Raw genomic sequence first — 72,089 nt, 5'->3', positions numbered from 1 at the left:
ACTAACTAGGTATCAGCTGGATTTTTTCTATCTCCTTTTAGCTTATCCTCTAGGATTAAACAAGGATAATACTCTCTTACACTGTGGCTGCGACGGAAAGTCTCCACAGGACATGCTCCACTTTTTAATGTTCTGTAGTTTCTATGAGGTGCCCAGGAAGTCATATATTATTCCCATTTAAAAAAGGGGAAATTTTAGCTAAGACCGACCTGATTTTATCTTTTTACAACTGCTTTCGGGTAATACTGTACTTCGTGTTCTTAGCTTTTTAAAATCAGCTGTCAAGCTTAGATCCAGTTGTGACTGAATACTCAAGGTATCCCGGTTGACTGCTGTTTCTGTAAGATCCCTCTTTTATTTCTTAACTGTAATTGTGGATTTTTTAACTAGTTTTTCACCATTTCAGTTAATTAATTAAAAACGTCACTGTACTTATCCTGAGGATAGCTTTTGTTGAACATGTATCGATTTGGTACTTACTTTTATGGTTTTCATTTTAAAAGCCGACTAAAGTTGTTTGATTGATTGAATCGTCCCTTCTAACCTAATGACATCAGAGGTAAATGGATAAAAATGTTACAATAAACAACGGAAGATCTCATAGATGTTCTGGCTGCATCATGCACATAGAAAGAGATGTGCATTTTGCAAAGGCTTTGCTTGAGTTCTCCGAGAACAGCATTTCATTACAAAATAAACAGTCCACACTGTATTGCAAACAGTGTCAAATTGAGAGAAATGCACACACAATGATTATTATGAGATAGCAGCAGCCTCCTTTTTAAACATGGAGTTGAGGCCTATTCGAGGCCTTGTCAAGCATAGGCCAGAAAAATATACTTCTAAACACCTCGGTGTCTTTGTTTCAATTGCAATTGATTTATGTTCATATGTACTTGTGAATATAGTCTTGAGATAGCTCCAAAACAACATGTGTTTCTATAAGTCAGATCACAAAATGTCATGGAGCGGGGGTCATAAAATGACCTCTCTAATCAACATTAATTAGGTAAGTCACTCTTTGCACCTGCTTGAAATGCAGGGATGGTGCCCTGCAAGGAACAGATGACCACATGCCTGTTTGCATTTAAAAATAATGAGATTATTTTAAGCAGCTTGTGCTCCTAAAAGCTGCCTTTTTAAATTTCCTCTCTGGGGAAATTTGTAGGGGGAGAGTGGCAGGCAGGACTACTGCCTATACCCCATGGTCACCGACACTATTCACAAAGGGAAAGGTGTCCCAAGACCCTGTGAGATGTCAGAAACTGATAAATGGTTTGCAGTTGCAAGCCATTCAAACATGCCATATCAAGTCTCAATTAGGAGAACACCACTAGAGGATCTAATGAAATATAAGGAAATAAATGACTTAAAACATTGGGTAACAATTTTATGTATGAATTCCTGGATGGCTATACGGGGAAACAACCCTTTACCGAAAAATGGCTACATGTCCCAGAATGTCCCACAAGCCACCCATGCTGAGCCTAATGAAAATGGATTCAATGCAAAAAAATATTTGTATAAAGTAGAAACTAAGAAAAGACGTGTACCTTCCATGTTTAAGTCCTAGTGATGAAATGCAAAGGAAGGAAGGGGCTGCAATGGTCCAGTACTTATTTTGTAATATTTTTGGTACTTGTGAGGGAAATAATTAGAATGATGCTTTTGAACTAATATAAGGTGCTTGAGTGCTGATCATATTTTGTATCACGAAAACGGGTAACCATGATGGAGGATGTAAGCGGGATCTCTGGCTTACCTGGGACAAGCAAAAGACACACAATTGATGGACGGAATGCAGAACAAATCAAAACATTCACCCCCAGTCAAGAGATCTGGGTTAAATCCATCATTCTTTTGCTCACCATGCCACCCCAGTGTAGACCTGGCCATATGCAAATCAGTCTTGACCCTGTGCCTCATGGGAACAGTCCAGCCCGAACTGCCAAGTCAGGTCCTCCCTGGACCGGAAACAAGCATCCTAGGACCGGTTTTGGGGTTTCACCCCTCTTCAGCAAGGATAGCTTTATTCCAGTGGCACAGTGAGACGAGGACCCACGTCTGGGCATACCTGGTGCACTTAGGGCGAGAAAGCAAAAGACACACAATTGATGGATGGAATGCAGAACAAATCAAAACATTCATCCCAGTCAAGAGATCTGGATTAAATCCATCATTCTTTTGCTCGCCCTGCCACCCCAGCTTAGACCTGGCCATATGCAAATCAGTCTTGACCCTGTGCCTCATGGGAGCAGTCCAGCCGGAACTGCCAAGCCAGGTCCTCTCTGGACCGGAAACAAGCATCCTAGGACCTGTTTCGGGGTTTCACCCCTCTTCAGCCAGGATAGCTTGATTCCAGTGGCACAGTGAGCCCAGGACCCACGTCTGGGCATACCTGGCGCACTTAGGGCGACAAAGCAAAAGACACACAATTGATGGACGGAATGCAGAACAAATCAAAACATTCAGCCCACTCAAGAGATCTGGGTTAAATCCATCATTCTTTTGCTCACCATGCCACCCCAATGTAGACCTTTCCATATGCAAATCAGTCTTGACCCTGTGCCTCATGGGAACAGTCCAGCCCGAACTGCCAAGCCAGGTCCTCCCTGGACCGGAAACAAGCATCCTAGGACCGGTTTCGGGGTTTCACCCCTCTTCAGCCAGGATAGCTTTATTCCAGTGGCACAGTGAGACCAGGACCCACGTCTGGGCATACCTGGCGCACTTAGGGCGAGTAAGTAAAAGACATACAATTGATGGACGGAATGCAGAACAAATCAAAACATTCACCCCCACTCAGGAGATCTGGGTTAAATCCATCATTCTTTTGCTCACCATGCCACCCCAGTTTAGACCTGGCGATATGCAAATCAGTATTGACTCTGTGCCTCATATGAACAGCCCAGCTGGAACTGCCAAGCCAGGTCCTCTCTGGACCGGAAACAAGCATCCTAGGACCGGTTTCAGGGTTTCACCCCTCTTCAGCCAGGATAGCTTAATTCCAGTGGGACAGTGAGCCCAGGACCACGGAATGCAGAACAAATCAAAATATTCAGCCCACTCAAGAGATCTGGGTTAAATCCATCATTCTTTTGCTCACCATGCCACCCCAATTTAGACCTTTCCATATGCAAATCAGTCTTGACCCTGTGCCTCATGGGAACAGTCCAGCCCGAACAACCAAGCCAGGTCCTCCCTGGACCGGAAACAAGCATCCTAGGACCGCTGTTGGGGTTTCACCCCTCTTCAGCCAAGATAGCTTGATTCCAGTGGCACAGTGAGCCCAGGACCCAGGTCTGGGCATACCTGGCACACTTAGGGCGAGAAAGCAAAAGACACACAATTGATGGACGGAATGCAGAACAAATCAAAACATTCACCCCCAGTCAGGAGATCTGTGTTAAATCCATCATTCTTTTGCTCACCATGCCACCCCAGTTTAGACCTGGCCATAGGCAAATCAGTCTTGACCCTGTGCCTCATGGGAACAGTCCAACCCGAACCGCCAAGCCAGTTCCTCCCTAGGACCGATTTCGGGGTTTCACTCCTCTTCAGCCAGGATAGCTTGATTCCAGTGGCACAGTGAGCTCAGGACCCACGTCTGGGGATACCTGGGACAAGAACAGAGAGAAGTAATGGGGCAGAACACTGGGCTGAAAACCCGATGGAAAGAGAAGTACAATTACAAGTTTGTGGGTATTCACTAACAATTTTTTAATCCTTTTCCACATATGAAAATAAAAACAGTACTGTTGTCGGGCAGGATTAATTCTATTTACAGGATGGTAAGGGCAAAGGAACACCCCACCCAAAACTGGTGGGGGTACAGGGCAAGGGTTTGTGTGTTGGGGTGGAGAAAAAAAATGTTACCAAGTGCTTTTTGACTTCCTCTGTTTTGTCGCATATGAAAAAATACAGGTGTATTTTTGTGTGCGATAAAAGAACACAAAAAAGTATTCCATGATTTAGTTTTGAATGCTGCAACTGGGGCAGGTTTGTAACTCTAATCCGGAAAGGCTCAGTGAATTCCAAACAATCTGAAACCTGTACCCAATGGATAGCTGACGATTCCTTACTGCTTTTAAGAATTAGTGACCAGCAGCCAGATGCATCAAGCATCCATTTTGCGATTCCTTATTAGCGAATAATAAGGATTCGCTAATAAGGAATAGCAAAATGCTATGCATGAAGAAATCACTTAAAAAATAGCGATTTCTTAAAATTCCTTAATTGCGACTCGCAAATTGCGAATCGCAAATAAAGAATAACTCCCCATTCATTCCTATGGGCCTAGAGGCCCATAGGAGTGAATGGGAAGACATTCTCAATTTGCGATTAGCAATTAGCGAATCGCAAATTGAGAATGCAATTTCAAGGGTGCAGGGGTGTCCAAAGGACACCCTGTTGCACCCCTGAAATTAATCTGTGCACACACATGGGGCATGTGTGTGCGCAACATGAAACTTTGAAAAATGCACAAAAGTGCATTTTTCAAAGTTTTTGCAAATTACCATGAAGTTCAACTTCATAGGAATTTGCTCCCCCTATTAGTGAAATCGCTAATTTTTTTACTTTGTTGCATTGCATTTAAGGAATCTCAATTTGGGATTCCTTAAATGCAATCGCAATTTAAGGAATCTCAATTTAGAGATTCCTTAAATTGCAATTTTTGCATTTGGGATGATGCATCCCAAATGCAAAAATACCAGTCGCAAAGGGGCAGATTCTGAGAATCTGCCCCTTTGCGACCGGTTTTTAGCTTGATGCATCTGGCTGCAGATGTACAAAGCATTTTTGCTGTCGCAAACAACCCTATTCAAAGTATTCGGCTGCTTGCGACTACAAAATGCTTTTAAAATGTAAAGCACCAAACTGCGATTCTGGCGATTCGTAGTTTGGGTTTATGAAAAAACAGAAGCGCTATTTAGAAGAAGAGTATTCAGGGCCTCCCTTCCAATTAGGGAATCTGAATCATATGTTTTGCGATCGAAATGTGGTTATAAAACATTCAAACTTTACCACCGGCTCAAAGTTGGTAGCGAAACATTCACAAATGGCAAGGGGTCCGCTTGGGATGCCTTCCCCTTTGAGAATGTTTAAAAATATATATTTTTAAGAGCAGGCAGTAGTCGCACAGACCACTGCCTACTCTTAAAAAGAAAAAAAATGAACGTTTCATTTTTTTTAACGCATCCTTAGTTCCCTAAACGAAATTGGGCCGCATTTAGAAAACAAATGCTTTATTTTAAAGTAAAAGCAATTACCAAATAGGGTGTCACAAAAAAATCGCTATTAGGAAAATGCTATTGCTACTGTCAGTACATATTGCTCTAGGTTTTTAGTAGTTACGGATTGCAATGCAGTCTGGACATGCACTGTGGGGCTTTAAGAGGCCTAACCTGGAAGGGGCACCAAGTGACTGGTTCACTGACTGCATAACCGACAGAGTAAAACAAAATAAGGATGAAAAAGAAGTGAGCAAGCCATAGACTCTATATGCAAGGCATTGATGCAAGGAAAGACAAGTTTTAATTTAAATCAAATTACAAGAATGAATCAATTAACTAATACAATATGCAAACCATGGCTAATATACGTAGGCATTGGTACTTTTAAAGATCGACCTAGATTGAAAGCAATAGAGTGATGCACTTTAGAGGGAGAGAGGTTGGGAGTTGATACAGAAGCATGTAAATCAAGAGGGATCATTCAATTATATTCCACAAGAGCTGTTCACATAGTTTCAATTCTAGGCACAGGGAGATTAAGTAATTTGACTATAATCACATGATTATCGCTCCAGGTCCAACGCTTGAATCAAGATCCACATTCTCCAGTTCAAGAGGAAGCAGCTTAGTCACCAGATCACATCTTAATGAACTAATAATACTTTTTTTTTAAACTTAAATGGGAGTGAGGCCAAAACATCTAACATCTAAAAAATTTAACTGTGGCCACATTAAATTTGAATCTGCATGAAGTGTGGCAAGATTTGAAGGAGTTACATTGTAAGTTCTTAATTTTAATATACTTCCCTGCGGGAGTATGTATGTGTTATTTGTATAGCACAAATGTAGCAAAAGTTATAAGGTACACAATTAAGGCATGTCTCTATTAACACCAGATTCCTAGAAAATCCAACATTTTTGCTCTTTCTCCCTGCACAAATATAGCTTCAAGTTCCGATCTGCAGAGTGTGAGAAGTTGGCTTGGCATATGCTGTCCACTATTCTAGTGGGCACCTTGCACAAGCCCAAACAACCCCTTATTGATGGTAGGTTAAAGACAACCTTATAGAAAGCTATCCTAGTGTTAGCTGTGGAGAGCAGCCTTCAGGCTAAGTCTTGAAGCAGCTTGTTTTACCAGTCTATAATCTTGTGAATGACCAAATGAAAAGAGTACAAAGAGAGCGAGCAACCCAATATACCCTTGAGGGTTTGGGCAAAAGGTATGGAAGGGTAAAGGTACCTTCAAGGGGTTTTGTTGATATATTTTATACCATGAATGTTAATGTAGGACCCAAATGAATGTTGGTCTACTGTGCAACTAAGCAACAATGATTCTCAATTAAATTTACAGTGGTCGCACAGTGATCACAGTGTGAGAACGTGGGAAGAAGTGAGAGACTTGTAAAATGAAGCAGAACCAAAAGAAAAAGAAGAATGGAGAAAGATAGGTTATCAGAGAAGGGTTGAAGATGGTGTTATTGTTTTCCTTGATGGTAGGCCTGTGTTACCTGACTGTATGCTTGCTCTTATGGCTAGGATGTTCCACGGAGACTCCCACTTGGGAAGAGATGCTATGATTAGGTTGTTCAGACAGAGTTGGTTCAATGCGAGATTCAGGAACATAGCAGCAGAACTTTGCCAAAGATGTTTAATTTGCCAACAGATGAATCCTGGAAAGAAAACTGTAGTGCTATCAGGAAAAATTGGAAAGGCAGAGGGTCCCTTCATACGATTACAGATTGATTTCATTCAGTTACCCCCTTGTCGAGGACTAAAATACATTCTTGTCATTGTCTGCCTGTTTTCAAAATGGGTAGAAGCTTACCCTACACGTGGAAATGATAGCATCACTGTAGCCAAACTCTTACTCAGAAAACTGATACCACTTTTCAGTTTTCTAGTAACAATTGAATCAGACCGAGGCTGCCATTTTAATAATGAAATAATTGGTCTTATCTGTGAAGCATTTAATGTCAAACAAAAACTGCACTGTGCATATCGCCCAGAGGCTTCTGGAGTGGTAGAACAACTGAATGGCACAATCAAGTCAAGATTGGGAAAGATGTATGAGTCTACCTGATTAGAGTGGCCAGATGCTTTGCCTCTTGTGCTGATGGGACTCAGAAGTATTCCAGATCGGAACACAGGCTTGAGTCCTCATGAAATACTAATGGGAAGAGCAATGAGGCAAGCATGGGTGCCAGGACACAAGCTGATAAATATATCTGATGATTTGGTACTGGAGTACTGCAAAGAACTGGCTGACCAAGTGCGTTCTATCTCTCACCAGGTTGGGGAAGACGCTGTCGCCAGACAAGCCACTCCAGCACATGACCTGAACCCAGGTGATTGGGTAGTGCTAAAGAAACACACTCGGAAATCTTGCCTTGCACCGAGGTGAGGAAAACCACATCAAGTGATTTTGGTTACCACCACAGCTGTAAAGTGTGAAGGAGCCATGCCAGTCACACAAAAAGAGTGACTGAACCTGAAGAAACTGAAGCTGAAGGTTGTACAGCTGAGGGGTCTCGAGATGTCGATCCTGAAGTAGCTGAAGAACAACCAAGCACCAGCCAAGATGATTGGATTCCAGTAGTTGAGAAACCTGCAGAATATGTGAGAACCAGAAGTCAAACTTATTTAGACAGTCAGAGTGATAGTGAGGACGAGAGAGAAATAGAAGAAGGTACTCAGATCATAGAAATACAAGTCAAAAGTGATTCTGAGGAGGATCAGATAGGGATAGATCAAAATACTCAGATAATCGACACCCCACCAAGAACTCCAGAGTCTGAGGAGGGACAAACAGGTATTAGGGCGAAAGGTCAGACGGAAGAAAATCAAGAGTTCGAAGAGCCCGAGCAGGACCAGACAGGTGTAGAAATAGGTGTTCAGGGAGAAGAAGGTGAATCAAAACTAAGTCAAAGTCAAATTCAGCCAATACCTGAACAAGGCCAGATTAGTAACCAGAAAGAAGAAACTGTAATAAGACCTGGACCTAGTCAGATAGAAAGGGACACAGAAGACAGCATTGAAATAGATGTGCCACAACTGAATGAAAATAAAAGAGCATTGGAAGAAGGACAAAGCACAGTGCCAGCTAAAATACTCAGAAAAGGAGACAAATGGCCTAGTTTTGTCAAAAGACTGAAATTTCGTTTAAAGACCATAAATGAAGAACCTGAGCAAGTAAATGAGATAACAAGTCAAACTGAACAGCCTGTAATACAACCACGAAGGAGAAGTCCACAACTGAAAAGACTAAATAATAAATTCAGAGACCCTGAATGGCCCTATATTGTCTTTGAAGATTTTGAAAACTTAGAAATAAGTGATGAAAGTGATGACAAATTGATTGCTGATCAGACTGGCGGAGAAGTGAGACCCACTTGAAAATTCACAGAGTAAATGACTGTGTAAAAGCTACAAAGAGGGGGTAAATCTCCTTCGTCAGAAATGGCTGATCGTAATGTTAATGGAAGACCAAAAAGAAGCTGCTTAAAAACATGCTGTAGAATATGCAAATGTAGTATAGCAATAGTACTCATAATATGGTTAGGATTGACAATAGCTATTCCTTACATAATGAGTAGAGACATGAAGAATGATACTAATGAACTACAAACGACAAATACACCTAGAAGAATAGATACACAAGAAAAGGCACTTAGATTAAACAACAGAGGTTAGATTTAGAAGCATCAGATGAGGACGGACTACATTATACTGGGATTAAAAACAGAACTCACCTAAATGTATTTGCAAACCTATTAGTACACTATGTAGAAGCTATGGAAATATAATATTGTTATGTTTGTATGAAGTTACCTTTTTTTTTTTTTTTCAATTCAAAAACTTTATTCGATCATTGATTAATGATCATAAAAGTACATACATACATAAGTGATAAAACATGAGGATATAGCAAATTTTAAGTTAATCACATATCAAAAAGGGTGCTTTTCCTCAAACAAATCGATTTTAAAATAAATACAGCAGTAAAAAAAACAGATGTCCTGTGAATCAAGTCCAAATAAAAGCCCCATGGCCGATACAATAGTGGATACATTATATTTTTTGAAAAGCGGTTTCAGATATATTTTTCGGAGGTGAAGATAGAGAGGGCATAACAATAAAAAGTGCTCCGTACTTTGTTTTGTGGTCCCATCACACGGACAGGGGGCAGTAGTATAGGTCTTCATTACAGGATAAGCGACAAGCAAATGAACAATCCCCATCCGTAATCTTGTCAATACATATTGGTGGGATCGGATAGTGACCAATTTAAAATATCCTGAAAGCCCCATTTCTTCCTTAGTGTATCTGTCGTAAAAAACATGTGTAGAGAACTGGGCAATAGCTGCGTTACGCTTCCCCATGCTAACTCTCAAAAATTCATGTTTAAGCTCACTCTTCGGTATATCTAAAACACAAAAAGGGTTATCACGCACAGTAAGATTAAAAACATCACTAAATGTTCGAATAATATAGTTAAGCCAAGGGATGCGGGAACATTTGTCCATATGAAGACAGTCTAAAATAATTTTTCTTGTGAAACCAGTCTGTTCCTTAATCCATATAGATCTCCATACTAACAGGGGTCTTAATCTGATCAAGTCAGATAGATGTTCTAGACCAACCTCCTGATGGATCAGCTTTGTTGAGGCAGAAGATGGTAGACACAGGAGTTTTTTTACAAATTTGTTTTCCTCAACCTGGAGCATGTTGTTATTACAATGGCCCCACACTCCTGAGCCATATAGGGCCAGAGCAACACATTTATGGCGGTATAAGTACAACATGTCTGGTATCCGTCTTGAGCCTAACTTGGATGCGAACTTAAATATGCCAAAAGAACACTTGGCCATTTTGGCTCTTACATTAATCATTTCAGGTGTCCACATCCCCCTTCTGTTAAAGGTGATACCTAAATAACAAAATTTGTCCACCACTTTTATAGTTTGGTCCATAACTGTAAAGGGCCTTAAGTTTTTAATTTTCTTCCCACAGGGCATTATAAAAGTTTTTGAATTATTAATTTTTAATTTTCTCCCATTAATAAAATCTGCAAATTTATTCATAAGTTTTTGCAACCCAAGAGGTGTTTGTGAGAGCAGAACCGCGTCATCCGCGTAAAGCAATATTGGGATGGAAAGGCCATCAGCAGTCGGTGCATCTGCACTGATGGTCCGTAGTTCCGACTCAATTGCGTTTATAAAAAGGGAGAAAAGAAGAGGTGCAAGGACACATCCCTGCCTAATTCCAGAACCTACTTTGATACTGGGTGTACACTCCCCCGATTGCCCGTAGCGTATCTTAGCCGTCAAATTCCTATAAAGTTGGGCCAAAAAATAGATAATATCCTTTGGAGCACCCATGTCCAACAAGGTTGACCACAGAAGACCATGATCAACCAGGTCGAAGGCACTGGTCAGGTCGGCAAAACAAAGAAACAACGAGCCTTGTTTAGCCCTTGTATATTTGCATATAATAAGATCTAAATTAATGCATTGTTCTATGGTGCCTAACCCCTTGCGGAATCCATACTGAGAATCCGCAAGGATCCCTTTATCTTCTACCCATTCCTCCAGACGACTCAGTAATACCCTACTCATAATTTTTAGGGAAGCAGTGAGGAGAGAAATCGGGCGGTAGTTTTTTGCCTCACCCCTCTCCCCTTTTTTATACACCGGGATAATGATTGATTCCCCCCAGATCTGTGGGGCTGCAATCGTTGCAGCTGCATTAAAAACCTTTGTTAACAATGGACTCCAGATAGAAACCTCGGCTTTATAAAGGTCAACGGGTACCCCATCAGGGCCCGGCGCCTTTCCCCCCTTACTGGCCCGGATGGCGGCATCCACCTCAGAGACTGTGATATTAAGAGGTAGGGGGATAAAGCCACGGTCTCCCTATCACCCTCTACAACTAGTCCTTCAGGGTTAAAAATGCTAGTAAAATGAGCCACCCATTGTTCCTCAGACACCTGAGCAGACATTACCGGGGCTTCTTCATTCTGGAGGAAGGGACTATTGACAGTGGACCAGAAAAGCTTTGCATCCTTAAGATCCACTGCCTTAGTCAAGTTGTTCCAGGCCTCTTCCCTTAGTTCCTGTTTTCTATCCCTCAGATGAATAGAGTATTCCCTTCTAAGGGTTTTAACTGCTTCCTTATCCCTGGGTTTACCCTTAAGAGCAGCTTTGAGTTTTTGTAAGGAGTTAGTACATTCCCTGTTAAACCATCCCCCGTTAATCCTAGGGCCCTTTGGTTTTCTTCCAGTTAAAATTCGTGCAATGTTTTTATTAATGATATCGAAGCTAGCTAGAATATCAGCATTATCCCTTTCGGGTTCAAGGCAGCATTCCACCTCGTCTATACAGGCAGACACAATGGTACATAGTAAACGTTCCTCATTTTGCCTACCCCATTTAATTCTAGGGCCATTAGGTCTATGTGGAACTACATCTGTCACTGCACCATGTGACGCCTTTACTTTATCCCCCCATAAGGAGAGATACATAGTTAGACAGTTATGATCGCTTAAGGCTGGGTCTACTATTACGGGTAAGGAACACAAAGCTGTAATACTGGAGGAGGCAATGAGGTAGTCGATAACCGTGGCACAATTCCTACCAATAAAGGTCGGTACCGAGTTACCCTCACTGTCTACGCCAGGTAACATAATGCATAGATCCATTTTAAGCATAAGAGTGTTTAGAGATTCCCCATAAACAGAATGTAGAAAATGGGTCTGATCTTCCCCCACCTCTCCCCCATACCCACACACCCCTTTGCCAGCAAATGGGCACATGTGAATGTTGAAATCTCCGCCCCACAGAATATCAAAAGACACATCACTGCGCCCATGTAGCCTTTCCACCTCCGCTTCTAGTTCATCAACCATATATGTTTTTGAATGGTTAAAGACATTATTATAATGGTTTATTACTAAAACATTTCGCCCATTCCTGTGTTGTAACCACAACAGCTGGGAGTGCAGACCAACAATCCGGTGGGTTTTCACTCGAACCGGTAACCTCACAGAGAGCAATATCACCATCCCACCACTGGCTCTCCCCATGTTGGATGGCTGAGCATGGCAATTATAGGCAACATACCCATCAAGATAGACATCTACGGCCGCCCAAGTCTCCTGGAGACACAAGATGTCAAATTGGGTTATAAATTCTAACCATCCTAGACAATCTATCTTATTATTCCACCCAGCAATATTCCAACTCGCCATCTTATATCCCCGTTCTGTTAAACTAACAGCCTCCCTAGATGGTGGGGGTAGGGTATGGATGTGAATTACTTCCCCTGGCACGGGGTCTTCAGACAGTCGGGTCGGAGTTGTACTTCCATTAGCCGGGGTAGGAATATCTAAGTTACAATGAGGCTGCCCAGAATTACATGTATTACCCCTAAAGCTACAAGTGGCATTGTAGCCATTGAGTGGGTTAATATCAGTTGAGCCTTTTTCCCCCGTGCCTGCACCCGTATCTCCCCCTGTGTCTCCACAGAATTCCTTACCCCCCTCCCCTGTGGCTCGATGGCATCAATCGCAGTCTTCCAGGCCACTAAACACGTCAAACCTGTTGGTGGTGTCTAGGGGTGTAAAAGGTTTAAGATGATCCATTCTCCTGTGTGTTAGGGAGTTGTACCTTGGTCCTACAGTATTCCACCCATATGGATCTACAACTATGGGAGGTTGCTTGTCGTTAAAAATAGATCCATTTTTGTAGACAGGTGGACGATATGGGTTTGAGAGCATTTGCCTCAATAAGGGGGGGGGAGGAGCTTGCCTTGATGGATGATTGGGTGGAAACACCACTGAGCGAGGGTAAAAATATGTTAGGGGACGAGGGGTAATAGATTTACTACCGTGGTCAGAATGCCAGTTAAGTATAAAATGGACAGCATTCTGATCTCTAAAATTAATGACCACTATGTCTCCCTCAATATCTTTGGATCTTCCTCCCAGCCAAGGAAGGCGGCGGACATGGACAATTTCTCCATTGATATTATTTACAATAGGTCTGTGTAGACTTAACCAATGCAATATTTTATTTTTCAGCTGGGCAAAGCCCTCCCGTTTGTTTTTCTCTAGCTCTGGTACCCCAGTAAGAACTACTACAAAGGGTACAGCTTCTGGTGGGAGTTCTGGAAGGGGGCCCTTATTATAGTTACCTCGAGCCGGCCACTTGTTTCCTCTAACTCTCGTCTTAATCCCTGGAGCTTGACCAAGGTTATTCGGCTGTCCATTAAACGTTACAGCCGGGGACAATGTGGGTTTACTTTTAAGTACAACAGGGTTACTCCCTGGTGTGCTTCCACTCATATTATTTGAAGATTGAGGCAAGATGGTAGTCTGAACAGGGGTTGGTATAGTAGTTATAGCGGGAATTCCTGGTGAGGTAAGTAAAATCGGAGTTGGTATAAGGGGATTAGGCATCACTTTATTAATCCCTATCTTGATTCCCAGTTCATGTTCTATCTTCTCAAGTCTATTTTCTAGTTTATTGAGTCTGTCTACGATAGCCAGAGTATGGGTCCTCAATATAGACTCTATACTATCGATCAGGGCACCATTTAGTGGTTCCTGTAGCGTCACAACTGCAGGGGGACTGTCGGCGGTGGAGATAACAGGGTCTATAATGCATGAATGCGTAGGTGATATAACTATCCTTCCTTTTTCTGTTACTTTAACCCGTTCTCCCCTAATACTGTCGTCCTTTTTGATGCCAAAGTCTGCATGATTAATTTTCCTCTTTGGAAGGTCGGATTTTTTACGCCTTTTTGTCGGAGGAGGGCCATAAATTTTAACTGGTGTGACTTTTTTTCCCCTACTTTGAACTACTTTAGATAGTTTAGGAATAGGGGTAATTTGTGCATTGGTTATAACAATAGATTTAGTTATACTAGGAGTGGTAGCAATAGTTGGCAATTTACTAGTAGTGCCTAAGGGTTCAAATTCACTCGTGGATGTTCCCTCTCTAAATATTAGAGGGATGCTGTCCTGCGAGGGGGTACAGATATTTTCTGTAAGAGTTCCGTCCCCCGTGGAGCTAATTAACACTGGTGAACCCGGGAATGGTCTATTCTTTAGGCTTTCAACCGACCGCCGTCGCTCAGCCCGAAGTTCTTCAAGGGTGGCGGTGGTAGGAGAATCCAAAAGAGTTTTCTTAAAGTAATTATCTAATTTCCCATTTATCAAACTCACAGGTTTCTCAGGGCCAACCAACTCCGGGGTTAGTATTTCAATTGACATAATGATTGATAATATAGTATAACCCCGCAAGCACTTACACAAGAGTCCTAGGTCGTTTAGTAATCGACCAGGGATTATGGCCCAGTCCAGTCTCTTTAGGCCTCTGACGGCCGCAGACGGTCCCGCCCTTGTCCCGGGCTTCTCCCGGCGAGCTCCCGCGCGCTCCCGCGCAGCGGTATGCACACGTTAATAAATAGCTATTACGATGATCACCCGGTCGTTGGGGGCGGGGCGGGGAGGGAGAGCAGCCCAGGTGGAACGGGCGGGGTTACTGGGACTCCTGGGAAACGTAGTCCCAGCCCCCTTGCTCGCAGCCCTCAGCCCCTGTCTTACCCCAGCAGCAGCTAACAGCCCACAAAGGAAAGGAAAGTGCCCCTCTGCGAAGCGGGACCCGCGCAGCGGGTTCCGCGAGGCGTTGGAGGAGAGGCAAAGAATCCACGGGCAATCCGGTCAGCAAGGCAGGTTTATCAAGGTGTCCCACGAAGTGCAGTGAAAGCCGGTATTTGATCACCCGGTCGTTGGGGGCGGGCGGGGAGGGAGAGCAGCCCAGGTGGAACGGGCGGGGTTACTGGGACTCCTGGGAAACGTAGTCCCAGCCCTCTTGCTCGCAGCCCTCAGCCCCTGTCTTACCCCAGCAGCAGCTAACAGCCCACAAAGGAAAGGAAAGTGCCCCTCTGCGAAGCGGGACCCGCGCAGCGGGTTCCGCGAGGCGTTGGAGGAGAGGCAAAGAATCCACGGGCAATCCGGTCAGCAAGGCAGGTTTATCAAGGTGAAGTTACCTACTTCAGTAGCCAAAGGTGTTACCTATCACCATTCACCTCTAACATATGGTATTTCATGTAGTGTTTTAGCTAGTTTATTCTATAAGAAAGGACCTTTACAGTATTACTATTCTAATTCAGATGTGATATTTTCCGAACTTCCTGTACGTAGTAACCTGAATCCTGTGCATACTAAAAGTGATGTAACGCGTTATATGGGTGAATACTTTCTAACTATAGGTACAATAGATATAGCTGAAGCACACAAGAATAATTTAAACATGCTCATTACAAGAAAAAGAGAAAATATTTTTGAATATGGCAGAGAAAAGAAGAGAGTTTCCACAGAAAAGCAAATGACAAGAATCATAAAATTCCTAAATGGGCTGAAAATATAGGGTCCACCCGAATGGAAAAACTCATGCTGCTATGTTGCTGGATTTCGAGAAGAAAGGGAAACTCTGTCTCCATAGAGAAAGAACTAGTTATTATAAAAATATATTCATTGGTTCCAGTGAATGTGAACACAATTATAAGGTAATTGGGGGTTGGGGTTTCAAAGATGGAACTGAACCCTTGTTTCCTGGAATTTATTTTATATGCGGAAACAAGGCTTATTACAAATTGCCAGATCACTGGTATGGGAGCTGTTATTTTGGAATAGTCTTCCCAAAGATATATTATGTAAATAAAATCACTGGAAGTAATGAAGAAACTAATGGATTAATACGTAATAAAAGAGCTAGTTTTGAAGAAATAGCAGGTGATATATTTAGTGCATTGATACCTACAGTGGGAGTGGCTCTGAACACGCATAGAATTAGCAAATTGTCAACAATAGTGGATCGGTTATCAACTGACACTGCTGGAGGGTTCTTGATGGTCAATACTGAATTGGTTGCGATCAGATCAATGGTTTTACAAAACAGACTTCCTCTTGATACACCATTAGCAAAAGAGGGCGGAGTCTGTAGAATGTTGAAAGCGCAACATTGCTGCACTTACATACCTGACAAGAGTGCTGAAATTAAAGGGTATGTAAGAAATATTACACATTTGGGAAAACAGCTCAAACCACTGGAGGTTGATAGTGCATGGAAGAGACTGACTGATGGTCTCTCCTCAATAGGTAGCTTGATTTCTAATGTAGGGAAAAGTTTGTAGGTAGAATACTGATGCCAATGGTGGGAATAGGCCTACTAATTTTAGGGTTAATAATTTGTTGCAAATGTCGTAAACACAGAAAGAGATATACAGTAAATGAAAGAGGGAAGAAAAGAAACTGCAATGAAATAGAGCTTGAAGAATTAAATGGCAACATTTATAAGAAAATGAAAACTTTTCATTTAAATAATGAGAAACATCCCAGAAGAAAGATTGAAGAAATTGAATTGGGTGAATTGTGAAAAGTTGGCATCTGTTTTATTAATTGGTGATGATATAAAATATCATCAAAGAGGGGATTGATGGAGCAAGGATTCACATGTAACGCGACTTGCTTCTACTCAAACCTCTCAACATAACAGTAATGAATTAATCAACATGTTTGTATTACTAACACTGCATTACATTCCGTACGAGGGAAGCTTGCATATGTGCTTTTACTAACTGTAATCCGCTTGCATATAAAATGGCTGCTTCTACGCGGGATTTCTACTGCTCATGCATCTGTCATACTCACCTGGCATGACGTACTCTTTGCTTTGGAGGGAATCTTTCGCTTCTGCGCACTAGAACTAAGATGGCTGCTATGTGTTCCAGCATGCATGACACTTGCACTGCTGCTTTTGCTAAGCTGTTCGTTCTGCTTACTCTTAACGCAATAGTTAAAAATAAATAAATGGGAATAGAGTAGAGATAAATGGTATACAGTGCATTCATTTATTCTGTGTTCTAATATTGTTTCTTTTCTACTTTTCATATATCTTAATCTTTGGGCCTGAGAGATTCTATTACTCCATCTTGAAAAGCCAAACTGCGCATGTCAAAACTCCAGAAGGAGCTATGTCATTTGTCATTGAAACTCGGCCAAGGCACGACTTGCTAGAAGATGTTCATGGGAAAGTCAACTTCTGACCTCTGTTAAGGAAACTGAACTGAAATATAGACTACATTGTAAACATTATTGATACATTCACTGCCGGATGGAATAAAACATACGTGAGAAAAGGAATATGCTACTTACCGGTATGCATCTGTTCTTGGCATGTAGGGCTGCTGACATTCATATCTGTGCATAGATCGCCGCCTAGTGTTGGGTCCGGATGATTGCACATTGTTGTCCTGGAAGAGTCTTCGAAGTATCACGAGATAGGTGGCTCCTCCTTCGGACTACAGTGCGCATGGGCATCCTCTCCATCCTCAGATTGTTTTTCGCCATGGTGGCAGAGATGGAGTATAGTACAGAAAGAGATGTCCATGCAAAGAGTGAATGCTGCAGCTGCGACAGGCACCCGGGAGGTGGGTGGGCGATATGAATGTCAGCAGCCCTACATGCCAAGAACAGATGCATACTGGTAAGTAGCATATTCCGTTCGAGGCATGTGGGCTGCTGAATTCATATCTGTGCACAGAATGTATAGCAGTATCTCCCTTAGCGGTGGCTACCTGTGTCAGCTACAGCAGTCTGGAAAAGAGTTTTGAGAACAGCCTGTCCGACAGCAGCTTGGTGTTTTGAATGTACATCTACACAATAGTGTTTGGTAAATGTATGTGTGGTTGACCATGTGGCTGCTCTACAAATTTCGTGTAAAGGAATATTACCCAGGAAAGCCATGGATGTCCCTAGCTTGCGTGTGGAATGCACCCTAGGGGGAACTGTTAAGGTGCGTTTTGCCTTTAAATAACATATTTGGATGCACTTAACGATCCGTCTGGCTATACCTGATTTAGAAATAGGGTTGCCTTTGTGTTGCGGTGAGAAAGCAACAAACAACTGTTTTGTGTTACGAAATGCCTTAGTTCTGTCTATGTAGTATAGCAGAGCTCTCTTGACATCTAGAGTATGTAAGGCCCTTTCAGCTACTGTCTGTGGATTTTGGAAGAACACTGGCAGTTCTATGGTTTGATTTATAAGGAAATGGGATACCACCTTTGGCATGAATTTAGGGTTTGTTCTGAGAACTACTCTATTTGCATGTACTTGAATGAATGGCTCTTGAATAGTTAGGGCTTGTAGCTCGCTAACTCTTCGAAGCGAAGTAATAGCAACAAGGAAAGCCACCTTCCAAGTAAGAAACTGTAGTTCGCATGAGTGTAGTGGTTCAACAGGTGGTCCCATAAGTCTTGTTAAAACAACGTTTAGATTCCAGACTGGTGAAGGTGGGTGTTTTGGAGGAATTACGCGTTTAAGTCCTTCCATAAACGCTTTAATTGCTGGCACCCTAAATAGTTAAAGGTGCTGCCTGTTTTGAAGATATGCTGCTAACGCAGCTAGATGTATCCTGATGGAGGAATAGGCTAAATTGCAACGTTGTAGGTGCAAGAGATAGCAAATGATGTCTTGAGTAGAAGCATCAAGTGGGTTAATGTCATTGTTGCTACAGTAAATGACGAACCGTTTCCACTTTGCTGCATAACATGCTCTGGTAGTGGGTTTTATTGCCTCTTTGATAATATTCATGCAGTCTGGGGGCAAGTTTAGGTATCCAAATTCTAGGACTTCAGGAGCCAGATCGCCAGGTTCAGCTGCTGCGGGTCTGGGTGTTGGATTTCTCCATGGCTCTGAGTTAGAAGATTGGGTGTGAGTCACAGTCTTTGATGAGGTACTACTGACAGTTCTAGGAACGTTGTGTACCACGGTTGCCTTTCCCATGTGGGAGCAACTAGGATCAGTGTCAGCGAATGTTGGCGCATTTTGCGTGCCACCAGCGGTATTAAGGGAGCTGGGGGAAAAGCGTACGCAAATTTGCCTGACCAGTTCATCCATATCACATTGCCCTGCGACTGCGGATGTGGGAACCTGGCGGCAAAGTACTGGCATTTTGCGTTTTCGCTTGTGGCAAACAGATCTATCTCCGGGTGTCCCCACTTCCGGAAGAATGGGTGGAGCACTTTGGGGTGAATTTCCCATTCGTGCATCTGTTGGTTGTGCCTGCTGAGCAGGTCGGCAACTTGATTGTCCTTGCCTGGGAGGTGTTCTGCCATGAGAAAAATGTTCCTCTGAATGGCCCATTTCCACATTGCTTGAGCTAGGTGCGACAGCTGTGGTGAGTGCGTTCCTCCCTGTTTTTGAATGTAATACATAGCTGTCATGTTGTCCGTCCGGATCAACACAGCTTTGTTGCATAAGTGTGTCGTGAAAGCTTTTAGGGCTAGAAAGATGGCCATCAACTCCAGCAGGTTGATATGCATTTTCTTTTGCTGTACAGTCCAGAGTCCCTGTACTGTGTAGTGTAGGACATGGGCTCCCTATCCTACTAGGGATGCGTCTGCGGTTAACACTATTTGTGGGACAGGCTCTTGGAACAGTCGTCCCTTGCAAAGGTTTTGTGGATTCCACCAATGCAGAGAGTTGTATGCCCGACTGGTCACCAACACTAGGTCCTTTGATTGCCCGTGAGCCTAGTTCCACTGCCTTGCTAGGCATTCTTGTAGCGGATGCATATGTAGCCTGGCATGAGGGACTATGAATATGCATGAGGCCATCATGCCTATTAACTGCATAAACACTCGAGCTGGTAGTGAGTGTTGGGGTCTGAACTTTTGTATCAACGTCTGCATTCCCTTGACCCGTGTTGTGTTGGGATATGCTTTTGCTGCCAGTGTATCTATTGTTGCTCCCAGGTACTGTTGGACGTAGGAGGGTTGTAGATGTGATTTTGGGTAGTTTAGTGAGAATCCTAAACTGTGCAGGAGATGTATGGTCTTTGACATGTGGTTGGCACATTGCTGGGCTGTTGGCGCGTGTATTAGCCAGTCGTCCAGATAAGGGTACACATGGATGTGTTGCCGTCTGAGATGTGCTGCCACTGTAGCTAATAAACAAGAAAAGAGAGGTCAAATCAATCTCTGAAAACCACAAGAGATGGAGTCAAAACAAGGTTCACACACCCACTTTGGGTGGTAAAGAAAGCCCTCACACACCGACCTAGTCAGTGTCATGCTTCATCATCGGGCCCCACCAAAGAGGCCGAGTGCCTCTTCGGTGTGCTGCGACGCCAGAAAGACTGCGGAGCTGGTTTGTGTGGGGAGGGCGTGCTATAAAATATGGTGAAGATTTAATAGTGCCTTAGAAGGGTATCAAAAAATAATAAATTTTAATAAGTGATCCCTAAGGCACAGAACAAGGAGTATGTATGTGTCTGAATTTAGCTGCCAAGGTATAAGGGTTGGTTAAATTCAGAAAATACTAATATTAATCTCAGTCAACATGTTTCTGCCATATGGGTGGTTTTATTTACCAAGGCATTCGTCAGGACTAAACCCCGGCGGTATGGGCTCTCTAATCACCCACCCTAACCTGGGGACGTGAAAGTGAAAATTAAAAAGGTGAAAAAGTGCTTAAAAAAGGGAAGAGCGTGATGCTCAATCCAAAAATACTCCACAATTTTTAGAGTGTTACAGCACTTTAAAATAGGGCGCTACTAGCACCATGGGTCTCGGGAGGGGGGTTGGAGCGAACCTGGCACATCGCCCTCAGCGCTCACAACCCGCCGTCAACCTAGCTGTGGCCTCAATACCGGACCCCGAGGATGGCCACTGTAGCTAGACATTTGGTGAACACTCTTGGAGCTGTTGTGACACCAAATGGAAGGACTTTGAACTGGTAGTGTTGTCCCTGAATGGTGAAACTTAAATACTTTCTGTGAGCAGGGTGTATTGGTATATGAAAGTATGCGTCTTTGAGGTCTAAGGTTACTAGGAAGTCTCCCTGACGAAGCAATGGTAAGACTTGCTGGAGAGTGAGCATGTGGAAATGCTCCGACAAAATGTACAGGTTGAGGGGCCTGAGGTCCAATATTGGCCTGAGAGACCCGTCCTTTTTTGGGATAAGGAAGTATAGGGAGTATACTCCTGTTCCCTGATGTTGTAGTGGGACTGGTTCTATGGCCCCCTTTTGCAGCATACTGATGACCTCTTGCTGTAGTAGCATTATATATTCCTGTGACATTGGACGGTGCACGGGTGGTATGTTGGGTGGAGGTGAGGCGAGTTCGAGGCAATAGCCATGTTGGATAATTTGCCTGACCCACTTGTCTGTGGTGATATTTAACCAGACTGGCAGAAATTGTTGTATTCTTCCCCCGACTGGTGTTATGTGGTCTGGGGGTAGTTCCAAGAAGTCACTGCTTGGTATTAGTGGAGGATCTATTTGCATTGCCTCCACAACCTCTTCCCTTGGTATTGTTTCCTCTATATCCACCCCTGCTGGTATTTTTATTATATGTGGATTGTGTGTTACTTTTGTAGTTGGAGGATTGCTGTGATGTCCCTCGCGCTCCTCCTCTATAATTGGAGCGACGAAAGGAGCCCTGGTGTTGTTGGGACTGAAGAGCTCCCATAGACTTCGCAGTTTCCTTCATCCTTTTTCATTTTGTCCAGAATTGCGTCAACTGCTGGACCAAATAAAAAGTCTGGGTTGATTGGCTGATTAAGAATTGTGGATTGGACTTCATTTTTAAAGCCCGATATGCGAAGCCATGCGTGGCGCCTTAGCAGCACGCTTGTATTGATGGATCTAGCAGCTGTGTCTGCCGCGTCTAGGGCACATTTAATTGAGGCATTGGTGATGAGCTTTCCCTCTTGTATAAGTTCATCTGCCTGCTGTTTGTAGGGATCAGGTAAGTGTTGGAGAATTTCTTCTAAACTGTCGTAGTGCGCCCTGTCATATCTGGCCAGCAAGGCCTGTGTATTGGCTATTCTCCATGAGTTTGCTGCTTGAGCTGCCACTCTCTTGCCCGATGCCTCAAAGATTTTTGACTCCTTGTCTGGAGGAGCGGCCTCCCCAGTAGTCTGGGAGTTTGCACGCTTACGTGCGTTGGATACCACTAGGGAATCTAGGGGTAACTGCCCTTTGATGTATGTAGGATCTATAGGTGCAGCCCTATATTTCTTCTCAATTCTAGGGTTTATGACCCGTGCTCTAGCAGTGTCCTTAAAAATGTCACTTGCATGTTTGGGAGTGTTTTAACGGGTCTCTCAGAAGTTGTTAATGTATCAAAGAGGAAGTCCTCCTCAAAAGCATTAGAGTGCATATCTACATTGTGGTAGGTTGCTGCTCTATCCAGTAGTGAATTAAATGCTACTGTATCTTCTGTTGGTGATGGCTTAGTTGGGTATACTGCAGGGTCTGTAATGGGCAGAATCCCTTCAGTGTCTGGTTCTCCTCCTCCACCCCATGCTGCAATTGGGTTTTGTGGTTAACCAAACCCTACATCTGCGTCCTGATCTTCATCCGGGTTGTAGTCAGAGCGTGCAGGTGAGGTTGGGGCATATGGAGTAGTAGACATAACTGGACTGATAGGTTCAAAGAATATAGGAGAGGTAGCATAGTCTCTCTTTTTCTTTAGGGGGATTCTGGAAAAGTCTTCAGTTGGCAGAGGTCTTTTCTTTTTGGTATAAACAGTAACTTTACCAGTCATTGGGTCAATATAGAGTTTTGACTGGTCTTCTGTGGAGGGATCTGGGTGAATAAGCTCTTCTTCCACAGACCTTTGTTTTTTGTTTCTTCGGTTCAACGCCTTTTGTGGGTTCGACCGTTTTTGGTGGTTGGATCGGTTTATGATGTTTCTCGACAGGTTTTGTCGGTTGAACTTCTTTGGCCGGCTTCACAACCTGTTTCGGACCGAGTGGTTTTGTCGGTTCGACAGTGTCTTTAGGTGTTTTTGGAGCCTGCAGTTTTGCCTCGACGCCCTTTTTCGGTTCGATGGGCTTCGGCTCGACCGATTTACTTTGGTCCACCTTCGGTTTCGCTTTCGGTACAACTGTAGTTTTGGGCGTAGGCCTTGTGCTGTCGTCGACCGTTTTTTTCCCCTTGTCAATACCTGAGGCTGGTTTGCTCGATTCGAAGTGCTTTTTGGGGGTCGAATCGACGTGCTTTTGTTTTTGTGTCGAATCGACGTGTTTTGGATTCGAGGTTGACTCGACGGCCTTCGTCTTCGAGCTCGACTCGACAGCTTTGGTCTTCGATGTCAACTCGGCGGTCTTTGTCTTCAAAGGTTGTATTGGTACTGTGGCCTTCGGGTCGACGCCCTTTCGCTTAGTCACCTTCGGTTCGACGTAATTCGGTCCGAAGACTGTATTGTCGACTAGTTTCCGTTTCGATGGAACCGATGACGTATGTCGTGTCTCAGAGGGCTCTTTTGGTATGTTCTCAGCCGGGCGGTATGGTGGGGCTGTAGAACGAGGATGTTGATCTCGGGTAAGGCCTGCTGGCGATGCCTCGACCTGAGTCTCTGATAGAGGTGTAGTGTCTATATGGTGCGGTGTACTCACGGTTCGCCCCTCGTCGTCATCGGAGTCGTCTTCAACTGCTACGATGTCCTGATCATATTCCTCGAGATCGACGATTAGTTCTCCCTCTTCGGGGTAATATTCGGAGTCGGGCTCCGAGTATTGTCTTTTGTCTTGATCTGAGTCTTCGGCGCTCGCTAGATCTTCCTCGTCATCAAAGATGTTCTCGGGCTCTGGCGCCGACCGTTGCATTTCTTGCCTCGCCGCCCGTCGATTTCGAATAGTCTTTTTGGACCGGAACTGGGCACAGGCTAGGCAACTATCTTCATTGTGATCTGGAGATAGGCATTTGTTGCACACTGGATGCTTGTCTGTGTGCGGGAACTTTGAATTGCACTGCGGGCAGTACTTGAATGGACTTCGTTCCATTGACGGTCGGTCCACGTGCTGTCGAGAAGGCCTCACAGCCCGATTCGACGACCGGAGTGCAACAAACTTGTAAAAAGTGTATCGGCACCGAGCGCTGAACAATACCGACGGATCCGAAGGCCTTTTGGCCTTTTGAAAAGTTTTTCTTGATTCCGAATTTGGAGAGTAGGAAAGTACATCCGAACCCAATGGCGGAGAAAAACAATCTGAGGATGGAGAGGATGCCCATGTGCACTGTAGTCCGAAGGAGGAGCCACCTATCTCGTGATACTTCGAAGACTCTTCCTGGACAACAATGTGCAATCATCCGGACCCAACACTAGGCGGCGATCTATGCACAGATATGAATTCAGCAGCCCACATGCCTCGAACATTAAATGATCGGCGGGAATGTTATTAGAATATTCAAGAGAAAAGTGTCATTTTGGTATGGTGTGATGACCTCTCCTCATCTTTCTGTCCAATCAAAATTGGGGATCCTTACACTTGCAACATTGGGGAGTGGTACACTGACCTGAAAAATAGTATAACTAACGTAGGTTTAGCTAGAGAAATTTGTCTGACTTGTCCGAATAGCTGACATGTCACTGACCCAACGCACTCAATAGGTGATCGAGAGCAGAAGTGCTGCGAAGCACTCTGTCAGAAGATTCGCTGACCCAATCGGGGTCCGGGAAGCTGAGGTGCTGGTGAAGCACTTTGTCGGTGAAATCGATAACCCAATCAGGGTTTTGACTGTTAGCTGCAGAGAGGGAGTAGCGCAGGCGTTGCAACTGAACTGTGGGTGCCGGTCTTAACCTTTAGTGGTCCTGTCCTGATCCAAATCTAGTTTTCCCTGTCCTGATTCTGATCTGCACCTGCTAGCCTACTGGTGACTGCAACTTTCGGGGTTCTGTCCTTCAAACTGACCTATGGCCAGGGTTAGTTATTCACAGCATTCCTAGGTAAATATAAATTTATGTGGGTTCGTCATTAATTTGTTTCCTTCTCTTCCCCTCCCTAAATGTTACATATTGGATAATAGTGCTTGCATATTATGTTCCTTCTCTTTACCCTTCCTATTGATAACGTTTGATATGTTCCTTTTTTCCTTCCCTTTTGTTAAATGCTTAAATGTTTTGATCGTATTTTATGTTCCTTCTCTTTACCCTCCCTATTGCTAAATTATCGGAATCAGTTTAATACATCTTTTGCATAGTTATATTTTGATTCTGATCTTCATTATTGAGAGTCTATTCTTGTTTAATCTGTGTATCATGACCATTTAAGAAACTTAGATAAAGAACTTAAAACTTCCTGAGTTTGTGGTTATTATATGAGTGCAAATGTTATTAATCCTATTATGCTAACATTCTTGATCCCTTAGGACTTTAGGTACCGGTGCCGTGGATTGGAAAGTCATGGTATAGATGGTCAAACGTCCTAAAAAGTATAAAATACACTGATAGTAGAGCGAAGATTACCTGAATAATTTCTGAGTTATTATTGATTATGGGCCCAGGCAAATATTGCGAAAAGACTAGTCGGGTGACCTGCGCGCTCTATCAGCAGCTGTGCACATGCACGCGCTCGTGAACGCAAGCTGGAGGCCCTTGATGTGGGTACAGCTCTGATCATTGCTCTGTTCCCCATCACTTGGGCAGTTTGATCACTCCCACTATCTGTACTGCCATTACAGGTGTAGTTGTTGCTACTTTGGTGCTGGCTGATGCAACAGCTATAGTGGCTGCTGTGGTAACAGATGTTGCTGTGGTTATTGCTGTTATTGTTGAAGTTGTGGTTGCAACTGTGGTTGCAACATCTATCCCTAAATTGCTGGCAACCAGTGTTGCTGCTCTTGTTCCTGCGTTCGTGTTTGTTGTGTTCACTGTTCTGCTTGCTGTCTTTATAGCAGGGGTTACTGCTGTAGTCACTGATGTATTGGCATCTATTGTTGTCCTAGCAATAGTGGAAGCTGAGGTTGCTGCTGTGGTAACTGCTGTTGCAGCAACTGTGGTCGTTGCTGTTCTGACAGCTGTTGTTGCTGCTGTGATCTCTGATGTGGTGGCAGATGTAGTTGTTGCTGTAGTCCCTGCTGTTGATGCATAAGGACGTAACAGAGACAGCTGGGGCAGAGTTGGTATCGATGAAAATCGAAGTGGAATTACACAGAGAGAATACGTTTTTATTCCCCCTACCTCCTTACCAATGCTTAAACACAGTGCAAATTAACACTGTATACAAGTATACACTTTAACACGGAAAGCTTGACTATATATTCTCATTTTTTCCTATAATGTGAGATTTAGCGGATATCTAAAGCTACCTCTTAATAGCTCGCAAAGCAATAGTAAGGGAAATAAACAACTGAAGCATTTTCATGCATTTTTAAATTCAAATTAGAGACTTTCAATATGATTTTTTAAGACTCCAAAAAAACACTATTGGTGCATCCTATAAGAGACAACGTAGTATAGAAACGTACACGAACTACTATAAGTAGTACCAGAGAGGACGTGAAGAAAAAGATATGACATGAAATAGGCAAACAGGTTTTAGTGTATAAGAGTCACTAAAATAATGGTATTTAAATGAGATTAAAGAGGGCGGTACAGGTTCGGGAGTAACATTAATATGTATCTTGCAGACGTTTCAAGTCTCCCCAAACTTGCAGTCTTTCTATAATATGCCAAAAGCCCACCTCCCTATTGCTTTTTACACCTTAGGTTCACGAAATGGCGAATAAACTTTAGAATGGGAAATAAGTGTGTCGAAACAAACTGTGGATGAATTATTGACCCTTCTGCACAATCCCGGGGGAACTCGGGATGAGAATGATACAAAGAGAACTATCGGACGACTTGGAAACTCCTGGACCTCGAGGGGATTCTGAGGTAGGGTGATTTGCACCGGATATTGAATCAATGCTTATGTACGTGTCGTAATGGTTCATGTATTATATTGTCTTTATAAGTCTGTTACTACTGTAAATGTTGATCATAAAAGTTTAAATAAAACGTTTTTTGAGGATCTCCTGGAATCTATCTAGTCGAAACTCCTGTTTTTGTGAGAGGTATCCCAAATAGTTTTCTTTTTACAACATGTTCTGCTTACTAGCTTTAACCCACCTCCAACAAACGTTTTCTCTCCCCCTCTCGCTGCTGTAGTTCTCTCGTTCTGTCCTGTATACCAGCGCGACATCATTGTTTCAAACCTGGACAGGCTTTACAAAGCTTCCAGCAAGAGCTGTTCTGAAGGAAAACACATCAAATATGTTTTTAAAAGACGTATTACAGAAGACGTGGCGGACATTCCAGTTGACCAGCTTGGAAATGGTTTCTTCTGGAGCCAGGTGGGTTTTTGGGCAAATAATGCACTGATCTGAAGAATATTCTAGGTGCATCTTGGAACTGGTCACTGCCCTCAAATTGACTGGTTTTAACAGGTCTTGTTTAACCAGCCTACATTTCTCGGTTCTTTCTTCCCGCAGGACCCATTGGATGCAATATTTAAATACCAGTGGCGGCACTAGAAACCATTTGCAACTGGTCAACTGGAATTTTCGGGGCGATACCGGGTTTATACATATTACGCGTATCCAGATGTAATGCACCTATTCAGCCGGTCACACCTGCCACTGAAGAGCTGCTTTGTTGTGTGTGTGTGAAATGTCTCAGGTGCAGGTTCTAGGGCCACACACCCCTCCCCGTGCTTTATCCATGCTCACCGGCCAGCTATTTACAAGGGAGCCCCAGGGGGAGGGGGGTTCGGTCGCTATGCCGACTCTCAGGCCACATCTAATTGTCCCAGATGAGGTCTTTAACAACGCTGTCAGGGTGCATGGGGTCAAAAGCCACATATTTAAAAGCAGGAGGAGCGCGCGGTCAGAGGTGGGGAGAGGGGCAGAGATGTTCTGGAAAACATATGTCACCTAAAATGAACCAATAGCCTTCAAAAATATTTATTCTCAGATGTCCCAAAACTGGAAAACTTATGTTCGTAAAATCACGGTGCAGAGGGAAGTTTACAAAGCATGCATTCGACATTGCAAATTTACAGCCAGAGTGCATGCAATACCCTAGATAGCAAAAATAGACACTACAAGCGTAAATAACGTAACGTTCTATGTTGATCTACGCCAGGAAGTTGGAGGGTCACTTAGTTAAAAAAAAAATGCAGTTTTATTTAGCACGAGCTCGACCCGAAGGTACTGGAGCGAATTACCGGAGCACCAGTTACATTACACCAAGACACATCCATTTATTTTATATTCTCGGGGAATAAGTGGTTTGCCAAGAATCCCAGAACGTTGAGCCGATGCAAGACTGGACCTAGTTCCACGAGCTCCAAATTGGACACCTCTATGTTACACCCCACCCGACCCTCTCTCATTTTAAACCCTGACAATGTAGTGATTTCGGTAAGTATAGGAAGACTATTTAGAAAAAGTAGTAAATATATGCGTGTTTAGTATCACTGATGTTTTTGGGCAGTTTGTATGTGCCTGTCTGCAAATCACGTTGATGGATAATCCTTTATATACACGCTCCAGGAAGGATTGATAGGCGTTTAAGGACCCGGAATGTAATTTAAGAGTTCTGTTTTTTTCCATCTGGACAAGGAGAAATCTGTCCAGAGGCTGACACTAAATCAAAAAAGCACTCCCTATAGTTAACCCAATAGTAAAGGGAGACGTAGTAGGCATAATATACAGAAGGGGTGGGTGGGCACAGGAAAGAATCCTCGTTTTACAATGAGGAGGAAACCTAGGTCTCAACTTGGTCTGAACTTGTCATTTCCTAACTGACAACAAAGCTATTATTTCCTTTCTGCCAGCTTTGCCGTTTTGAGCAGCTGTGGGGATGGAGAGCGCGCCGGGTGCTCCAGCTGTTCTCCCGCTCATTGGGCTCTCTGAGAGAGGGCTGGATACTCAGACCAGCGGCAGCCGATCCACGGGAAAACGCCCAACCGCTTAAGAAACAAGTTCGAAAGAATCCCATCCCCCAAAAAGACAAGTAAAGCCGCGCGGCCGTGAAAGCGATCATCTGCATAAAAAAAAAAAAACGCGCGGCAGCAGGGGGAGGGGGCCTGCGTGATTCCCTTGCGGGAGAGTGCGACCATATGGCGCCACCATATGGCGCCGCGCGCTCCCGCAAGGAAATCGCCAAGATGTGCACACGTTGCATTGCAAGCAATGCAACGCGTGCACGTTTTTGCACCCAAAGCTGTGCCAATGGCTACAGGTCTCTCTCCTATGCAGCGCATGCACGCTGCGTAGGAGAGACCTAAAAAGGACTACCAGGTGGTCTGGTATTGTGCTGAAAGCAGATTATGTATGGCAAATGTGTTGGGAACTCAACCATGTCGCACACTGAACATTTAAGTACATTTTGCAACTGAACATTTTAAACTCCATTTACACTGACAAAACCAATGCATTAAAAAAGTTAATGATTTTGGATAATAGATGTAATATTTTATCTAATACATTATTAACCTGTCGATTTTAGAAAAAATCTAACATTTGGTCACTGTATTTTTACTAACTGTATATGTATAAATATTGTTTGTATGAACCAAAATAAACCATTTATAATACTTTTATCCCATTACGAATAACAGATGTCAAAATTATTCTTGACACCTACAGGTCTTCAGCAAAAACAGTCACCTTTTGAGGTATGCAGGAATTAAGTAAAACCATTTATAAAATAAAATTATTTCCAGAAACAAGACTTTGAGAAGAAGCAAACAGTGGCTTGTTAGCGTACAGAAGCTAAATTGTACGTTTTCAACTATCTTGGTATTAATTTTTGCACTAATGAGGTATAGACCACAGCCTTAGGAAAGGTGACATTTAATGAAGTAAAGATTGGTAACTTTTACCAGTATTCCCAAACAGAAACGGTTGCATTAAAAGTGAACCTACTAAGAGAAAAGAGTTCGGAGTGTGTACCATTGACATGAGTGAAAGATCTTATATAATTCAAGGCATTCTTTGGAAACTCTAAGTCAGGCAGTTTTTTAAGCTTGTGTCTGTTGGTGGAAAGGCAAACAGTTTATACTGCAAAAGATGCCTCAACAGTATTATATACTCTATTTCCTGTAAAAATTTGTTATCAATTGTATTTTAAAGTATTGATGGAGTTTCAACATCATAAGTTGATAATTTTTCAGTAGAAAAACAGGTAAGAATTTAATATCTTATAAAGCCACGTCAATTAATGCTTCAACGGATGAACTCACTTGCAAGAGTGGAGTGTGTGCTACCATTTGAAAATCTTGAACCCTCACCTGGGCACTCCTGACAAGTTTCTCTAAGAGAGGTACTTAAGATAACCGTTATTTAACCTAAGTTATGTCATTACAGATCATACAATATTTATTTTGTCCAGACTTCAAGGCTAAAGATCAACACGTTTCATTAAAACAATGATCCCAATTAGAATTGTAAAGTCAGCACTCAATGGAGAAATCCAGCACTCACCATGAAAGGTAAGCCAAACTAGAAGTGCTTAATTAAAAAAAGAATAAGTGCTGGGGCCCATCGTTTTGGTCAGAAGCCTGTAGCTGGTGCTGTCGAAGGTTGGAGTGTCAAAACCAACGCTGTATAGTCTTGACTCCACCTCAAGCCTCTTTAATCCATCACCAGACACTTTTTGCCTCTTCATTACACACTTGCAGGTCTTTTTTCATCCGTTTGTCACTGTTTTTCATCTTTCTCTTCCTTCTTTTTTTTGTGTTTCTTCTTGCTCTGGATTGAAAAATCTGAAGACAAATAAGTGTCAACTACGGTTTCTAATTATAATAATAAGGAAATTTGTAAAGCACCCGACTACTATATTCAGAATTAAAAACCATAGTAGTCCAGACAGATACCTGCTTCAGATTGTCTAAACAGCCAGGTCTTGAGGTATTTTTCGAAAGACCAGTTCCGAGCATTCCTGTCTCAAATCGACATGGAGGGAGTTCTCAGTTTGACGGCCAAGAAACTGAATAAGCGGCCTCCATTGCTCGCTCTTTCCACCCTTGGGGCCACAGTGAGCACTGCTTCTGTGGACCTTAGAAATCTTCTAGGTTGATAGGGCTTGATCAAAGGGTGAAGATATCGAGGGCCTTTCAAATTCAAGATTTTGTGGCAAAAGCATGACGCTTAAAAGGATACTCTTTTTCTGACTGGGGGCCAGTTATGATTGGCATGGTCTGGGCCCAAGGAAGAGCATCTAGGGATGTTCAGCGGCACCCGTGCTATTGCATTCTGCACCCTTTGGAGCATCCTTAAACTGCCTTGAATTGCCCAGATGTATAGCACATTATAGTAATTAAGTCTGGAGATCATTAGGGCCGGGCAGCTTCAATTCAGGGAGAGGACCCAAGATCTTCGGTAACATGTTTAGGATACCAAAGCAGACCCCGGCAAGGCTGGCTGTTAATGGAGAGATTTTTATTGAAACCATATCCCAAGATTTTTGACTTTCTGCTTGGGAGTAGGTATTGGCCCTAGAGTGTCAGGTGAACCAGATAGATGACTGTTTCCCCAGAACCAAGATCTCTGTTTTCTCAGCATTCAGCTTGAGACAGCTGAGTGTTCATCCATTCCACTAATCCAAGCAGACAGGATCTAAAATTAGCCGCAGAACTTTCTTCATCCTGTGCCAAGGTGATGATTAGCGGATTGTCATCAGCATATGATTTTCATGCCATGACACTCAATCACATCTGCAAGTGGGCACATATACAAATTAAATACAGTTGGACTCAGAGATTTGCCCTGCAGCACCCCCTGTTGCGGTGAAAAGACCTCGCATGAACACAGCTGTTGGGGCATCTGAAAGGTGTTGTTCTTAAGGAAGCACACCAACAATCTCAGTGCTAGGGGTCCAACGACGTACTACTAGAGCTGCTCCAGAAGGAGGCTATGAGATATGGTGTCAAAGGTTGCGCTTAGGCCCAGCATTACCAGCACCCTAGGTTAAGCACCCTTAACTAGGTTTAGAAACCAATTTTTAAAACAAATACTTACATGTCTGTGATAATTATCAATACATTCGACTTGCAGATAGAGTCTAGGATTTATCATCTTTAAGTTTTGGCAATTACAATTTGTGCAAGGATTATGGTGTCACCTTTGTGCATAAATGGATGAAAAGAGCTCTGGTGTGTCAATTATTACAGGGAAGGCATACATTTGACATTACACACAAAGTTAAGTGTTCCTAATGTCTGAATAAACACAAGATAACGAGTTCTGCTGTAACTTTTTAATTAACGTAAAAAATGTAAAACTCAAAACACCATTCAAAATATCGATGTGAATGTAGGACTCAACGTAAATATCCAACCCCATACAATGCAAATCTATTTCCAAACATGCATGTGGAGGGTCTACTTTGGCTCTAGTGTTTGTAACAAGTGTTGGCAACAGTGATATTCTGACTTGCATTTCTGGGTTCTGTATTTCCAAAACTAACAAACTTTAACACTGCGAGAAATGCAATTTTTGACACAAAATACATATTATCCTTCTAGAATTATCTGGCTCATATTGGATTTCATAAAAGCACATTTGCGAAAGTGGTATTTTAACTAATCATGCTTTATATATTCACAAGTTTAAACTGATTTTTATGATGAAGATTTCACAGTCGAAAAACATAACCAACTTTAAAGATTCCAGGATTCGAAACATTGTGCCAAAAATGTTTAATGTTTTTTCCTCGCAAAAGAGAAAAGGAATAACAGAGGAGGCTGGAAAGCCAAATTGTCTCTGATATTACATAATACATACTTGCTGGCAAGATCTGCAACCAAAACAATCCGTTCATTTAATAATACAAAATGCTAATTCAGAAAGATACAACTGCACCCACACCACACAAATGGAGTATTTCTAAATGCAATATTTCAAATCAGAGATACAGAAACATCATAGCAAACAAAATTGTTGCTAAATTGTTCCTTCATGCGGCATTGAACAAAAATCAAAACCCTTCTCTAACATCCGAAAGCAAAAATATATATATATATATATATATGTAAGGAGTAAGCAAGGCTCAGATCTTTATTCCTAATACATTGCACTTGGAGGTTTAAGACCCAATACTTGCTTTTTAGGTCCAAGGTTATCTATACTAAACTGAATGTATACACTTGGAGCACAATATAATATTTAGAAACAACACGTTTAATGCAGTGACATATGCACTCTCATTTATACAAGGCAATCACAGATTGCAAAATTTAAACAGGACTGTGAAAAATTAAGTAAATGGTGATGCTCCCCACCCACTTCCACATAAAAAGTTAAGATAATACTTAACGCCTGTGTAACAGAACACAAGAAGAAAATTGGTTACAGTTCCAAAAAATGTATATTGCCTAAAACTACAATGTGGAGTACTGTAAACTCAGGACTTGGGTATCATGAAAACATTAATGTGCTCTAAATTTTGATAGCCTATTTTAAAATACAGGTTAAATTATAATAGCATTTTTTTAACTACATAATTTTACACAGTAAAGGAGACATGGTAGAGTGATAATCGCAGTTCCTGTATTCTATTGTCACAGTTTCAAACCAGTACACTCTTATTTTTTAACAGCCCTGTTGTAACTTTTTGATGAACACATTCCTTCTGAACCATACTTCGCTCTTGTTTCAGACATCACCAATATGCTTCCTATGAGCACCTATACAAAAGTGACTGTGCAATTACATATATGTTTCAAGGCTTTGACATATGGCAGCTGTTCGGTTACTTGCATCAGAATCTAATACTTGGAAGGATGCAAGTGCCCCAGTGCACCGTACACGGTACGGTGTGAGATCCTAAAACGTCTGCGGCTCAATGCAAATGTTTCTGCAATGAATTCCAAAGATAAGATGAACTGAAGCAGTTGACCTGGTTTGGCTATCTTAAGATGGATTCATGTTTCATCTCCATGTGCAGCTCAACAGTGAAGTGATCCTATATGAAGATTTCAGAAATAATTCCTCCAGCAAAACGATCAATGCCGTCCTCCTCTCAGTCTTGCTTTGACAACGCACCAGGAATCCTCTTTGCATGAGAACCTTTCAGTCTTGATGCATTTTTTCAGGTAGACCCTACAATGACAGTAAAGAAGAAGAAAATAAGCTATGCATATGGGAAGTATGGCATGCGTAATTGTCTTTCACTCTCAAGAGTTGTAAGCCATTCAGTTTTGTTTTCTGCAAGTGCCAAACATCACTTAATTTAAGAAAGATGCACGTGTATGATCAAATGTGAATGCAGTCTGCACTTCTTCACATTATGATGCATTTTTTAGAGTAGTTGGGGGAGCCTTTTATGCCTGGTGACATGCATCTAACAACATGTCTCTGCTGTCTAAACATGAGGATACGAATTTTGAACTAATCTGAAGTTATTTTTGAGTCCTGCGTGGTATGTATATAGACAAAAACATAAGTGGACTTGTAGGTCACCGACTATTTCTTATGTAAATGCAGCTGCATTTCAAAAGGCAGTGTGCGAAGGGAGGTACACTGTCTGTTTTGCGCTACAATACACCCCCCCACCCCCTGTCTGCATGGTCAAAAAAAAAAACCAGTGTTCGACCAGCTCTGGCTGGGCTGCTTGAGTTGTATAAAGAGGCGACACGCTAAACAGTGTATTAAAAACAATTCTGTCTCGTAGATCGTAGTGCAAGGCAAATTTCATCCACCCTCAAAAAGGGCTGAGAAAAAACACGGAGAGAAAACGTGCCAATGTGCACGTTTTCTTAAATAAAATTGCTTTTATAGGGAAACCCCTCCACTGGCGGACTACAGCCTTACTGAAATTACAGACGAGTATTAAGTTATTTCAATACCTCATGTAATATGCTTGCCTCTAACAAGTTAAGTGGAAATGCTTCAGGAGCAATTATGGAATTAAAACTATTTAAAACAGCCTGCATCAGTGAGATGTTTTGTCAAGTGTACACTTCTTTTAAACTTAGTCCTAGCTTGTGCCAAGTTAGTGCACATGAACAGTGCTGGCTTGAGGCAGTGAGTAAGATACACCCACGGCGGCCATCAGATAATAGCCAAGCTATGCAATCAGTTAGCCGGCACCACAACTGGGAAGGTCCGATATGCCTAGCAAGGGGAAGGTTTGTCACAAGCGTGCCTCTCAATTGTAGTCCTTAGAGGCTCCATAAGTTCATCAAACTGCAGTTTCATATGAAACCTAGCATCCAGCTCTTTTATATCATTTTACACTACACCATCCAATATTGTCAACAATGAGAGAGACTTTCTACCTGAATACAGAGTATCTGAAAGAAGAGTGCCATCTCATTTATCCAGAACTAAGAAGGTAAAATATTGATCCACTTGGAAAAAATGTCCGGAAATTACTCCGACTAGAGTTTTATCAACTGGGAAGCGAAGCCAAGAATCATAAAAGAGATACTTCAACTTCCATTTTAACTCATGGGAATTTGCAAGTCAAGTGCCAGGGCCCCTTTTGATAATTAAGTGCTAAAATAATAGCACTAATAATATTGTTAAATACGAGACGAGTCGCATTGCTCCACTCTTAAGCAAAAAAGGATTCAATAAATGTAATGGTTTGTGTGCTGCTGCAGCCTCCTTACACTAAAAATTTGAGGCGGTCACTTTTTAGAGCTTTTGGGGAGCAGTTAGAACAATTGCAGTTAGCACAATCGCATTCCCCTCTACCCCCACCGCCCCAGATATTGCAACACATATTTACCATGGCCAGCTGCCGTCCTATATTTCCTACTGTAACACCTCCTGAAAAAAATATACAAGGTAGCCAGGATCGGATGTAGAGAAAATCTGGTGATGTGTATCTGAAAAAATAAAACAAAAATAATTAAAAACAAATACTGAAAAACAATTAGAAAAATAATCTATAAGCCACATTAGTATCTTCAAGATGTGATTCTAAATAATCATTATTCGTCAAACACAAATGGAAATATGATTATGGCTCCCAATGTTAAAGATATAAATACTTTGTGGGAAAATAAAGCTAGGTCCAACACCCCACCATTTCCACCCCACTAAATTCACAGAATGAACAGATAAATATATTTTAAAATTACCACTGCTGAGTATGGGGAGCGACCATGAGTCATAATAGGTGAATGGTAATGAATAGCATATTACACTCTGTACATCTGCATAAAAGTTTATGCCATGGTATTTTCCGCGTGTATTTATTCGTTTTAGCCAGAGGTTTTCAAAGGGTATTTAACAAAAACCATGGCATCGGGATTTAAAGTTGTGCAGGAAGTTAAAATCGCATTAAAGAGACCTCGTGAAAGTTCAGTGAGTTATTTCCCTGTCTAACAATAATTGTTACACGTAATCTCTGAGAGAGTAAAAAGAGGATTATTCTCATTCGAATTTTGCTCTACTCACGTAATAAACTCCAAATTAATTGTTGCACTGTAGAAATAAATGTAAATGTGCATTTATTAGTACAGTTTTTGTAAATAACATGTTATTGGGCCACATTTATTTTCAAATTCCACAGCATAAGTAGATATACTACATGTGTGGGTGGTTTTATTATACCGAATAGAGGTAGAGAACCCCAAATTTCACAGACACCGCTTAAATACGGAAAATATTCGTGGCTCGCTGTGAAATATGAGTTCCAGCATCATAGTGGATTGATTAGTCAACAATCTATTCCTGAAAGGTAAAGAAACTCGGAACATTCCTATCAGCACCAATTGCTTGCTGCACCTTGCAAAGAACAGCTTCAACCATCTTTCCCTTCAACATATAGAATGTGTTTTTTTGTTTTAAGAAAGTGGTTATTTCTCCTCTTTTGCCTACAGAGAATCAACCATCTGTCCAATGTTTCACTTACTGTTCTCAATAAACATTTTCCCATTTGAAAAAGTACCCTTTTCAAGCAAACACCTTCAATATAAACATGAATTATAAAAATTACATATTGGGTAACGTGATATGTCAAATGTTACCATCTTTGGGTTCTGGTGATCCATTTCAATCAAAATAACAGACTAACATGTTCACTTCTCTAATTCCATATTCCTGTCGCGGTGACGTCTTCGGGTACGCGCCGTACCTCTCTGGACTAGAGTACTTCCACTGTACCATCGGTAGAAACTACAGAAAACACACTGACTAGGAGTTATCTGTTCCTAAGACACGCTTGAACCACTTCCCGGGTATACCGCCTCGAGGAGAACGCCTATAGCGCGACCTCCCAACTACGTCTCTTTTTTACCACAATACCGGGGCATTTACGGAATAATACAGCGACCTCTATTTACATTGGAGATACAAACCCAGGAGCATTTTTCTTTTAAGGCTCATTGTAGCCAAGGATTTTTGCAATAGGTCACGGGTCCTGCCGGGTCGGAATTATCACCCGTGGAGCAACCTTTTACCTTACGCATTTTAAATTGCAGCCCTGAGGAGTCGCGGAAACACTTTTCCTAACGCGACGAAACACGTGTCGGCTGGCTGGTTCTGGAACATTTAAATAATTTGAACTACAGCGATACTGTGGAGAGAAATCTCTGTTTCTGTTGGCTTAGGTACAATGTACTTGTGTTAGGACATAGACACGACTCTATGAAAACTCATTAGTGTGTGCATAGGACATTCTTGTTAATTCCATATTCCACTATACTAATTCACCACTAATCGTTTATTTGTTCCAGAGTAGCGTGCTACTCACCAACAAAGCGTTTCAACACCTCATCAGGGTTACAAGCGCTATTAAAAGGCAACCTTTTTTCCCTTTCTACCCCTTCCCAACCCTTCTCAATCTAAATAACTGACTAACATATCCACCACTCAAATTATTTCATATTTCACTATGCTAATTTTCAACACTAATCCTTTATGGGTTCTGGAGTAGCCTAATACTCGCCAGGAAAGTGCTTCAACACCCCATCAGGGGTAACAGGCGCTATATGAAAGCAAAACTTTCTTTCCCTTCTATCCCTCCACTATCCTTCTCACTCCAAATAACTGACTAGTGTCCACCATTCAAATTACTTTCATATTTCACCATACTAATTCACCACTAATCCTTTATGGGTTTCCGGAGTAGCGTGCTACTCGCCAAGAAAAGTGCTTCAACACCCCATCAGGGGTTAGAAGCGCTATATAAATACAAACCTTCTTTCCTCTTCTACCCTTCTGCTATCCTTCCAAATCCAAATACCTGACTAACATATCCACCACTTAAAATGTACTTGCATGTTTCACTATATTAATTCAACACTAATCCTCCATGGGTCCCGGAGTAGCGTGCTACTCGCCAAAAAAGTGCTTTGACGCCTTGTCAGGGGTAGTAAGCACTATAGAAATGCAATTACAATACAATACAATATCTGCAAACCACTCGGCTTTCAGCCTCGTGCTTCATGCCCTAAGAAACCTCGATGACAACATAGGACCTTATTACACAGTTACACATTACACACCTTCTACAAACATAAAGCATTAAATACATGCTCCACCACCATGCAAAAGACACTTTCTAACATTTCACAGTGCAGAGAATTGTAAACCTAACTTCAATAATATGTCAACATAAAGTGTGCATATAACTGCCTCAAATCAACTAACCAGAGCAAAAACTGTCAGTAGTTTAAGGCGGTACGTTAACTCTAAACAAATGCAGTTACTTGTGACACTTAACCAGAGTTACCACGTTATCAGAATCACAGTCACTATCAGCTTTAGGTCAACATCACTCTGGACCCTGGGGATAAGAAGTTTTACTTATCACATTAGCTGCACGGGCATTGCAAGTCCCAGCAAGCAGGGACGTGTTGAATAAAAATTCTAATAAATAAAAACATGTACAAAAGACTAGCTAATGGTGGCTCTGGTGATGTGTGGCCAATACCACTGCTAACTAAACCGAAACACACACCGACAGCTTGCTGAAATAAAAAAAAAGTTGCATCTCCCATCTGGCTATAGTTGAAATATGCACATGTGGAGATTAAACAGAAATGAACTAAAGAGGAGAAAATATGCATAGAAAACAAGAGCATTTCTTTCCAAATGTGTAAATTGCTTGGAAAGACAATTTCACAGTAAAGGAAACCTGTGGATTCAACAAGTTTGCATTCTCTAGTTTTTGGATCAAGATGCATTTATGGTACAAGGTACATCTGGGGCTTACCGAAGTCCTCTTGCCTGCATTATTACCACTGTCTACTCAAAAGGAAAAAGTCACACATGTAGTCTTAGATATGGGTAAGAGGGAGAATGTATATCATATGATTCAACATATTGAAAGAGGAGAAAGGCAAAGAATGACGAAAGAAGAACAAGGTAACCTTTGCAGGTTAAGTGTGAATGAAAGAAAACGCATCAACACCTAGAATTGTAAAGGAAAAGTCATAGCATTTAGCAGTTCAAGCCAAGTTACACATTTTAGTTATCAATGGATCAGGAATTTAGAAGATTCATGAACCAGAATTGTTAAACTATTCTCCTCCCACCCCTCCCCAAAAAATTCAAATGGGTACTTACTGGTAAACTCCGTTGTATACCAAAAACTGAGTAATCAGTGTGGCAAGAAAGGCAATTGTAATTCCAAGCCCGAGACCACTTCTTGAACGATCAAATGTCCACCAAAGACCCAAAGAGAGTGCTGCTAAAGTTAGGGAGAGTTGCACATTATTTGCAAAATCCAGTTTCTGATTATCAAACCATTAAGGAAACAATTTAGGTTTTTTTAAATGGCAAACAGAGATTAAGATCCATTTATGTCACAAATCTTTCTGGCTGCATGGCATACCTTGACAAAATTGGTTGCAAGGAGGGACGAGGGTAGGGAGTGTCAGGGCACAACATGTGGGTACATGCTAGTAGATGGCGTCCACCCACTATTTTCATATAGTTAATACCGTTCACCCTACAAATAACTTGGGTCACACTGAAATATGCTGAGCTTGTCCCGGTGTAATTTTCAGTCACTGGGACACGTTCAGGAGCACCTGCACATTATCTGCTTTCCATTTCCAGCAGCAACTTGCAGGATGGAAGTAGGCTTTTTTTATTTTCACCCCTAACTGGACCAAAGATAAAGGCCAGAAGTCAAGGAGCCATGAGGCATCTTTGGTTCGAATATGATCCTGGCTGTTCCCAGTCTGGAGCCTCACACTTAAATGTAAATGCAACGTATGGGATACAAAAGGCACACAGTTTGTTATCACATCACAAGTACTTAAGAGAGGCATGCTTTTGACTTTGTTCAGTCCCTGTATATTAGAGAGATGCATGCACTGTAAGAATGTCAGATCTGTTGGTCTGCCCCAGTATTTACACAAATAATTTAAAAAACGCTGTTTTATTTATTTTATAGCACTACGGATCCCAATGCAGGGTGTCAGAGTGCTTTACACGACATACACTTTATGTATGGGCAATAAATCATGTAAGTGTGTAAATCAATGTCAACGTGTTACATAAGAGAGTGAGGGTTATAAGGTGTAGGAGTCTGATGCCCTTCATTGCTCACTGTGCTATATTAGAAGGTTTACAATATCTGAACTGCAAATAACCAAAGGATCTCGGTGTTAAAAGCAGTAACCCACTTTTACCTATCTACATAAAATAAAAATCGGTTATCTGCATGTTAATTGATATGCTTTGCAGAAGATGCATCAACCTTCTATACTACTCTGATTCTAATCTGGGACTAGACAAAACACAGATCTCTCCTGCAGATGTGTTAACCACGAGAGTTATCTTACCATTATTATTATTATTCCCTGAGATTCACTTGGCACACTAAGATCTCTGCAACAGGTGCCTTAACCCCATAAATATTTTAAAATGAAGACTTTGCAACCACTTAAGCAGAATAGATCTACTGCCATGTTTCTTTTTGTTGCCACTTTCTTTGTGGCAGAGTTAAAATAAAAAAACTGCATTAGTTGAGGCCCAGATTTTGTGTTGGTTTGCACCACTTTTCTTTGGCAAACCTCAACAAAACTCTCATTTGTTAAGTCTTGTAATGCACTTAAATATACTCATGATAGACCTGCTAAACATATGTATGAGGTCTTAATATGTGATGTCATGTCATGCGCTGTGATGTCACGCACCATGTCACTTGCATATTGCCTAACTTGGTTAGTCCCCCCCGCCCCCTTCTTTTTTTTTTTAGGACTTTTGCCCTGGGGAGAGTCAAATGAAAATGTACTTAAGAGAAAACATTTTTAACACTATAAACTCAAATACTGCATGCCTATTTTTTAAATAGTATATTGAGAAGTAAAATTCAATACATTCTCCAATTTAGACTTATTTAATAAGTCCTGGAGAAATATATTCCTTAAACTAAATTGGTATAATTAATGGTGGTTTTGGACACCACTTCACTTGCATCTTCAATGGAGTGCCTCATGCCACATAATATGGTTCTGTAAATCCTGATTATCGCTGCTAGTTCTGGGTCAAATCTGTTTATCAATCTGGACATTGTGACTGAGGTGATGTGAAATTAATGTTGCCTGTTTTTGATCATGGACCCATAAGGCTATTCACATTTGAACAGAAACACATTTGTCAATTTTAAATCAATTTTCTTTTCTTGTATTTAACTACATAAATCGTTTTACACTCTGCAAATAAAGTAATGTACAAGACTGACTTAGTGTTACCAATCCAATCTTATTAAAATTGAACAAAAAAGGGATGGTGGTCCCTTGCAGTACTACTACTGAAACAGATCCCATTTTCTTGACTTCCACCTTCACTCTTGGTAATGTTACATTGCCCCATATTCACACTTAACGAAAAGTGACAATTGACTTGACTATGCACTATCAACTTCTAAGCAATATTATCATGTAACTTATCTCCTTGTATTCAAGCACCAACCATGGTTTTGCATATCTCTTTCAATGAAGAGAGACATTCGTGCATGCTGTCAAACTCTCAATCTGTGCTAAAGGAGGCCGCACACACCTTATGGACTAAAAATCTGTGAGCCTATCACATGAAAAATAAAGTGAGAGGACTAAAGTTTTCCTTTGAGTGTCAACTAGACTTTCTACTTCATTCAGTTCTGTTTATCAAGATACAGTCCCACACTTCTTCTTTTCTTCCTGTATGATTATTTATGTAGGACACCCTCTGTCTATATAGCCACAATTACATTTCTGATTCGTTTGTTCTGCGATCTAGTATTAATATATTAAGATACTTTGATTTTATAGCATGTACTTTAGCATTTCGAATAAATGCTGAGGACAGTGTACTGTCTTACAATCAATATTTAGACACGGTGTCATAGAACATTTATTTGCTGCTCTTAATAACAATGTTGCCACTTATTGCAGAAAGAGGGACCAACTGTTTAACCATGCTCACTGTCAACATACGCGTATTGCCTTAATACTCATTCCTGTAGACAAGTGAACGTTTTACGGGGAAACACAAATCTAACCTCCTACCGGAAGTCAACTCCATTTTGGCTACATGAACAGTGTGCATTAAATATGCTTATAAAAGGAAAGTGTTATCAGACATTCAAATTACCATGATATGAAATTGAATCCTGAATTAATCTGCCAACTTTAAATGGCTACAAAATTAATACCCCAAGGCAAAGTGAAGGTAGCACACAAAATTAAGAGTTATTTTTAACTTGCTAAAGGATGTTTACTGAGAGAGATACACAGAGCATATAAAACAATCTGAGTACAATTTGTACTACAATTATCCTTGTTATATACAGCAGCTATGAGTTGGTAAGACAAAACATGTAAAAGCTACCACTGGTCACTGTCCCAACTTCCCTAGTGTTGGAAAAACTGTGTGGGTCTACTACCAACCAGAAAGGAGGAACAGATATCCTATGTTTACGAAATTCTCCACCAACCAGGCACTGCAGTAGAAGGGTTCTATTTGCATGCTGCACTTTCAAACAGACCCACAAAATAAACTGTAAAACAGTGGTGTGAAACATGCAGGTGCTCCCTGTACCTTCTGCTGCTAAATAAGCATTGGCAAAGCCAACAGGTCTGGCATTTTGGACCTTCTAAGTGTTTAGGCATGCAATAGTCAGTGTTGTTGAACCAAAGATATTCTGCTGCATTACTAACTAGTGGTGTGTACGCCTGGTGGAAGCATGCACTGACGGCTGGCGGTGTGTGTGCCTGGTGGAAGCGTGCACTGACGGCTGGTGGTGTGTGTGCCTGGTTGAAGCGTGCACTGACGGCTGGTGGTGTGTACGCCTGGTGGAAGCGTGCACTGACGGCTGGTGGTGTGTGTGCCTGTTCCTAAACACTTTTTCAAAATAAGTTTCTGAATAGTAACCGCCTGAACTCACTTGTAATACTCGTGCAACGAACTCAATCCGCACCCTAAAGAGGGTATTTAAACATTGATTAACCACAAGTTTGTGAGTTTTGCCGGTATTCAGTTTCCGTTTTTGAACATGAAAAGCAGGCCATGCAGATTTACGTTATGTCAGATAACAAACACAGTGGTGTTTAAACGATCATGCATTCGCTATACCTTTTTGAATTTGCCCGCAATAGAATATTTGAACATGGAATTTCATGCTTTTTTATGCTAATTAATGTCAATCATGTATATAATCATATGGTTTCATTTTTATTTCAAAATTAATTGGCTTCTTTTTTTTTGATTCATATAGACCCCTGAAGAAGGGTCTTGAGTATGACCCGAAAAGCATTGGGTGATGATTCACGTATAATTATGATTTGATTATTGGAAGAATATATGAGAATATGATTCTTGAAGAAGAATAAATTTACTTTATTAAAAGACTATTCAGAAACTTATTTTGAACAAGTGTTTAGGAACAGGTCACGTTCCTTCCTAAAGAGTGCGCCCATTCTACAGGTTGGGTATCTTCCCAACCAGATCAGTGTTGACGCATACAATTAGGCACTGTGACTCAGTGCAACGGATGGAGCATCACTAAGGAACATTGTTTAAGCCGTGGAATTTTGAAAACAAAAGTGTGCATGGAGCACCATTGATATTAAAAGTAATTTTTATACATGCTTCACAATCCATGTAGGAAATTATGATGCCCTGCTGCTTGCATACAGGTACAGTATATTTATTCTGATTTAGCAAGTGGTTTTACCTTATATGTTGCTGTGGTGCGTTACAGCACTGTTGGTTTGATAGCGATTTGCCAACTATATAGTTTTGGTGCTACACTGCGAATGGAGAGGAGAGGGTTCGGCCTTTTGTGGCTATTCAGTCTGAGGATGGCCACTTGCAGCTGTGTCTGGAACTATGATGTGTAGTGATATTGCGCTGTGGATGGTCCTGTGCCTACTCTGACTTATCTGGTCTGTGTATCTGACTATATTTCAAGGTTTCAATACCAAGAAGTGCTTTGATTGCTCAAAGATTACTTGGTGATGGATAAGCCAAATACCATGTTTAACATTCCCCAACAGAATTTTCATTTGTAAGCTTCATGAACGCACACTCTTAGAGAGTAAACTGGATCATAACAATGTGTGATGAACTTGCAAAAAGACAGTTAGCTGAAGGATACAGCACTTGCATGGTTAATTCCAACAAAGACGGCAATGCATCGCATAACACTCGCCCATTCTCTCTTAAATTTGTGTGGTTCTCCAAGTCGGCTATCAATGCATGGATACAGCAGGCCAACAACAGCTGCAAAAGAAAGAAAAAGACAATACATTTTAAGATTGGAGTTAAGATTTGTTGTAGATTTTCACATACGGGAAAACAATGCACCTCAACCTTGTGAAAAGTCATTATAAACATTTGAGGCCTGATTATGAGTCTTGCGGTGTCACCCCGCTCCCACACCGTCAAACTCTACCGGCGACCCCCCCCCACCAGATTCCAAGTTGTAATCCGGGCGGGCGGTCCTGTGGCGGCTGGCCCATGGCGCTGCCTTTCAAAGGTTCATAGGAGAGCCTTTCAAAGACAGAGCTGTGGGACCGCTACAGCACATTACAGCACGGCATGGACTGTAAAGTTAATGCAATGCTGGAACAGGGTGTGCATGCACAGAGGAGGGCAAACAATGGGCCTTCCTGCATGCATCTCCAGTCCTTGAGGCAACAGGGGGCACTCTAGGGCCCCCTTTGTTTCCTCACAGCCATACTTTTCATGGCAGGCTCACAGCCATGAAAAGTGTAGTAGTGAAGAAACTCATAAAATGCTTGGCGGTGTCGCTGGGGCACCGCCAGCATATTGTGAGCCTCTGACTATCATTCCACCGCAAGAGATCCCAGATCCCTGGCGTTTGTGGCTGTCCTTTGACGGTCCGACCATCATTATCGTAATAAGGCAGTCGGACCACCGGGGTGGCGGTTGCCGCAAAGCCTCCGTGGGTTTGGCGGTCCATTAGACGGCCAAACTCATAATCAGGCCCTCAGAATGTGGCGATGACACCAACCATACACAAATTACTTGGAAATTCTCATGTGACATGGTATGTTTTAAAACTATAACCTTTTTGTTTTTCTAACACTATGGTGTGTACTAATCATAAGAATATTTCCTGTGGGAATACAAAGGAAACAAAGCTCTTCTGCTTCGGTTCCTGACAGGTTTTCTATTGAAATTGAATAAGTGAAATGAAGGCTCCTTTCTACTGCCTCCTGGCAACGATCTCAGAGTCATGCTCATATCTAAAGGCTGGCAACATTTGGTGTTTAAAGTTTGATGCAGTAAAAACGAAATAATGGATGCAGTGTTAACACTATCATAGTGTGACTTAAAACAAGGAATGCAATGGGATTTTACTGTGTTTTCTTAGTGCTAAAATGGCCACCCGGCAGATTATTTCTTTAGCCCCTCAGTTGCTGCTCAAACAGTGAACAAGCTCCTTGGCTCCCCTCTCAAGGGCTGTAGCTCCTTTCCTCTGGCTCCAGGCCAATGTATCTTATCAGGGGGCAAACAGATTTGGTGTGACCCTACCACCTGGCTAGTGCTGGTGTTCAGGACACATGGTGCTACGACAGTCATTGGCAAATCCATTGGGTCTGGCTTGTAACTCGCAATGCAATCCAGGCCTACTGGCTAATGCCGATGCTTGTTTTAAGTGCAGTCCAAGGTCTGTGCATCTTACCACATTAACTGCTAGAAAAAGTTTAGAAAGTAGAGAGATCCAATTTAATGTTCTTCACAAAAATATATCATGGAATATGGGGATTCTGTAACTCTGGATAATATGTGATCCGAAATTCCTTCCAAAAAGGTAGGGTTATTTATCAGGATGTTCTGTTAAGTAACACAGATTCAGTTTTCTTTATTACAAAACCCTGTAAAATAGTTACGTTTATTTACTTTTTTCATACTTTTCACTTTAAAACATGGTGAAAGGCAAACAGGACATAAACTCGATAAGAGAATGGCAAAGGTGATATCCTAATACAAAAAAAGTTATGTGCATTCCTACACAACAGATCTTTATTATCACTGCATTTTATAAAAGTACTATATACAAACACAGTTGTAACTTCATTGCTGCAGTGTCAACTACTACAAATGAAAACACAATTGACCAGATATATTACAGTATCTCCATTGTGAAATTCCACTTTTAGAATGAAATGTTCGCTAATTTAGTGATAAGTCTTCACAAATCCAGATTACCCACACCTACAGCTCTACGTCTGTGGGTGGGTCACCACATGAAACGAAAATAAATAAATGAATTCTTTAATGCCATGACTCACGAAAGGCAGCCTAACTAAAGATAGTCCTTTTACGCCTAAACTTCTCATTACGATGAATGGTTAGGGAATGTTGAAGAGGCACAGCCTAAAATCATGCACAGTGTGCCAGGCGTCAGAGGTAACACTCCAGACTCATGAGCAACATTTTGTGATCCTAGACAATTCCCTTTATCTTCCTGGGCTGCAGCCCCGTTATGTGCCAACACCGAGAGCTAAAACAAACTGGCAGAACACCAGCATCAGTACGAGTTGGAGAAACAGAGGACAAATATTGGAAATAAACCCAATGTTGAAATCACTACAAAAGAACTAACTTTAAAACCAAAAAAATATCCCCCACCACTGAGGCATTTTGTTCGTCAGGAGGGGAAAGAGGGCGACACCTACCACATGAGCGTAAGTCGACAAGTAGTAGAATAATAGCAAGAACTCTCTATTGCTAGAAGCATTAGACTTCCGGACACTTCGCACAGTTCGGAGTCATTGATAACATCAATTTCAATGTTGAAGGTTTCATTCATAAAGTAAAAAGCTTGGATCGCGCTGACTGATTAAATCATGGCCCTCATTCTCAATTTAGAATATCTCAATAAATATAAATATCTTACTAGAATCATGGTTTTATTTTGTATTCCATTTGCCTGTTGAACCTCTATCAGCCATGCCTTACAATAGATGGCCAGGTTTTCAACTCGTTTATTAGTAGGCTATATTATCTGCGGGTTCACATTATTACTTCATTAAAGTTGTGCCACTGCCCAGAATTGCAATAAACGTGTTTGTATTATTTTCTAGATTTCAATTTGCAAAGAGAAAAAAACGAAGCAGCAGCAAAAAACGCGTGTAAGTTGTTTTTTTTCTAAATCTATACGGCAACCATACGATTAACATAAATAAAGGATGTGTTGATATACAGGTCACTGACTGTGCAAGATTATCGCTTCACGGAAATTTACTTGAATGCAAAACGTGATTGAGGACAAAAGCTGCTGCAGACTCTGCTCCCAGTCTGGGTAAGACACACAAGCACATGATCACTTCCTTGTTTTTGAGTCTCAGGCACAGTGGTGTGTTCTCTCTGGCGACCAATAACCTGCCAGGCCCACAGCTCACCCGTTCTCCACAGGACCAATCGAACGGAGGCCTGGACGTGACGTGTCAGGACCTGAATTATCTGCGGTTTGGCAGTGCTTCCGAAGCAGCTGCCCGAGGCGGGCATCCTGTTAACCAAATACAAACCCAGCGCAGCTGTCCATGCTTCTCAGCATACAATGAATAAGGCCGTTTACTCAATAAGTCCCCTATATGCGAGCATTCTGAAGAGGCTACTAACTCAATAGCCGTTTGCTACAAGCAGATAACACAAAATAACCTACGTCTGTTGCCCGATCTAAAAAAAAGACAGCCCGGTCACAAATTGGGCAGTCACCTATTGCATTAAGTGGCCAGCAGAGATGTCAAATGTCTACATGCCAAGCGAGAGTACTTAATTTTCTTGCAGTTCGGTACTTCTATGCCGTGGTTTACACTTGAAAAGACAAAACAGTAAGTACCAGAATGCAAAGTAAAAAAAGTGTTTGGTAACCTACTCACTTGTGGAGACAATTGGCTATTCATGATTTGAGGAAGAAATAACCCTTTTCCGAAAAACAACGCATCATGTGTGCTCGTGTTCTGACAATATTCATTTTCTAAAGAGTGTCCCAATAAGACATGACATTTAAGTCACCCTTGAGACAACACAGACGCAGCACATTAAGTTAAGTATTCACAGCTATCAATAAACGTTAGAAAGTTTTAAGATCCCAAATGGAGTGCCCCACTCAAAGAGGTTGCCATGAAGTATTATGGTGCACTATCCTCAGCCCTTCCACAACACAAGTAGTAGTCTTAACAATGCCAATTAAACATATTAGCTTAATAACTTACCGGCTGCTGTGCCACAACAAGGTGGCACCCACCAGGCAGAAGAGAAAATTGTGGCGATAACTTCTTCTGGAAAGAGCGTGACATTCCTCTGAATTTGCAGGAGGTTTAACACCAGCGCCATGAAGGTGCCTACAACGAAGAGCACGAGACTCCGCTGCATCAGACTCTGGGCCTGGTTACTGCCAAGGGTTCCACAGGTCAGACTCAACAAGGAATTCACCCAGGACATGACTTCTCCCACTTTAGAGGCCAGCCAGGCGGTGCTCTTCACACCGTCCTTTTGCCTCCCTCTCGTGCAAGAACAACTCCAACACTGACCTTCTAGTCTTGGCATTTGTTTACTACAAGAAAGCTGCAATGAAAAAAGATCCTAAAAGGGAACAAGAGATCAATGTTAATTCAGAGTGCCAACCATTGCCACCCTCAACTACAATATTTTACATACAGGAATGCAGTTTAAGAAAACCCAAGAAAGCCTTCCATATTTAATAGCAAAAAGTTGTGAAGTGTCATGCCTACAGACTGGAAGTGCTTTAAGCGAACTAAAATCCATAGAGCCCCTACACTATTATTGGATTTGCCACCTCTAATCACATCTGACTCCTAGCACCCAATCAAACTCTACTAATCATTCTTTCCCTATAACCCGGAGTACACATTTATCTCAGAGTATTAATTTTTTTTCATTCATGAGAAATGCTGAAACAGCGCTGTTAATGAATGCCCATTATTTATACATCTCCCATCTCCGACTATGATTACTTGCCAAATAAACTTAAGGTTACTGGATTACTCCATGTCATCAAGGAAACAATGCCCAGACCTGGTCATTCCTTTCTCACCCCACTACGTTGAAGGAATTGTAGCCTTGGTTTCTTTTTCGACCATAGCAATTCCAGTAACGTACCTTAAACCAAGGATTTTTAAAAGGAAAGTGCAAGAGCCGATCCTGATGACATGGAGTCAACTACTAACCTTATACAAAGCAATGATTACAAATACACATAAGAGACACAGGAGCACTTTAACCAAAGGCCTTACTGTAGGTCAGAAAAGGAACACAAAATCATTCTCAGAATTATTTTAACTCCATGCCAACACTCACTCGTATTTTCATATTGTAGGAACAGAATTCAAAAGGATGCTGGTGTGTCTGAAAGTATGAATGTTATGAAACATTTATTGAAACACATCATATGCCCAAGATCTTCAGAATAACGATGTGAGTACAAAAAATGTGATTGATAATCAACATCAGGGATCTTATGCTTTAAAATATAAAACTACTTGTGTGAGACTAAGCACGCTTAACATGCTAAAGTACAGGCTACAAGCTGTGGACCTAATAAACCGGAAAGACAAAAGGCTGAAAATGAAAACTGAGCAGCATATGCAATAGCAATGACCAAAGATACATTCGTTCATCAACATTCTGAAAAGTAGAAATAGTCAACATACACAATGCTCAGCTGTCCAAAACCATGGCCAATCAATTTCCTTTATTAAGGGCCACTTGCACTGAGGAATTATACAACATGTTTATGCAACTCTGAGCTTGCAACATAAACACAAATTGACAGCACGATCTGCCGAATCTGTTAAAAAAGATCTTGGCTTCTTAAAAAAATGTTTTACCAATACTGCATATTTAAATCACTGCTTCTTATTTTACCTGTTTTATTCAGGGCAAAAGAGGGGAGATATTTGCCATAATATTAACAGTGTGCCTGAATAGTTGACTGAGGACATAGTAGGCTATAGACATGTCAGAAATCACAACCACACATTTTTAAAATATAATTTGGATAAGGTAAAAATGTTTTGTCGTTAAAGGTTTTTGTTATATGTGATCTATGTCTCTTTTCCCCTGGTTGGGATTTCCCTGTTGCTCACATGATGTCACTGTTAGAATGGTTGATGACATTGTAGAATGTTGGGGCTTGGCCTGTGGTGGACTGGCAGTTGGTGGCAGGCAGGCTGAGTGACAGGGAGGTCACTCCTGGTGGGGTTCTTTATATTACCATCTTATGATCTGGACCAGCAACCCAATTTGAATAAAAGTAACCTGATTATATTCCTGGCTCAAGGACTTCATTTATGTATAACAGTTTTGTTTCACTAATAGTGCCAATTCATATTTCCATTAAAGTGTCAAAAGCAGCAGTAATTTCAAGACAGCAATCAGACTGTGCAGGGGTGCCAAATATTGTACATACTTTTCTTGAAGTGCCGCCTAAGGAAACACGTGCAAAAACAACAATTCATGGACGGAATGTTGCACAATGGGAAAACATTCACCCCCAGTCACAGATCTGGGTTTAATCCATCATTATTTTGCTCACCACCCCAGCTCAGACATGGCCATATGCAAATCAGTCTTGACCCTGTGCCTCATGGGAACAGTCCAGCCCGAACTGCCAAGCCATGTCTTCCCTGGACCGGAATCAAGCATCCTAGGACCGGTTTCTGGCTATCAGCCGTCATCAGCCAGGATAGCTTGAATCCAGTGGCATGGAGAGCACGGGACTCACGCCTGAGCATACCCGTCCCACTCGGGGTGACAAATGCACAAACAATTGATGGACGGACTGTTGCACAAAGGCATGAAACGCTGCATGTTAAATATGAACTGTACAGTATTGTTCCGATGAGCGAATACTTGTGTGGAAAGGATGTTTCCCAAATCCTCTTGGTGTGTAGATGGAATAAATCTGCCTCAAATTGTCGGTTTTAAACAAAGCTGTGAAATGCAGGCTACAAATCGTAATAAGCATCTTCTTGGAAGAAGGATATAACCTGGTATTCTGTATAAGCCAAAGCATTAAACATAGATCATTATGTTGGAAAGTATCATGGATAGCTCTCTTTTAAAAAAAAAAAAAAAAACTCTTTTGAGGGACTGCCAGATATTTTGCATCAGTAGACGTGTTAAAATGACTTAGCATAGTGCAAGTTATAATCCTCTCTAACTCTAACTCTGACTCCATAAATTGCGTTTTCCTTGCCACTAATTAAAGAGGGGACTGCCACCTGTACAAATTTCAAAACTACTGATACAGAAACAGCCCTTAAAAAGAATCAGGAACAATAAACTTCAAAGAAAACATATCCTAGTTACACAAAATCTCGTGCACACAAAGATTTTCTGCACTAGTCAATGTTTAGAAGATGTAAGAAGGTTCAATAGTCGGTAAGGAGGTTAGATTTCAGACCATGAGTGTAAGAAAAAAAAACTTTCTGCATAAGATGGTGCTCCAGAGCCAGATAATAATAGTATCTCAAATACATGAGACTGGAGTACGAGAGTGCAGGCCACCCAAAGTTAACAGAGTATTAAGGATGCCGGGACAATAGCAAAATAAACTGCTGTCTTGCTTGCAAAATCAGCGATTAAGATTAATTTATTTATTGCACAATTGCTTAAAATCATTCCAATCATTTAATACATAGAAGATTTGTTGTAGAAAGAGATTTGTTTATAAAAATAGACCGTTTTACTCAAATACTCATCAAACAATCTAAGTAGAAGTCAGCCAGAAGATACTAAAGTATACAATGGTATTCATAAATGACTGCAAAGTTAGTACAAAATTGTACGCAGACCAGATTTGAAGCAGACTTTCAAGCACACTATGCCAACCGTACAGACGGCTGCCCAAGCTACCTTACTGTGCAGAATCACAGGCAAGGCCGAGAAACCAGTGGCAAAGGCTGTCAAGTCGCGCCAAAAGTACAGATGGCTGTCAGAAACATCCCAGTGGTGCATGAGGCTATTCAATGTCAATCATGCCGTGCATAAGTTTGTCAAGCTGTGCCACAGCAACAGTGCAGATGATTACGGCTGCTATAACAGCACACTGGAAAGCGCGACATGCTGGCGATGCAGATGACAATACTTTAATGTGTAGATATGTAGATTTTTTTTAATGTTTCCTTGGATATGCCGCCAAGGCAGATGGCATGGCATACACAGAGGCTCCCTGCAAGCGCTGATGCCTTACCTGGTTCTGAAAGCACCGAAGTCACAGGTGGGAAGCTGAGAACAGACGCAAGAGCTACTGGATACAATTTGCTTTGTCGCTACAGTGCTTCCCTGCTTGTCGTTGCACAGATATTTAAATAGGCGGTGTCACTTTGGTGGCAGCAGTCAGGTACCTCCCCCTACGCGGGCCGCTTCCCTCACCCGATGCCCAGACACGGCTATGGGCAGAGGGGAGACGCCTGCTGGGGGAGGCAAGGGGGAATGCCTTCTCGGCTCCTATCGGAAGCACGCTGCCTGGTGTGAGACAAACCAGCCAATGGGAGGTGGGCAGCCCATATGACGTAAAGACACACCACACTGCAAAACAGAAACTGCTGGCATCTGAACGCGGTACCTAGCTGAATGGCGTGACTGCGCAGGCGCTCCATCTGCTTTCCTCAGGCTAACTACAGCATACTGGAAATACATCAATGGGCGCCATTAAGGGGGAGAAGTTCTATGTACCGCGGGGAATCGGAAACAAAAAATCAGCCTAATACTGCAACATTATATTTAAAACCAGGACATTTTGACATCTCTTCAGGTAAAGATAAAAATGAAGAAAGTTTGCTAAGTATTATATTTTGTAAAAAAAATGCTTTTTTCTTTGGTCAAAACAATATTCGTTTTTTCGTTATAAACACTACATACAGGGCATTTTTAATACTTTATAAGACGTAAAACAACGACTATGTCAGTGTTAAATGGTCATTAGCACTTTCATTGCTGGGAGCAATGCCTTCACGGATCTCTTTTCTTGTCCTCTTTCTATGCCCATGCACAGCTGGAGCACAGCAGGTCAGGCTGTGGGAGATAACACGACAGCTACCGCTCTGCAAGATATGCAACTGGTGTGAAAAACGGAGGTTTGTTGTGGGTCAAAGTACAGAAACAGGAAACTGGACATTCGGAACGGAGGTAGGGCTCCTTGTCGGGGCCCCATAAGTTCCTTTAGCTGAGTTCATCACGAGTGTGTGGTTATCTGCTCCACTCCTCCATGCATACAGGGTCATATGAGAACATTGACCTTTACCGTTTTCTTCTCTGTTAGCTAAATATGGCTGGAAAATAATTGATCGCTCCCTCCCTTGCCTTACCCGTCAGTATACGACAGCCTGGCAGCATGATATTACGTGTCCTCCCAGGCCCTAGCAACAAGCCAGACTCGTAAGAAATGCGCGCGATACAACCTAGGGTCGGTTTAAAACTCACTGTCTAAAGGGTTGACAGGTAATGGGAAAATGGGATATAATTAATCATAAAACACAGGGCACAGGCAGCAACATTTTAAGTCGCTCTAGGAAATACAATTAAATGTTGAACAAGTGGGGTAAGTCTGAGGTTAAATTGATTCTTATTTCTGAACATGCGCTTCTGTATGAACATCTGGCTGCGTCCTGCAATCTTAAGTTTACATTTTCATCTGCCTTTATAACTTGTACATTCGCCAGTGCTTCGGGTCCAGGGTCTCATACGATGCTCATGCACAGTAGGCTATGTGCCACAATTTGGTGCAGGGGCGCAACGAGACTCAAACTTTGTGGGAAATTGGGTGGGGGGAAGAGTTTAAATAGATACATGTCAATAATGTCATCAACATGGTTAATAAACCCTATACAATGAAGAGCCCTGCCATGTTATCTGACAGATCTGCATCAAACCTCCTCCACTACTAAAGCTAAGTGGTTATTGATTGTAGATCTCTGGGTTTGGTGGCAGACCCGTACCTTAGCGTACATAGGTGGATGTTCTACATCTCGACTGACGCAGTGCTTGTCTCAAGACCTTCGCTCGTTGAGTCCATTCTTTTCCCTAGTTATGTAAAGAGTTTTGTGTATTCAGAACAGCAACTTAATTCTCCTATAATGTCTAGGTGCTGGTGTCTGACCAGAGAAAATAACATGGGGCAATGTTGTTTGACCTTGATTAAGATGTTCAGACTAAATTGCAGGAAAAGAGTAGCATGCCAAAAACATTTGCTGGTTCTGTGTGGAAATATAACGTGGCACAAAGCAAGCTTGATATTTAGTAACTTGTGCAAAACCAAAACGGCCTACAACATGCAAAATCAGGCTAACATAGGGAAAACCACAATGGGCTATGTGAGAAACACACAAAACTCTTTTACAAGATATTTTAGCATTGCTCTCCAAAGGAAAGTTTGAAAAATTGGAAGCATATAGTGCAGTTCAAGTACATAGGGCCATATGTATCAACTCATTTCCCTATAGACACAGAATGGGCAAAACCATTTGATACATCTGGCCCATATTTATTGTTCTGTACCCGTTTAATTTACCTGCGCACAATACTTTTATGTTATTTGCATGCATAATATGATGTTAGTATAGTACATGAGTACTCACTAACTTTCTTTAGGGGGCCACATTTACAGTGTGGTTTGTGGCCGAGGGCCACACCGGTGGGGGTGGGGTTAGTAGGGGAGGGGGCGGAGCAAGAGTAAAAAAAATGGGACTATGAGGTTGAACACAGGCCCCTGCAGTGGATGCATTCATCCACTGAGCCACCAGACCCGGCCTACACACATCTCTCTCTATGCCGTTCTCTCTCCCTCTGTCTCCCTCCCTCGTCCTCACTCTCTCTCTATCGTCCTCCCTCTCTGTCTCCCTCCCTCTCTGTCTCACTCCGTCTCTGTCTCCCTCTGTCTCTGCCTCCCTCTGTCTCTGCCTCCCTCCCTCATAGCCTCCCCCCTCTCTGCCTCCCACCCTCTCTCTCTCCCACCCTCTCTCTCTCACTCCCTCTGTCTCCCTCCCTCTCTCTCTGCCTCCCCCTCTCTCTCTGTCTCTCTGTCTCTCTCTGTCTCCCTCTCTCTCCCTCGGTCTCCCTCCCCCTGTCTACCTCCCTCTCTCTCTCTCCCTCTGTCTGTCTCCCTCCTCCCTCTGTCTGTCTCCTTCCTCCCTCTGTCTCCCTGCGTCCGTCTCCCTCTGTCTCCGTCTGTCTCCCTTCTCCCTCCCACTGTCTCCCTCCTCCCTCTGTCTCCCTCCTCCCGCTGTCTTCCTCCTCTCTCTGTCTTCCTCCTCCCTCTGTCTTTCTCCTCCCTCTGTCTTTCTCCCTACCTCCCTCTCTCTCTCTCTCCGTCTCCCTCTCTCTCTGCCTCTTCTTCTCCCTCTCCGTCTATCTGTCTCTGCCTCTAGCTGTCTCTGTTAATGTCTCTGTCTGGCCTTATCTGTCTCTGCCTCTGTCTGTATCTGCCTCTATCTGTCCTTGCCTCTATATCTGTGTGTCTCTCTGCTTCTATCTGTCTCTCTCTCCCTGTCTCTGTCTGTCCCTGTCTATCTGTCTCTGTCTCCGCCAGTCTCTATCTGTCTGCCTCTGCCTCTATTGATCTCTTTATGACTTGGCCCTTTTGGCAGGTTCACCCCTAAACTTTTTGCTTTTAAATGTGACTTGGTGTTGGTTGTTTTTGGCTTCTGCGCACTTTAACCCTGTGTCCCAGTGTGAAGTGCGTGCGCAGTCTGAGTGCGTGTGGTGAGATTGCCCTACCCTCCCATAGGAATGCATGGGGAATGTGTGTGTCCATGGTAGTTCCTGATGTGTGGGGAGTGCAGGGGCGAGTTTGGTATTTGCAAACTCGTGAGATTAAATGCTGCGCGACGGTGTGCGCAGATTTAATGTGTCTGGTGTGGAAGTGCCACTTCTAGAATTTGGAATGTCATAGTAGTAAATGTGAATTGGCTGTCTGACTTGTGATTGGCTGGAGCTGGCTGGTGTGCCTGGCTCCAGGAGTCAGGATGGGTCTGCCCCGGTGGTGAATGGAGAGATCTGCATGTTGATGGGAGGGAGGAGTGCACTTGGGACCTGAATAGGGCTGGGCCTTCCCTACACAATGCTGGCTCCGCCCCCTGTGGTGCGACTGATGTCCCTAGCCTGTCCTGTGAATGGGGAGAGGGGCTGAGCACAACAAAGTGCTCCAGAACCAGCTGCGTCTGGTTTTCCCCCTACCCTGCGCCCTCCAGACAAAGGAAATGCATGTATAAGAAGGGGCTGTGACCCCATGTATGTTGTTCACTCTGGATCCTATCTTGAGGGGGGCCTGATGCTGCTGGGCGCCAGGAGGTACCGCCACTGGGGACTGTCTCCCTGCCTGGAGGGCCCTGTGAGCTGGCCCCTGGGCCCAGCCTTTGCCCCCTACCTTCAACAGGTCTTTCTGAGGACTTTTCCTTGCCCTGGAAACCCTGTGCTGTGCCTTTGGATTTTCCAGGACCTGGCTGCATCTTTCAGCGCCCTGGGAGCGCTGTGCTTATCCTCCGTGTTCAACCTTGGAGTGGGAATCCCCTGGTGAGGGATCCCCCCATGATGGTGCTTGTTTGCTGTGCGGGCGGCCACCCTGCACTACCTGCCGCATAATTGCCGGCTTCGGCGCGGCTGCCCACCCCGCATATTTGCAGATTTTTAATATCCCTAGCGGGTGCCCACCCCGCCAGGGACCTTCTGCCAGCTTGTCATGCCCTAGCCGTTTCCCACCCCGCCAGGGCAATTAACAGGAGCCTACCCCCTATTGGCTGCAGCCTGCCGCCATGGATTGTACATTAAATTCAGTGGGAGCCTACCCCTCGTGTACCCGTGCGGCAGCCGACACAAACTGGAATGCTGGGGCCTGCCGCTCTTGCCGCGGCGACCCGGAAGTGCTTGCAGGGAAAGCAGGAAGCAGACGGGAGCCCACCCCACGCTCCTGCATATGCCCGTGGTGCAGAGTGGCGCGAGGAAGTGCTGCGGTGGCTGGCGGGGCTCCCGTGTGGAGGAGAGAGCCCCGCGTGCAGCCGCCCAAGAGCCCGTGTGCAGCTTCCACTGCCGCCACAAGACTGCAGAAGTAACCCGGAGCCCCGCTTGCGCCATAGCTAAGTCCCGGTCCCAGGATGTAGGACCGGGTAAAGCAGGGAGACACCGCCGGATCACCCCGCCGCCTGTGAGGAAACCCGGAGCAGAAGGGAAGGACGCCTCTGCCGGCAGGTTCCGGTGAGTGGGGCGGTATTGTGCATCAGTGGGGGCAAGGTGGATTCTCCTCCCAAGTCCCCAGAGCGGGACTCCAATGAAAGGCCTAAATATTTAAAGAGCCCAGAGGGGTCCGTGCCTTCCTCCCCCGGTGGCCATTTCCAGAGTTGCCCTGCGAGAGCGCAGGCAACTCCAACGTTGGGGGTGCTTTTGTCCTGAGGGCCCCAGAGCGGGGCCCCCCTGATGCCTACACTTATTTGACTTGGGGGCATTCCTTTTGGAGGGCAGTTAGCCCAGGGTGCCCGCGCTATTCTTCCCGGCTGCCCCACGTGACCGGGGGCAGCTGCCAAATTTCTTTTGGGGAGCATTTCTTGGTGATTCAGAGCCCACGAGGCTCCAGCGTGGTTTGGGGCATATTTGTTTTAGCGCCCACATGGCTCCCACGAGTGCTTGGGGGCATTTTGCTGATTGAAGACCCCAGAGAGGGCTCAGGAGGCACGCTGGTGCCCAGATTCCTTTCCACAGCTGCCCAGCACTTAGTGGGAAGCTGCAACGTTTAGGCCCCTGTTGCGCACTCGTCTTGTGCTGCCTGCGCAGCTTACCCTGACTGTTTGGACATAGGGCGTTGGCCCTGAGAGAGGCACGTTGGCCTGGGGTCAGTACCTTTGTGATTTTTGCGCAATGTGATGACCTACTATGTTTGTGATGACAAGTGCCTAATGTGATTTATGCGTAATGTGCAATGCATTTATGCCTGTGATACCTCTAACTGTGTTTTATGCTTAGGAGATTGTTTTGCCTAGTATAGTGTATACTAGCGAGCTTATGTTTTCCTGCGTGATCTATGCCTAAGGTGATTAGTATTGCGTAGTATATTCCTACCTTTTTCCAGTGGTTACTGGTTGTGTCCTACAATTGTTATTTTTGTGCTACAATTATTCTATGTTCTAAGTGCTATTCTTACAAAGTGCTATTTCTACAAAGTGCTAGGTCTACTAAGTGCTGATTCTGACGGTGGCCCATGTTATGTTATGTTATGTTAAGTGCTATTTGTAGAGCGCACTGACGCCGAAGCTTCCTGGCGCTGCTAGACAGGTGAGAGAAACCGAAAATACATAAAACCTAGCATAATGATGGGAACAGGTGGGTCTTTAGGAGTTTCCTGAAGGAGAGAAGAGAGAGGGAGGATTTGATGGACAGGGGGAGGGAATTCCAGAGAGTGGGGGCTAAATAAGAGAAACGGCGGCCGCCAAATTTCTTGGTTTTATTTTTTGGGGTGATTAGTAGGTCATTACAAGCAGAACGGAGATTACGTGTAGGGCGGTTGGGGCGGATGAGGGAATTGAGAAACCCAGGACTAGGGCAGTGGAGACATTTGAAAGTGAGGCAAGCCACCTTAAAGGCGACCCTTTGATTCACAGGGAGCCAGTGAAGGCTATGGAGCAGAGGTCTAGCAGATTGCCAACGAGGTAGTCCGTGGATCAGGCGAGCTGCCTGGTTTTGGACGACCTGGAGGCGATTTAGCAGATAAAGTGGAAGGCCGTGATAGATAGAGTTAGAAAAGTCAAGACGTGAGAGTACCAGTGAAATAACAGATTGGGTGAGTGCCGCAGGGGGGAGGAAGTGACGAACTTTCCGGATCCTCCTAAGCTGGAACATGCATGACGAAATTACCGCTCCAACTTGGGTTTTGAGGGTAAGTTCAGTGTCAATAATTACGCCCAGACTTTTTATTGTTTTAGCTGGGGTGGGGGGGGGACCAAGTTCCGACGGCCAGAACTGAGGGCCCCAATGGATGTGGCTAAGGCCGGGGAGAAGAAGCTCAGTTTTTCCTGGGTTAAGTTTTAATTGGTTCTGATCCATCCAGAGTTTTATGTGAGTCATTACAGCTTGGAACGTGTTGATAGCCAGAGGGGAAGTGAGTGAAAAGACAAGCTGCAAATCATCAGCATAATTAAAGGTGGTGATGTCCCATTTGAGGAGGGATTGAATCAGTGGCCGGAGATACAAATTAAATAGAAGCGGGGAGAGAGAGGAGCCCTGGGGGACTCCGCAGAGCGTGGGAGATTTTTTTGCCGTGAAAGGACCCAGGCGGACTGCCTGTGTTCTTCCAGTAAGGAAGGATCTAACCCAATCAAGGGCTGAGCCTCGGATGCCGGCCTGTTCGACACGGTGGAGAAGGATGTTATGATCCACCGTGTCGAACGCGGCGGACAGATCCAAGAGGACAAGTGCTTGAGGGTTCCCAATATCAGCGTTGTACCTGAGTATATCGAGAACTGCTAAAATGACCGCCTCGGTCGAGTAGGCGGGTCGGAAGCCCGCCTGGTTGGGCTCAAGGTACTGGGAGGATTCGACAAAGTTTGATAAGCTGCGAGTGACATGAGCCTCCAGGATTTTGGAGAAGTAGGGAAGGAGGGAAATAGGACGGTAGTTTGATGGCTCGATGGGATCTGCATCAGGCTTCTTAAGAAGGGGCACCAAGATGGCCTCTTTGAAAGAGGTGGGGACACTGCCACTCGTAAGTGAGCTGTTGAGCAAGTGTAGAATGTTGTCTGGTAGATTGAGGCAGATACTACGCAGAACAGAGGGAGGGCAGCAGTCATTAGGAGAGCCTGATTTCACACGGGTGGCAAGTTCCACTAAGGAAGTCGTGTCTATAACAGGAAAGGTAGTGAAAGTCGACGTATTATCAAGGGAGGGATCAGGAGGGGGAAGCAGGGTAGGGGGAGGGATGGAATTTTTGATTTTAATGACTTTTTCCAAGAAAAAGGAGTTCAAAGTATCGCAAGTGTCCTGGGTGGGAGTCTGAGCTGGGAGTGATCTATCATCCGTGGTTAGCTCGTTTAAAACTCTGAACACTTCCTTGGATTTATTAGTAGCTAACGCGATCCTGCTGGAAAAGTGTTCCGTTTTTGCTGACCTGATAGCGGATTTATAATTATTACGGGTGATCAGATAGACCTTTCTGGCAGAGTCAGAGTAGTCGGGCCTCCAAATACGTTCTGATTGACGTGTTTTTAATTTCAAGGTCTTGAGATCGTCGGAAAACCACCTGTGAGCGTACCGGTGCCTAGTGCGAGGAAAGGTAACCAAGGGGGCAAACTGGTCGCTGGCCGACTCCAGCCAGGAACCGACTTCTTGTTCCAGGTGATCGATATTACTGGACGGAAGAGGGTCGGGGCAGGATTCGGCAAGAGCAGAGAGAAAGCCCTGGGCATCATAGGTGTTCCATTTCCGTGATTGTCCCCCGGCCATGAGAGGAATCAAAGTTTGCCCGCTGACTGTAATGGTGGTATCCACCAAGTAGTGGTCAGACCAGGTACAAGGGGAAGTGACTGGTGAAGACAGGGCCAGATTACAGGACCCAATCTGGTCTAAGATATGGCCCTTAGTGTGGGTAGGGTGAGAGACATGCTGGGTGAGGTTCAGATTCTCAAGAGTCTCGAATAGCTCGATGGCGTGAGGACCGGCATTGGGGTTATTAAACCAATAATTTAGGTCGCCGAAAATGGCGAAATCAGAGTGTACTGTTAATAGCGCGGAAAGTTGTTCACTCAGGATGGAAGAGAAGTGGGGCATGGAGCGAGGAGGCCGATATAGTAGGAGAAAGGTAAGGGCACCAGTATTAGTTTGTACACTGAAGAGTAAATTCTCAACCCCCGGTAAGAGAAGGGGGTTAGAGGGGACAGAGGTAAGGCGTTTTGATACAATGGCTGCTACCCCACCCCCAGGCCGGTCGTCAGGGCGGTTGGTATGGAGAATATAGTAGTCCGGGGGGAGGGCGGCCAGAATATCGGGGAGAGACTCGGATGTCAGCCAGGTCTCCGTGAGCAGAAGCAAATCGGGGTTGGAGTTAGAAAGGAGGACAAAGATGTCCTCTGAGTGTTTTACTAACGAACGAGTGTTTAAATAAAGTACCCTGATCGAAGTGGAACATTTGCCCATGTGGCCCTGTCCTGTGTATATAATCCCCTGAAAATACTGCCCAGTGCCAGTTGGCACAGTATATCTGTGTGATTATTATCTAATGTGTTTCTGGTAATACAAAGGCTATTTTTATATATAACCTTGTGTGGAGTTCCTTTTTGTGGTGTACCCAGTGTGTTGCTGCTGTGTGTGTGTGTGTGTGTTGCACAAGCGCTTTACACATTGCCTCCGGGATCAGCCTTACTGCTCGTGTCACGTTGCCAAGGGGGTGAGCAGGGGTTATCTTGGCGTGTAACTCCCTTGCTCTGACTAGAGTGGTGGTTTCTGCCTGGCTTTGGCGCAAACCTTAGCCAACCAGAATCCCATTTCTAACAAACTCTGCCTCTATTGATCTCTGTCTATCTCTGCCCCTACCTGTCTCTGCCTCTACCTCTACTTGTCTCTACCTCTATCTGTCTCTGTCTGTCTCTATCTCTGTCTGTCTCTGCCTCTATCTGCCTCTATCTGTCCCTGCCTCTATCTGTCTCTGCCTCTACCTGTCTCTGCCTGTCTTTATCTGTCTCTGCCCCTATCTGTCTCTCCCTGCCTCTCACTGTCTCCCCCTGCCTCTATCTGTCTCTCCCTGTCTCTGCCTCTATCTGTCTCTGTCCCTGCCTCTATCTGTCTCTGCCTGTCTCCCCTGCCTGTCACTGCCCCCCCTGCCTCTATCTGTCTCTCCCTGTCTCTAGCTGTCTCTCTTTGTCTCTATCTGTCTCTCCCTGTCTCTATCTCTGTCTCTGCCTCTATCTGTCTCTCTCTGCCTCTATCAGTCTCTGCCTCTATCTGTCTCTCCCCGCCTCTATCTCTCTCTATCTGTCTCTAGCTGTCCCGGTCTCTGTCTGACCCTTTCTCTTTCTGTCCCTGTCTCTATCTCTGTGGGTTCCTGTCTCTATCTCTATCTGTCTCTGTCTCTATCTCTATCTGTCTCTGCCTCTATCTGTCTCTGCCTCTATCTCTCTCTCCCTGCCTCTCACTGTCTCCCCCTGCCTCTATCTGTCTCTCCCTATCTCTAGCTCTCTCTCTCTATCTCTCCCTGTCTCTATCTGGCTCTGTCTCTAGCTGACCCTGTCTCTGTCTATCTCTTTCTATTTCTCTTTCTCTTTCTGTCCCTGTCTCTATCTCTGTCTGTTCCTGTCTCTATCTCTATCTGTCTCTATCTGTCTCTCTGCCTCTATCTGTCTCTGTGTCTCCATCTGTCTCTATCCAAACAGGAAGCTTTCCAAAACGCCCTTAAAAGTCAGCTGGGAAAACGCGTACAGCTGACTTTTGAAGGGCCTTTTGGGAAGCTTTCTGAAGGTGCTGTGACGTCACAGAGGCCGACAGTAAAAACAGAAGGGACCCGCAGGAGCATACGTAGTGAATACCTATTTAATACGTATTCACTACGTATGCTCCTACGGTCATCTTCTGTGTTTACTGCTGGCCGTGGAAACTGCAAGGCAAGGTCCGCAGGCCGCCAGTGAAGGCGTGTCGGGCTGCTGGCGGCCCGCGGGCCGCACTATGAGTACCAGTGGTATAGTAGATGACTCTGTTGTAGTCTGAGGACGCCACCTCTTGTCCAAGTTCTCTAGCGCATAGAATGTTGACTACATATTCTTTGGTACTTCATGACAGCTCCCACCAAATCTCCTTAGTTTTGAAATGCAAGAGTAGTCATTTAGCCTGAAACCCAACCCATGTGTGATAATATTTACTTTAATAACATACATTAGTGATAGAAACTAAGCACACAAGTGTGATTATCAATGATATTCTCACATCACACGTGCATGTCAAGTTGGGGTTGCAAGGGTAAGAGCTGTTACTCTGTTTTTTTTATTTGATACCCATCACATTGCACTTGGGAAACCTTCTCTCTGATGAAGATCAGTACTATGGTCAGGCGATTTAGTCGATGTCTCTAAGTAATTTTGCCCGGCGTTAAATGCCTCTAATACCTTATGAAGATTTATCAAATAAAGAGGCAGGCGCTGGAGACAGGAAGACAGGAAACACGTTTTATTCCGACGGAGCAGAACACATCAGATCGGACAACAAGGTATCGTCTCGAGGTGCTCTCTGACAGCCTTTCTGAGGCCTGGCCTTTTATACACTGGTTTATGACATGTGACCACTCTTTATTACAATAAAGACATTGTGAAGTAGTGAAAAATGACATCCTCGGTACCCCCCCCGGTTCCGGCTCATTCCAACACGTGGCTACAGTAGAGGTCCTCACCCCCCCCATACAACAGGAGGGGGCTATCACGCAGCTGAGTGTTTCGCCGATTCCTTTGGAATGTGTGCGCCTGATCGAATCTCAAGGGGTGGGGAGGTCATGATCAATAGTAGCTCCTTTGAAAAGGGTCGAGTGCATACAGTAGTGGGCAATAAACTGTATCCTCAGGCCACGGGATGACCAGCGGTTCGTACAGACAATCGGGCTCAGAGGAAGGGGTCATCAAAGGAGAGGTATTCATGAAAGAAAGGATCAGTGTGGATAATCGAGCGTAGAGGGAGGGTTTATCAAAAGAGGGGTATTCATGGAAGGAAAGGAGGTGTTGGTCAGGCGCGAGGTGTGATTCCTAGAGACAGAGTCATGTGGAAGAGGAGGGTTCATGACTTGCGCATGTGGGTGCGGGGTCAGCCAGAGTGCATGGGGGAGGCTTGCAGGGTCAGGGAAGTGCGCTGATGATCGATCGTGAACAGGGAGACCATGGTACCTAAAATGGTTATCGTGTATGTTCATACGTGGGTCTGAGGAATGGACAAGATGGCGCAGATGATGTTCAGTTCACAAGCTAAAATTCCACAGTCCTCCCTTTTAACATGTCTCGCCAGCTGGTCAATTCGGATCTATCCCCATAAGACCACGTATTTCTATCTCATAGAGGGGACTCATGTGTTCAGTTCTAAAGTCCAAAGTCTTAGGGCACATACAGTTAGAAATGAGTGAACACAAAGGTGGCAGACATTGAATACCTAAGCAGCACCCACACAGTACCACGACTGGTATCAATATAAATGTAAACAACCTCCATCCCCAGTCCTTCAAAGTGTCCCAAAACCAGCCTCCAAGCGACCATCCTTCTTGCTCTTGGTGAACCTCTGAGGATAGTCTGTGGAGGTGTTCAATTGCTTTGTAGACTGAAGGCGAGTTATCTGGCACGTAGGTGCAACAGCTGGAGCCGATGATGCGGCATGCTCCTCCACGGTCGGCCAGAATCACATCTAGAACAAGGCGGTTTTGGAGAGCCACCAGGCGGACTGCCTGAAGCTCAGCCGTGTTGTTAGCGAGGATGCCAGCCGTGATGTTAATGGTTGTTTCTACTGCCTGAGTCAGGTGTCGGATAGCGCGGCTCTTTGCCATTGGTCCCCACAGAGGAACAAGTCCCTTTGCTGCATCCAGGAACTGTGCTCCGGTGGAGTCGGCTTGTCCAACGTCTCCGGCGCGCTTTTGCCGGTGATGGTAGGCTGAGGCCACATACGTGGGAGGAAGAATGAAGGCGATGTAGCACGTACCCCTCCAACCTTTCGGGAGCCAGGTGTAAGCTTTGGTGCCACAAACAAAGTACATATTCGGAGAAGCAACAAAGGAAGGGGGGTCAACTGAGACCAATGTTCTGGTGATGTGGCAGGAACTGTGACCCACCAGCTGCGTTCCCTGGCCTTCGAGGCACACGAGTCCTGTGACATTGATGACAGACAGGGCCATGGTCAGGGTGGCAGCCGTTTGTTTCCGCAGGTGGGAGAAGGTGGGTCTGGCTGGATTGTGGAGCACTTGCATTTCGACTCTTTCTTTGGCAGGGATGTTCATAAGGAAGGCGGAACCTGAGGCCACAGGACAAAAGGGGGCAGACGTTCCTCCTGTTTTGTTCAGCCAGAACCCATAGTAGAAGTGTGACACTGTCTGACCAGAAGCGGCGTTGTCCTTGTGGTTCTCCTGCAAGAGGATCAACCAGGTGAGGCAGGAGCCGTGAACTGAGAAAGGAGAAGGGATGAAAGGTATGGAGTGTTCATTGGCATGCGGGAGCAACCCGCAGATCCAGCAGTTCGTGGCATTTGTAGCAAGGTTGTGCTGGTGCAACAGTTGCACGAAGGAATTGTTCCAGAACTCCTTACGCCTTTCTCGGAGCTGAGGCGAAAGGGAGATCAGGTGATGTTCTTTCATGGTGGTTGGCTGTGCAGTGGTCGGCAACATTTGATGAGCGGGTGTGTTGTCCTCCAAGATCCAGAAGGAAGTCATGAGGAGGAGGCAGAAGAGGAAGACAATGAAGAAGGCGATTGTCTTTGATCTGTGCAAATTGTCAGCCTTTGGGTTCCTATAGTGGGTATTTCCGGTTGCGTCCATCATCTTCTTATCTGGCGCTTCCATCATCTTCTTGTCTGGCGCTTCCATCATCTTCAAGATGCTCGGTAGTGGGCAGAACCACAGACTTTGTTTAGCTTCTCTCCGGGTGACCCTTGGTTGTTTTAGGCCACCGTTCTGAGATTTTAACTTAGTCCGTGGTCTACTTAGCCGAAGCTCCCCCCTTTCGACGCAGGAAATACCCTTCCCGGGATGGCACAGTGGGATCAGAGAATTCTGTAAGTTCAAGTGCCTCGGTATCAGGATAGCAGTTCAGTGATGGCCGGTCTTTGTTCAGGAGCTCTTCTTGGGTGTCGACGTTTTCTGTCGTGGCCAGGGTCGAGGAGACTTTCTTGCAATGGTGGGCGTGCAGCCAGTGCCTTTTTCCCTCCACTCGAAGAGCCGTCCGAGTGGTGATCAGTACTTGCCAGGGGCCCGTCCACCGGGGTTCCAGACTCTTCGCCCGTTGAAAGTTCCGGACTAGAACATAATCTCCCAGTTGGATATCGTGACCGGGGCCCCTGGAAGCATCGGGGATGGCCTGCTGCACCTGTTGATGAATGACAGACAACGTTTTAGTTAATTTGCACAAATCTGACAGCAGGACGTCGGGGACGTCGTGAATGGAGGTTGGTTTGGGGGCAGTCCAGAGGTTCATTGGTCGCCCAAACACCACCTCGTAGGGGGTCAAGTGGTGCTTAGTGGGAGTGGAGCGCATCGATAGCAATGCCAGTGGGAGGGCATCTGGCCACTTGAGTCCTGTGGTGGCCACTATTTTTGACAGTTTCAGTTTCAGTGTAGCATTGTGTCGCTCAACTAGGCCAGCGGATTGGGGATGGAAGACCGCATGGAACCTTTGCTTTACCCCCAGCCCCTTCAAGATTAGTTGGATAACTTCAGCTATGAAGTGGGGGCCATTGTCGCTCCATAAAATTCGACAAAGGCCGTAGCGAGGGAAACACTCTTTCAGTAGTACTTTGGCAGTAGTCATGGCAGTGTTATCACGGGTTGGATAGGCTTCCACCCATTTGCTGAAGGCGCATACAATGACTAGTACATACTTCAAGCCTTGGCATCTCTCCAGCTGGATGTAATCCATCTGAAGGACTTCAAAGGGGTGTTCGGGGGTCCCAAACCCTCCCCGGGGTACCACAGTTCCTTTCCCGGGGTTGTGTTGTAGGCAGATAAGGCACTGCTGGACCAGGCGTTTGGCTGAGTCGGGGATTTTGTTGTTGTGCCAGACTTTGGAAATGAGTTCAATCATGGGGGCAGAACCTATGTGTGCAGGGGAGTGTGCCATAGTCAGTATGGGGATCAAGTATGAGTCAGGCAGCAACCACTTGTTTGTGTCTTTTGTCCGCCAGCAGCCTTCGTCGTCCTTTAAACCCACCCGTGCCCACTCAGTCAGTTCGTGAGGTGTGCTGGCCGACTGGATGTCCTTAATCGTTTCCCTAGCGTCAGTCCATTTTTCTGCTTGTGACCTGGTCACATACATATGTGTCGTCGTCCTATTCTCAGCTGTGGTTCGGGCAGTGATGTCGGCCAGTGCGTTTCCCTGTCCAACTAAGTCTGTCACCTTCTTGTGTGCCTGGCATTTGATCACTGCTAATCGTTCGGGGAGGAGAACTGCTTCAATTAGGGCGGAGACTAGATCTCCGTGGAGAATGGGTGTGCCGTGGGACGTCAGGAATCCCCTTTCCCTCCACAAGAGCCCAAAATGATGAACCACCCCGAAGGCATACTGGCTATCCGTGTAAATGTTCGCTGTGGTTCCTGCTGCTATGATACATGCTCGTGTGAGAGCAATTAGTTCTGCCGCCTGTGCGGATCGTTGCGTGATACGGGCTGTTTCAACTACTGTTCGGGCTGTCGTCACCGCATAGGCAGCTGAGGTGGTGCCGTCTGGGAGTTTGATACAAGAACCGTCTACCCATAGTTCTCCATCAGGGTCTGTAAAAGCAATGTCTCGGAGGTCAATTCTACTCCTGGTCTGTTCGTCCGTGAGGGTCACACAGTCGTGTATAGGGGGCACATCGGGGTCATTTTCAGGCAAGGGCAACAGTGTAGCAGGATTCAAAGTCGTGCATCTCTTAAGAGTGATATGGGGTGCAAGTAGAGTCAATTCGTATCCCGTCAGTCGTGCACTAGTCAGGTGTTGAGTCTTGGTCTGGTTCAAAAGGGTGTCAACTGCGTGGGGTACTAACACCGTGAGAGAGTTTGATAGTACAATTCCCTCACTCTGACGGATTGAGACAGCAGCGGCGGCTACTGCTCGAAGGCAGGCAGGTAAAGCTCTGGCGACTGGGTCAAGAGTGGCAGAGAAGTAGGCACAAGGGCGTTGTTTGGAGCCGATGGGCTGAGTTAGAACAGACAATGCGCATCCCTCCCTTTCGTGAGTGAAGAGAGAGAAGGGCTTGGAGTAATCTGGCGTTCCTAGGACGGGTGCCGAGCAAAGGGCGTCTCGCAACTCCTTAAAGGACGCTTGGCATACGGGGGTCCAAGGGAGTGGGAAGGGAACATCTTTGGCCAACAAGGAAAGTAGGGGTTTTATGACGAGACTGAAATTTGGTAACCATTGTCGGCAAAAAGAGGTAAGGCCCACCAATGAACGGACTTGCTTCTGTGTTTTTGGGATGGGGGTGTCTAGGATGGTTTGGATTCGGTCGGGTGTAAGTTTCCTCCCTTCTTTGGACAGGAGATGGCCTAGGTATGTCACTTGAGGTTGACAGAACTGCAGTTTCTTTTTGGAGACTTTGTGGCCATTCTCCGCAAGAAAGTGCAAGAGTTGGATAGTGGCCGTGATTGCAAGTGGAGTGGTGTCGGCCGCCAAAAGGATATCATCGACATATTGGATCAACACCACTCCATCTGGTAGCTGGACGGCGTCCAGCTGTCTTTTGAGGGCCTGGCTGTAGATGCTGGGACTTTCAGTGTAGCCCTGAGGAGCTCTACAAAATCGGTACAAACGTTTTTTTAAGGTGAAGCCGAAGAGATAACGGCTGTCTGGATGGATGGGGATAGAGAAAAATGCATTCTTGAGATCAATAACTGTGAAGGTGGTGGCAGTGGACGGGATGAGGGTCAGAATGGTGGTGATGTCTGAGACTACGGGGTACTGTGGCACTACCACTTTGTTGACTTCTCGCAGGTCGATGATGAAGCGGTACGCTTTCTCATCTCCCTCACCTTGCTTCTTAACAATGGGTAGGATAGGGCTGTTGCAAACATTACTAACCACTTCCTCTACCACTCCTGCATCTACCAGGGACTGAATAATCGCTACGAATGCCTTCTCGCCTTCGGGCGATATCCGGTACTGTGGGAGTTTCGGGAGTATGGCGTCTGGTCGAACAGTTATGTGCACAGGATCGATCATCATTCGTCCTACATCCGAGTCGTTTCTGGCCCACAGGTACAGGGGTAGGGTGTCGAGCAAGGTTAGGTCAGCATCAGTGATAGAGTACATATGTCGTGCGGGGCAGGATCTGGACATGCTCGGGTTGTCGTACAGGATGACTCGGACTCCATCTGGGGAACACCTAATAGTAGCTCGGAAATGTTTTAGTAGATCAATACCCATAATGGCGTCAGGGGAGTTGGAGGAGAGCAGAAATGTTGTGTCCGTGGGGTTGTTTCCTAGGTCAAAGGAGATAGGTACAGACAGGGGATTAGTGGAGGGCGTTCCATCGAAACCTAATGGACCCGCCAATGCGGCCAATCGTGTCCACCAAAGGATCTCTGCATGAACCTATAGGTAAATTTCTTGACCGTTACCTTCAACCTCTCGTTAAGGAACTCAAAAGTTATGTGAAAGACACTACCGAGTTCATACTCAAACTATCAGAAATTAAGATCACCAAAAATGACAACCTAATATTCTGCACAGCGGATGTGAATAGTTTATACACCTCCATACCACATGGAGGGGGTATTGAAGCTATTGAGAAAGCTCTCACACACAGCAACATCCCCGAAGCTATGCAAGTGTTCCTCATGGAGCTGATGATTTACACTCTTTACCACAGCTACTTCTGCCACAACAACCAGTGGTTTCAACAATCTTCTGGAATGTCCATGGGCAACTGCGCGGCGCCAGCGTATGCTAATATCTACATGTCCGATTTTGAACTACAGCATATCTATGACAATCCAGTTTGGACCAACAATCTGTTAATGTATGTCAGATACATTGACGATTTATTTTTCTTGTGGAAAGGCAGCAGAACTATGCTAGAAGATGAACTAAACAACCTCAACTCCAAAGACCAAAGAATTCAATTGACTTGGAATCTGGATGATTCCCGAATCAACTTCTTGGACGTATCAATCACTAGATCTGACATGGGCTTAACCACCGATCTTTACAGGAAACCAACCGACAGGAATAACACGTTGCACTTTACAAGTTTCCATCAACACTCCCTAAAACGTCACCTTCCTTATAGTCAAATGTTACGACTAAAACGCATTGTATCCAACCCGGACACATATGCTCAAAGGATCAATGAAATGAACCTCAGATTTGCAGCCAGAGGATATCCACCAGAAACCACCAATGAAGCCACCAACAAAGTTTCCACCATCGACCGTGAAACTGCCTTCAAAGAAAACAACTAAGAATGACTCAAACCGGATGGTAGTTGTTTCGAAATTCTCCACTCTAAGCGGAAGATACAAGAAAATCATCCTGGAACATTGGAGAATCTTGGCATCTGAACCAGATTTTCATGAAATGTTTAAAAATCCCCCCATCTTCGCTTACTCAAGAGCCAATAATCTTAAGGAGATCCTTTCCAAAGAAATACCAACTCAAACCATCTACAAAGGCACTAAACCGTGCCACAACTGCAACAACTGCAACAACATTATCGCTGGCAGCAAAATAAATCACCCAATGAGAGGTACAGAAATTAAAGTGCACGTCAATGCAACATGTGACTCATCTAATCTCATTTATCTACTGAAATGCCCTTGTGGTAAGATCTATATAGGCAAAACAGAACGAAAAATAAAGGTGAGGTTAAATGAACACAAATCCAATATTCGGACAAAGCAAACAAAATCTAGTGTGGCAACCCACTTCATGGAATGTCATCACACCATTGCACAGTTGAAGTTCATGGTCCTTGAAATTGTTGACAAAAAGGAAGGAAGAGATAACAACAAGTTCCTTTTGCAAAGAGAAATGTCATGGATTTATCGCTTGCAAGCCTGCAAACCTTTTGGTCTGAATGATCGGATCGAACTCAGTTGCTTTTTATAAATACCCGGCCGGGTATTTAAGGACACTTTGATCCATTGCGAGTCTTTTGAAACATCACTGTTGTATCATTTTTTTATTTGTTATATTTTCCATTGGTCATATTTGTTCATAATTATTATTCTTCCCATTAATCCATGCAATATTGTTTATCATCCCCTTCCACCCCCCATGGTGTGGGCTATTCTTTTCACTTTTTCCGCCTATTTCACCTTTACACCGTTAATGACACGCTCTCCCGTTTAGGCTTCCCCTCTCACCATTCCAACATGGCCCCCATAGCCGGCATTTGAGTCCTTCTTCAATCTCCACTATAGCTAACTCGGGTTCTTGTTATCACCGAGTCAGTTTCCCACACAAGCCTCGACACCCACCGGGCGTTAACGTGTAGCAGCCGACTAGCAGTTAACCCGCTTGGAGACTTCACAGTCCCCCCATAGAATCTAGCTAGGTAAGTCAAGTTCCGCTCTTGCCAGCAAGCCTCCGTCAAACGTGGCAGACTCAAACACAGATTGTTTGGTTATTGGCTAATCCTCCGTTTTCTTTACAGCACCGCGTTACAGCTTCAAGTCTACGTGAGCACGCTTTAGATTTTTTCCACTTATCTTCACTTTCGCGAACCGTCTTCCACTATTAGGCACTTCTGACTATATCTGGGTGAGCCCATAATTTTTCTAAACCACCAAGGTACCCCGGCATTGTAATCTATACTCACCATTCCTCACTGCCCACCCAACAAGTCACAACTTTTCCTATCTCCTTCACTTTTTTCACTCGCCTCCGCTGTGTTTAATTCACTTTTGGAAATGTTTATATTCATCTTTTACGTTTTGTGAATGTAATGCTGAT

General features: G+C 43.9%; 1 protein-coding gene across 1 annotated transcript; it reads right to left on the bottom strand.

Moving 5' to 3' along the window:
* Positions 1-32,314: 32,314 nt before the first annotated feature.
* On the bottom strand, positions 32,315-52,955 carry INSIG1 (insulin induced gene 1). The gene is made up of 6 exons (XM_078663251.1): positions 52,712-52,955; positions 48,711-49,080; positions 44,618-44,742; positions 39,595-39,761; positions 35,807-35,906; positions 32,315-34,173 (listed from the first exon to the last, which is right to left on the bottom strand). The coding sequence occupies exons 2-6, from the start codon at positions 49,042-49,044 to the stop codon at positions 34,144-34,146; spliced, it is 756 nt and encodes a 251-aa protein (XP_078519377.1). The 5' UTR covers positions 49,045-49,080; positions 52,712-52,955; the 3' UTR covers positions 32,315-34,143.
* Between the last annotated feature and the right edge of the window lie 19,134 nt (positions 52,956-72,089).

Source organism: Lissotriton helveticus, chromosome 10 (assembly GCF_964261635.1).
Source record: "Lissotriton helveticus chromosome 10, aLisHel1.1, whole genome shotgun sequence".
In the NCBI taxonomy this organism is placed as follows: Eukaryota; Metazoa; Chordata; class Amphibia; order Caudata; family Salamandridae; genus Lissotriton; species Lissotriton helveticus.
Note: the sequence above shows the minus strand (reverse complement) of the source record. Positions and strands in the feature narration are given on the sequence as shown.

What these genes read in the sequence shown, in the direction of transcription:
- INSIG1 (XM_078663251.1), bottom strand. Translation starts at nt 49,044, where the DNA reads ATGCCAAGACTAGAAGGTCAGTGTTGGAGTTGTTCTTGCACGAGAGGG. An exon ending in GAATTAACCATGCAAGTGCT is followed by an intron (nt 39,762 to 44,617) that starts GTATCCTTCAGC and finishes TTTGATAATCAG; the next exon opens with AAACTGGATTTTGCAAATAA. An exon ending in GTATACAACGGAGTTTACCA is followed by an intron (nt 35,907 to 39,594) that starts GTAAGTACCCAT and finishes TTATTTTTTCAG; the next exon opens with ATACACATCACCAGATTTTC.